The sequence below is a fragment of the Cryptomeria japonica genome, chromosome 8 (assembly GCF_030272615.1).
Source record: "Cryptomeria japonica chromosome 8, Sugi_1.0, whole genome shotgun sequence".
Taxonomy (NCBI): domain Eukaryota; kingdom Viridiplantae; phylum Streptophyta; class Pinopsida; order Cupressales; family Cupressaceae; genus Cryptomeria; species Cryptomeria japonica.
In genome coordinates, this window is record NC_081412.1 from 48,002,035 (window position 1) to 48,074,123 (window position 72,089).

The window sequence follows — 72,089 nt, forward strand, 5'->3', positions numbered from 1 at the left end:
ACACTAATCTTCAAATGAAAGCGTGAGGCTTCCGAATGTGTTTGTGTCCCCAATAGAGTCGCCAAAAAATGTTGGTTGAAAATTTTGTACACTTGAAGAAATATACAAAATTGTGGTTTCAACCATAGTGTGTGAGTAAAACTTTCCTAATTAAGGGAAGGCTCCCCCTATCTATCTACAACTTAAAACTAAAATAGGATGGAACAACAGTCTTTTTTCTTCTTTCAAGAAAGCCAATATCCTTTTCTCTTCACGGAAAAGTGATAGCAATTTAACATACAATAGCAATAACAACTTTTTGAAATGAAATGAGAGAAAGGAAATGAAGTTTCCTGAAAGCTCAAAGACTTTCGTCACTTCCTTCGGGATGGGACAGCAATATCAAACTCAAAGTCTTTGACTATGTGAAGTCCTAACTACCCTTTTCTATTCTAATGATATTCAAAACAAATTATATGAGCTCAAAGTCTGAAAGAATTTATTTCCTTTTACATAAAACAGTAAGAACTAGTAAGAGCTCAAAGACTCACAGCTATTTCTTACAAAATCTACTTCTAAACTCTCTTAAGAACAAGTGCAAGCACAAAGTCTTACAGCTTTTCTCAATAGAACTTCTAACTAAATTAATCTCCAATACTTGCAGCATAAAGACTGCAAATCAAATTTGATTAAGCTCTTAAAGAAACACTTGCAAGAAAGATACTATGGAACACAAACTCAAGAATGTAGCACAAAGACTCAAAGCTTGAGCAATTTTCTTCTATTTCTTTCAATTCTTAAATTCACATATGAAAGCTCAAAAACTTATTTGCTGTAAATTTGGCAAAGTTTTTGCTTGCTTTCTAAAAATATAAAGATTACAATAGACCCCTCAAGTATTTATAGAAGAGGAGACTTGAGAAAGGCTGAGAGGATCCTAACTAACTTGAGAGATTCTCTCAACCACCAAGTCTTATTCAATAACTAACTATGACTTAGTCCAACTACAGTCCTAAGTGAACACAACTTGTAGTTGCTTTACATGTAATTACAAAAGTGCAAGTAAAGACTTGACTTACAATTTACAAAATGTTTTTACATGTAACTTGTCAAAAGAAAAACTACAACTAAGAGATTACAATTATGGAAAAAAGCAACTAAGTGTTGAAAACCACTTAAGTTGTAGCATGTGAAGACATGAATCATTCGAACTTCTGGATGATCATTTGTAGCTCAGCAGGATTCAGTTCGTGGGTGTTCTTGGCAAAGACCATGGTCTTCACGATGGCATCATGGCATTGAAGAAGCATAGAGTTGTTCTTTTCCAAAGTGGACTGGATTTTGTGCAAAAAGATTTGATGTTTCATCAAAACTCGAATTGAGGCAGCTGAAAATTGTTCGCTCTTCCACTCATTATGAATCCTCATCTGTAAATCTGCGAGCACTCTTTCTTCCGGTATCAACTCTCCATTATGACTTGTGATATTGCAAGAGGCCTTCTCACAGTGAGAAACAACACCTTGGAACACTCAACTCGCAATCGCATCGCGTCATCAATCTCCTCAATGAGGGATTTGAGAACAAGGGCTTTGTTCTCTAGAAGTTCTTCAAATTCCATATACATGACTCTGGAAGGAATAATGGCATGCTCCTGAAGAACACTCAATTGTTGTTAGGGCATCTTGCGCCAAACTATCAAGCTACCTTCAACCCTTTCCAAATTTTGTTTGAAAGTCTCGGAGGTATGATTCAATTTGTCTTCAATGGTCTCCAGCTTAACCATCATTTGGAAAATGTCTTTCAGTACTTGTGCACAGAGATCATAAAGTTGATCCACCCAAGAATCCAACGCTTGTACTTTCTAAGCAGCTATTTCAACTCCTCAAATTGATTCTTGTGAACCGAAAGAACTTGTAGCATTACTCCCTTCACCAGCAGGTTTTGTAATTTTATGAACAGCTGCAACAAGTTGCCTATTCTCCTCTTCTAGCTTGTTTTTCTTCGCTAGAAGTTCATCATATTGTTGTACTAGTGAAGCCACGGATTACTAGGCATCATGCTTGACCACTTCATGCGTTTGTTTACCCAATTCTATCCTTGTAACCCTGTAATCAGAAGCTTGCATTTCCTCACGTGGCTTATTTGCAGAGGGCTCAACAATTTCTGCCACTTTCATCTTGTTGTTGTCAACAGTTATCCTTGAGATTGTCTTGGATTTTTTAGAAACCTTGGGCCTAGACTGCTTGAGTTGCTGATACTCAAAGACATCAGGAGAGATTTCCTACTTCTTCCTCTTTGGGGTAAAAGAACTAAACCATGGAGGTAAAACGACTAGTTCTCCTCTAGTAGCTACCGAAGACAAAGGAGAGGCAGTTTTTGTTTGAACAGTCGTGGTCACCCTAAGAGGAGTATCTGTTTGGATGGCAACCATGGTTTTCTCAGTAACCAAAGGGCATGAAGATTGTTTCATAAATTCTTCAAAGCCGGAAGTAGAGGTATCAATCTCTGACAAATGGATACATGCAGGAGTATCCTCGGGGAATTCCAACAAACTCTCTTGTTGATGATCAAGAGGTGGCTCAACTGCTGAAATAGGAACGACATTCTGAGGGGACTCCTCCACTATTATGTCAGGAGGAGATAGAGGCATCTCCATGGAAACTAAGGAGGGAATCTTATGAGGTGACTCTGAAACCAATGACTTGGGAGCATCATCGGATTGTTGTCCTTCCTCTGGATTATCAGGATCAATCACATGAATGTGAATCTGGGATTTTTCTTTTCCACGAATTGTTGCCTCCTCAAGGGGAAGTACTATTGCCCAACTAACCCACAATTTGATCCTAGTGCCTGAAGATGATGCACCTTCCTTGTTGTCAATCTGAATCTTAGACTTACGTCCAAGAGGCCCCGTAGAGTCATCTTCTTTTCCAACCTTGATCTTGATGAGTCTAACACCATTACCTTTGAGCCAAGTGTTGGTGTTAGAAGATAGGCTGAAATCTTTCAAAAATGGAAGTGCATTCTTTATGTGACCATTGGATTAAAGGAAATGGGGCTTCCTCAACCCTTCGTGAGACAAACTCTGGATCAAGTACATTCTCATCATCAATCATCCCTTGTGGAATGTCCACCAGGTTCAGAACAATAACTTGCTTAAGGGTAAGCATGCAGTAGTCCACTTGAGAACCTCCATTTCTGTACGGGGATCTACCCAAATATCCTCAATACGATGCACATGTACGAAAGACTTTTTGATCTTTTCCTTCATACCCCGGTAGTCAAAGTTTGCCCTCAACTTAAACCTTTTGAGTTTAATCTCTTGCATCTCAGTCTCCATGGCTTTGGCTTTGACGAATGTGACAAGAGAATACCGGCCAATCTTCAATGGGCTAGTTGTAGAAATCCTCATCCCAACCTTATGTTTGACAGATTGATGAGCGTGCACAACCATGATCTGTCTTCCCAACTCCATAAGAATGGGGCATTATTCTAATTTGACCATTTAACCACAAAGGACATTATTTCCCAATTTGTCCATAGGTCCTAATTTACTATTTTTTGATAGCCAAACTTACTATAAATAGTAGGTTCTATTTTTGGAAAGGGGAGATGACATCAAGTAAATCATGATCCTCATGTTGTTTCTCTAACAATCCTTGATGTACAACTCATTCAACCATGTCTTCCTCATTGCAGTCTTCCACAACCAAATTGCCTTTGAACTAGCAAGTGTATGTCTCCTTTTTAGCTCTTTGACAAGAGACACAACAATGTGGTCTTACGCATCAAGCATTGGTTATAGTACAAATTGAGTTCTTATCAAAATAAGTCTAATGGAATGCACATAGTTGTGGACCTTTGTTGTATAGTCTCTAGAGAGATAAACAGCAAAGAATGTCACAGGGTTAATAGCTTATATACCTTACAATGTACTAATGTTTGAAGAACGCAATGTCAATAAGAAAGCTCTAATAAGACATGGTCTTCACTACGATGCCATGATCCAAGTAATCCAACAAACCATTAGTTGTATACATTGTTGAGGGCATATATCATTGTCTTTGTGATTAATGTATTGATTACTCTACAATCCACCATATAGTTATTAACCAACTTGTCATTTGCAATCAAACTAAGAAGGGTTTTGGGTTGGCCTTGACCTTTCCTTCCATCTCCACACTAGAAAAACAAGGAAGCTCTTCCTTTGTGTTCTTTAGGTTGCTCAATAGCTTTATGTTTGCCACAATCAACCTAACCTAGAAGTGACAAAGCTCCCACATAGAAGAGTTCATTGACATCTCCATCAATTTGAAATATTAAAATGTCTACCAACCTCAACTTCATTCAACTATCTATGAATCCTTCTTAGCTTTTTGAGCTATGAGATGGGTACCCCAACATATTTTGGGAAATGAAGCAAGCTTAGGTGATTGTGATGTTTTTCATTGAGTGGCTACAATCAACTCTAACGGAGTTGTTAGAATAGGGTACATTGATGGCATTGACAAAATGGCAATAATTCCTTTGTTTCTCCCAATAGCAATTGTTTTGCTAACTAGTTTATTTGAAATGATAAAATTATCATGGGGAAGGCCATTTAGAATCTCATCATCTCTTATGGGTTCTTTTACTATGAAATTTGTTTAAGTTACATTATCGCTTGGTCATGCACTTGCACTTCTTGGACTAAAGCCATGGTAATTTAAGGATCCATTATATTGGAGTAATATAAGTACCCCCAATAGGAAACACATAAAAATGGATCGTATCTAAAGCTACACACCAAGGATGAGGCTACAATTGTGAGAGATTTTTTTGCCAACTTTATATGTAGAAAATGGGACAACGGTGTTATAAAAGTTCATGCCCCTTGGTGTGAAAGGGTCTAGAAGACTACGCAACAATGTGAGTCCTATTACTTGTAGCAAAATCTAAGGACATAGAGGGTGAAGGTATCATGTTTTTAAGCTTACGTGATGATTACCTTAGTAGTTCTTCCATCTCGTTAGTCAATCCATGCATCATCTCCACCATGCTTCTTTGTGAATCAAGACTATCAAAGGATGAGGCAAGCACTACTTCTACGAGCATGGTAAGTACCTAAGGAGGAACTATAGCTAGTAGTGCAAACTATGGTTGATTGGGAGCAACAATGGCATATATCTTAGGATTTATTTACAAGACAAGCTTCGAAGTCAGCTTCCCTACATGGATCAAATTGTTTTTTCTCTCATGGAAAGAGAGTGCATTTGATAGAGTATGTCTACCCATGGCTTGAATCATCATAGCCATGTTCATGTTTAGGGCCAAGAAAAGTACAAAAACGCAATGCCATTAGGTTGCATGACCTCAATTAAAAATTTTGCATGCATCTAACTATACCAAAAGTTGGAATCAAATAGCGTCTTCATCAAGGCCCAGTTGATGTTGATGAGCTGCTCCAAAAGAGAGATGCAAATACTATACTCTTTGAACAAACATAAAATAGCTCACTTAATCAAGAATGCTTCCAACAAGAAGCCTTTTGAAGCACTTTAAGGCTTTACCCTTGAAGGAAATAGAGAAACGTGAGGACCACACTAACCTCTATAACATGGTGCAATGCACACATTTGTGGCATTGTGAACATGCTCCATCAAAGAGAGCTATTGCTCGAGAAAATGAGTAATAACTTATGTGTGGAAAGGTAAGAGGTCCCCCCAAATGAGATATGTTCAAGGAACTCTTAACATTCCAATTGACAAAGAAAACAGTTTGACCATTGTGGGCACTAAAGTGGCCCTTGGTCAAACCACCACAAGGTGAGGAGGAGCTTTGCTAGATAAGCGAAGTGGAAATTGTACAAAACCATTGCAAGCTAGTTCTTTGTGGTCAATAGCATTTAGATCTCTAATAAAAATGAGGTTGTTCAACATGTGAGATAGAGAATCGAGGGCCCCTAGGTAACAAAAGATGCTTTGAAAAGAAAAGATACAAGCTTCACAATTACACTAAAGTTTTAATAGCAATGTTATATGAGAACTAGTTTCATAAGCAAAAACACTCCAAGCAAACACTTGCATGTTAGCAATGCAGCCCTACCTCTTCATATGATTGGTCAGCACAAATTTAACAATAGAAGGACGATGGGAGATCCAAAGTCCAAGTCTATGTGCTAGAAAGATTGTTGATGGATATGTGCATCACAATGCCTACATATTTTAGGTGAGAGAACATGGGTTGATCTTTTTCCAATCTTACACATAAGAGAGTGGATTGAAGAAGGGCTTGGGCCCCACCAAGTAATGGAAGAACAAGGTATGATCCCTTCTACACTAATCACTAGAACTAGTCAAGTCCAATATTGATTGTACCAATGGTGTGGCTTTCACTAGTCTTTAAGAACCCCAATAGCTTGGAAATGCATCTTTCCCAATAGTCTTTCCCAAAATGCCATAATTTTCTAGGTTGGGCAGCTACTTATTGTGGTACCGTCCATTATCTACACTAAACCTATTCTATAAATGCAAAGTGCCAACTACTACTTCTAGAACCAATCTATTCTACACTAGACATGACAAAGAAAGTGATAGAAGGGTGATAGTGTTCAAGAAAATGAAGGTAAAAGAGGTGACACCAAAAATAACAAATCTATTTGGCTCTCTTTCAAAATTAAACTCACTCTACATTTGTATGCAATCAACCTGCTTCCATAGCCTAACAAATTAAAATGCATTCCGAATAGAAATTAAAAAGATTATGGAACATACATTCACAATGGAATAATCGGACCATTTCCATCTGAGGTCCCTCTCAAAGACGAGATGTTAAGCAAGAAAATGTAGAGATGATCATATTACTTAAATGAGCGAAAAGATAATTGCACAAGGTACTAAGACCATATTTATACAATGCAAGTCATCGAGTCACCCCGCCTACAGTGATCTAGGACACAAGAAAAGTATGATACCGTAAAATAAGGAAAAGCAGGTATAGATGTCAAAGGAAGAGGAAGATCTGCCTAGTGATCAACTGCAAATATTGATCAAAGCATTCTAATGCTTGGTAGGGATCATTAGGCACTTTCCTTTATCTAAAAGGACAGAACTAAATTATTTGGGGGATAATTCACTAATTATTTGGAGATATGTCTGCAAAATTCCAAATAAATGACCAGTTGGATAAGCGTGTGGAAGGTCATCAGCATTAATAATTATTGCGTTAGTCAAGATATCCTCGGGTATACTTCCTCAATAGTTGGGATTCTAGCACACAACTTAATAGTGACAATTCAGTGGAATGTAGTGTGAACACAAGAAAGCAAAGTGTCTGAAACACAATCAGACATGTCTGATAGGACTCGCATTAAGGATGGTCACTAGCAAATGTCCATTGAGGAAAGTGTGTTTTCAGAAACGGGTATGGGTAGTGGGCCTCACAAAATCTAGGATCCACTCAAAAATGCAGATTTACACCAATCAGGTGGTGAGCAAGTTTGTCTTCTAACTTAGGGGCTTGAAATCTAGTTCTGCTTCCGCTGCTTGGGAAATCAACTCCAAGGAAACCTGCTTAAGCAAACTCGAAGGCTAAAGGGGACTCTAGGGTCCGCACTTGCTGTTGACAAACTTGGGGGATTGAAGAGATGGGAGGAGCGTGCGACAAACTTCTTTTGGTGAATGATATGGAAGTTTGTAAGAAGAGTTGCTCTTGTATCTTCCAATTTAGTAACAGGTTATATTTATTCCATTTTTCAAAAACACACTATAAGGCGCAAACTCATCACAATATATGTCTTCCTTTTTTCCTTTCTTCTTTCTCAATCTTATAGCACCTCACACAATCATGGTTAGCAAATACACCCAAACAAATAGACCAAATTAAATAATCCCAATAAGCCTACAGATCCAAATTTATATAAAAGCTATGCTCTAGAAAATTAAAGGATAATGCACTAAAATTGATTAAAGCTGTGTATTTCATATCTTCTCAGAAAGAACCCTATCTAGCTTATTCCCAAAAGCAATATATTTTCAAACTTGGTTACAAACAAAGAAGCATAAATGACAAGTTCAAGCCTTCCATTCCAGTATGATATTTATCTAGGCATCAATCAAGCAGAGTCCATAAACCCTTCACACAGCGGGCTGTATGCATAATGTGCTCTTGCAGTCATTGGCAAGCTGGATTTATTAGCTCAACTTAATTAGAAATTTCTAATTCATATTCATCAGTTTACTTGAGTGACCCAAGTTTAACCTATATCCTGCATAAGCAACCATCTTGGCCTTTGTCAAAGGTTTAGACTTCTGTTCGCTATAATATCTATCTACGCATCATTCAACCAGTCCACAAGTCTGTTTATGCGGCAGGCCATATGCATAATGTACACTTGCATCCGTTGGTAAACTGAATTTAGCTTGGCATGAATAGAAGTTTCTAACCAATATTCATCAGTTTACTTGAGGGGCCCAAGTTTAACCTTATATCCTGCATAAGCAACCAAGCTGGCATTTGTCCCAAAAGTGCAATTAATTGCATTACATGTGACTTGAATGAAAGTAAGACGCATGTATATGTAAGATAGATAATTTGAAATCAATGTAGGGATTTTTCCCCAGCATTTTACCACAGTCAAATGTCCTTATGTATCCGAACTCCATAAACTGTTTTATTACTCACTATTCACTAATAAGTAAATATATTTTTTCATGTTAAAATTCTGCTATCAGAAGTATCATAATTACATACCACCCTGAATTAGCTGGCAATGGCAAGTCATAATATTTAGAGAGGTCTTTTTTTGTATAAATAGTAAAGCATGATACAGGTACTGTACAGCTGTTAGATTTTTTAAATGAATATTTAGAATTATTTCCTTTGAATGCTGATATCGAGGAAGAGCTCACAACAGGAAACATGGATGTGTAGATTATAATAATATAATAGAGTTAAGAGGTATGGCAGCGAATTTCTTCTTTGATGCTGTAATTCCAAGCTTTCAAAAATTCATCCGAATGCCTTTGTTAGATTAAATGTTCAGTCCAAAGAATGCTAACAGAAAAGCACCCTGCAAATTTTTAAGTTGTACAACCTCTGAAGTACTTCTTGAAAGGTTCCTCTTCCCCACAGTACTGGTAGAAAACTTTGTAAACTTCAAGAAGTAATCTTGGAAATCTATTGCTAAAATATTTGTCAAACCCCTCAGGAATGGTACCAAGCAGTTCCTAGATCATCCATTTAACATCCAATAATTATTCCTCAAGAAATTGGCCTCTAAAACAAATTGCATCTATCCCTTCTCTAACAAAAAGAAAAATGAGCATGACAAACCTGTATATCCTTTGGAAGCTCCCTGTAATGGTTTAACTTGTTCCGAATGACACGAAGCAAATCCCGAACACTGTCAAACTTATAGCGACGATAACGACCAATGTTTGCAAGGAAAGGGCTCTCTAATTTACCATCCCATGTTCCACCAATAGCCAAAGATGCAATACTTTCCAATGCCTGCAAAAGATCAGATTGTTTCTCCCGATCCTCTAGCTCTACTCTATCACTGGCTTCTCGAAGAAATGAAAGGCGTTCTTCTGAACTCCAAAAGAAAGGATGCTGCAAGACTTCCAATGCTTTGGGCCTGGAATTAATAAAAATTTATGTTATGCACTAAACAATTTGAGGTTTGATTAAAAATTCATTATTTCTCAGTAGCAACTTTATTGTTATCTGTCAAACAATCCAAAATCATCTACTCCTAATCTTTACCAGGTATCTCACCTTTGATCAGCATCACTCTGCAATAGGTGAGTTATAAGGTCAACAGCTTCAGGCATATCCTCAATGGGGAAAAGATCAAACTGACCATTCAGAATGTTCCCATCCCGCACATAGTCTGTACCAAAAGGATGTTTGCCTCCAGTGATGCAGAAGAAAAGAACACATCCTAGACTAAATAAATCAATTGCACGAGTTTCACGACCATTACGAAGTTGTTCAGGCGCTCTCCATCCTGAACTACCTACGCCTGCCACAGAATCAAAATATCAACATAACCATTGTATATTTGCATATTCCATGTTACATGTAAGGACTAATCATTCAGCTGTAACAAGTCTAATGCCAAATTTATTGGTCAAAATCACATACATGAGCTTTAAAAAAGAAATGATACGGAGTGAATCGCAAGATGCAAAAGATGTGAATATCTCTAGAAAATATTTTATAGATAATGCTTCTGTGAGGCACAATCAGATGTTTATGCTTGAGAAGAGAAAAGGAATCCTATGATACAACAATCTTCATGTATGTTTTACTCTATGTAATAAAGATCTTGGCATTTACAAAAAATTGGACAATGCAGAAGTGAAAAGATTATGCATATTGAATGAAATTTTAATTAACATATACTTCTAAACTTCAGTGTAGTTTTACAAGCAAATATCCTTTTCAGTTGCATCAAAGAGGCTATAATTTTACTTTTGATCACCATATCAGTAAAATCCTTACCAGTGGCGCGATGGTCCAAAGAAGATGCATCACCAACAAGTTGCTTGCTTATTCCCATGTCAGAAAGTTTTGCACAAAGGCCATTCCCAATGCTTATCAATACATTTTGAGGCTTAAGATCTCGGTGTATAATTCCCAATTCATGCAGATGTGAAAGCCCTGATACAATATCCCTGCATTACAAAGACAAGACAAAAATGCTATGTTTTTCTTGAAAGATGATGTTAATAAAAGATAATTCCTCATAAACAAATACATCAAACATGATAAGCCCAACACATGCGAGGATTAAATGCAATTATGCAAGAGAACAAGCAGGCTATGAAAAAGGAAGTGTAATACCATTAACAAACTTTAAGAACCAATAAGGTGAGAAAACTCAGGTAGCAATAAGCTGGTCAGAGAAAATCTTCCTACATACCAACCTAGGCCAAACCATATGAATATTAAATAATATAAGAAATTTAAAGATAGTTCAGCTGACCTCATTGATTTCAAAAGTTGTTGAGAAGGATGCCCCTTGTCAGACCACAGTTTTATGTTCATTTTTGCGCACATCTTGGATATCTGCTGAAACTTCTGAATCTCTAGGGCATTAGCAACTTCATTGTCCACATACATGTCATTGGGGACATTTTCTGATAGAAATATAACCAAATCACTCAGGCTGCAGATACAACGCTCCAAAGCAACATAGACAAAATCTGTGTCTAATTCTATTCCATACCATCGAACAATGTTATGATGTTGATCAGATGCAATAAGATTTTGAATCTCTTTCCATGCTGCTTCATGATGTGATCTTAAAAGACGTTTAACAGCAACATCTCTCCCATCAAAACAACCTTCAAGTATTATTGTACCATTACTTCCCTTACCAATAACCTTATTGGAGACACGCATTCTGCCAATCAATCGCCAACTGACAGAGTGAGGATCTTCTTTTCCATGCTTCAGTTGTTTCAACGTTTCATTGCCATTATCTTGTGAGAGTGTCAGGCCACTACTCAGCAAATCTGCATTTTTTAGTTTGTTATGTTTATTATCAATACTGCTGTCATTTGGTGCTCCATTTTTATTGGTATTTAATTTACGTCCTTTTTTCTTCTTGCTGCTTCCAACTTGTTTCTCACTGACCACCATCAATCTAAAATAATTTTTGGTGCATTTCCATGCTCCAGGAAACCAAATAATTGTTAATCTTGCAAGGAGAATTAGAACAAGAGTAGATAAGGTAGCACATACAGCAAATCGAATGAATCCTGACTCAAGTGATTTAGGATGCACATAAACATTAAAGGCTGGCCCAGACTGGTCTACCAGATTTTTAATTTCTGCCAAACAGTTCATTTCAATTTCACAACTTCTGGTTGCTTTATTCAATGAAAGACCCTTTTGGTTTTCTTCACTGATAAATTCAATAGGCATGTTCTCAACAGGAGGTAGCTGAAGAATGCCCTGCTTATCATAGTCCATTTCCAACCTATAATCTTGATGAAATTCAAGTTCATTCTGATAATGAAGTGGTTGATATACTTTGATCTTTATTTGATGTGTCAAAGCAACTGGTGAACTACTAATCAATTCTGATGTTGGCCTAGAAAAACCAATGCTAACAGCATCAATTTCAGCAATGCTCACATTCCATTGTGGCCTTCCTGTAATTGCAAATGATGACAGATGATAATCTGTCCGTGTGATGAGGAGAGGATCAATATCTAATAAATCAACGGGGCCAGGTTTGCTGCTGTTCTCACTCTCTTCATTTGAAGCCACGGATTGATCACAGAAGAACATTTTCATCTCCTCTGTAGCTGATGGACCCCCCGAATTATATCCATGGATGATTTTTCCAGTCTTGGCATCAAGAAGAAATGTTGTCATGGTTTTAGACCCTTGAATAAGAGATCCATCTGACAACATGTGAGGTGTACTATTAACGAGTTCTGCTGGTGTCTTTGGAAGAATCTACATGTAAAAGGTCAGAAAATCAGTCAAAATTAAGCAAGTTCTAGCATACTTTTTTGATAAGCATATTCAGTTTGTTTTTTTTCACCTACCTTTGTTCCAGAATGCTTATCATAGGCAATCAAGTTCCAGTCTTTTCCACAAAATAAGAATTGATCCTCTTTCACATCTGAGTAACCCAGTTCAGACTCTCCACCAATAAGCACAGCACCATTGTCATTTTTATCATAAGAATATGTTTGGTGATATGAAAGCGAGGAGCCAGATGAGAATGACCAGTTAATATTGCGAGATTTGATATTCATAGCATATACAGTACCGTCCCATGAAGCAATTAATACATTTTCTCTGGAGCTGAATACAAAGAAAGCACACAAACTATCAAAAAAGATATTTTCCTTAAATAAAGCTCATTAAATGGGAGCAAAAAATAAATAAATAAAAGAATTGAACCCATCAAACTAGATGAATTTACAAAATATATGCCAAAGTAACATTGGCGCAAAGAAATTTTGCTTTTATAAATAAAACTAATTTGCCAATCTCAACAGATGATTAATGGTCTGTTATTTGCAATTCAGAATGATCTCAGAATCCTAAAGGATTGAAGTTAATAAATTTATTATCAAGTAAGATGTTTAGTTGATATAAGGTACAGAAATGCAATTTTAATCAGAAATGCGATACAGGGTAGAGTCAAGGGGCAGCGCCCCGCGAGGCCAAAAAATACTCTTATTATTTTCTAAAGGCGTCGGGTGTTATTTTTCTATTGGCCCATGTCCAATTAGAGTTACCCCTTAGCCCTCAAAAAACTTAAAAAGTCACTTTTTATTAAAATTTTTATTTTAAACATTGCATATACATGGGGGCGACAGGAGACGTCTGGGCATCTCCCCGTCCCTTGAGAGACGTCTGCACGTCTCTCGAAGGGCAGGGAGACGCCCAAACATCTCCCAAGGAGACGTGGAGGCGTCTCCATGTCTCTCTGGGAGACGCCCAGATGTCTCCTTGGGAGACGTCTCCACGTCTCCCTAGGAGACACGGAGACGTGGAGGCGTCCGCTTGGGTGGCGGTGGTGGGACAGCGGGGGACGTCGCGTCCCCGTCCCCCCATCCCCGAGACGTTTCTTACAGGGAGACGTGGCCAAAAAGGGGGGGGACGCGTCCCCGTGGAACACTGGGATTATTTGAATCATTTTATATGATTTAGATATTTATTGTAGGTTTTTTAAATGGAGAGCAGAAGTTTGATAAAGTCAATTGCTAACCACTATAAAGGGTGTGCAAAATGTGGCCATTTATTACATTTTAGAAAGTGGAGTTTTTTTAATCATTTTTAAATAATTTAAACACATTATTACAATAATCATTATAAACTCACTTGATGGCATCGTGAGGGCCTAGAGCATAAGGCATTGTGCTATTGCACAAGAAAATGGAGTTTGAAAAAGTCAAATATGCGCAATGCAAGCTAAGTGCGCAATTAATCTCAGCTCTCCACTTGGTGCTGTTGCGCATTTGCACGGGTTGATGAATGGGGCCTAATGGTTTTGTGTGCAGCCATGATAGGGTTTGAGAAGGTTGACTTTTATTTGCCTTATCTTTTCTCTGGCAGCTTGTGCCTGATTTGAAAGCTTGAGGTTTACAACTGAGTGGTTTTTGGGGAAGAGAAAGAGCACTTAGATGCGTTAGGGCTTGGGATAATCGATCTTGGACATGGTGCTCTCCTTGTTCTCCTTTGAGGTAGTCCCCAAATTGAGAGACAGCATACAAGAATGAACTAGTGTGTTGCACTAGATCAAGTGATAATTTCATAAATCTAACTGCTAATGACCATAGGCTAAGGTTGAGACTTATCTTGTCACTGCACCAAGCAATTAGCAAGCAAAGTGAAACCGAATCTAATTGGTGGAGTTCATTTATGTAAGAAAAAGTTTCATCATAAATTTCATATGGCGTGATGCAAAAGAAGAGGAACATGCTGCCATTATTTGTTTGAGTAGATTGCCACACAATCATCGTGAGAAATGGAGCACTGGCGCATCTTAAGAATCTCATGGGGTCCTGAAAGTTGTCTGATTCTCTTCTCGTGCAGAAGCAAAAACATAATAATACAGTGGACTTTGAAAATAGTTTTGAGGTTATTGGGAAATCTCAGAGGAAAATTGGTGGGGATTTGACTAACGGCTCAACTGGTTTAATTGAAATATGAGGGAGAAATATGATGCAGATTGTAATCGGTACTATGTTGATCTTGGTTTTTACTGAAAGTTGCGGCTTTGGCATGGTCAGGAGGAACACTTTTTCGTTGTCTTTTCTTGTGTGCTCTCAAGGTTGCAAGTGTGTGGAGTTTGAACCAGAGGTGATGCCGGTTCGCACAAACAGAAGAAGGGAACACAGTTGAAACTTGCTCATGACGTTCTGTCTGTGGAGGAAATACCAAGTAAACACAGGCCAAGTGTTGAAAACTTTTACGCAGCCAATAATAAACTCGTTCTTTTTTAGTAATAATATCTTTATTGTCTGCTCATGGTTTGCACATTTGCGCAGGTCGATGATATGATTGACCTAGACATAAGTGTGAAGTGCATCCTAAGCCCGCAATATATCTACATTGTCCACGTGTATGGACAGCATTGTTTCGCAAGAGTAGAGGGAATTGAAAAAATGCAAAGTGCAACATACAATTTGTGCAATAGAGTTTAGGTTTTTCATTGTCCTTTGTTCTTCTTGCAGGTGCCGTCTGAGAAAAAAATGTGCTGAAAATGCATATAAAATTAAGGAGCCAAGTCTGCACATTTATCTATATAGGAGTGGCTAAAAGTAGATACAGAGGTACTAGATGATTCACATGGGATCATTATGTTGTGAAAGTCAGGGACTCCAAGTTGAAGCAATGTCAATAAATTAGAACAATTGATACAATAGAAGAGATTTCTTATGCTTCTGATATGGCTACCATTTCCATGAGAAGCATCAAAGTAATGAAAATAACTTTGTTGTGTTTCTAAGTTTTACTGGTTTGCCAAAGTTTCATTTGTAATTCTTATACATCTTTTTACAACTATTTTTTCAAGAACTACAAGTATATCAGCACCATACCATATTGCTGTCACCCCATCGTCACAAAATTCAAGCCCTTAGTCCCCCATCCCCAATAGATGTCCATGCATCCCCTCGTGTAATGTCCTCTTTTGTAAATGCCCTAGTTTTTGCCCTAAAATCACAATTCCAAGTACAGTAAGAAGTGAAATAGAGATATCACTTACCAGTTAGATCCTAATTGAGACCCCTCAATCATGTTAGATATAAAATCAATCTTTCCTACTAGGTTTAGGAACATTATCTTAACCATCATTGTAAATTGCATAATGTGCATGTGGGATTCAATAATACTTTCCCAACAATCCATCCACATTATGGAGCCCCTTGGGAACCTATTTATCAAGCCCAAGGGCACAAAATGACACCTACCACTCAGCCTCCCAGCCCCACTCAAAGTTGCTCTACTTGAATGGAACCTTGTGCTACTTACATCCCTCATATGTGTAAAGTTATCTTAATTTCAATTAAAGAACAAGTTATGAACTATGTATGCTATAAATGTATATGAGGAATTATGTTGATGTTTAATAATTCTGATTTTATCTGCAGGTCTGAAAGAGAGAGATCATTTTATGTTTTTCTATGTCTCCTCCAAATGACTTCAATTGGTATATATATTATTTAGGCAACCGGTCAATTGGTGTATTGACCGGTCATGCCTTTTAGGCATGACCGATCAATGCACCCATTGATCGGTGCCTTTGTAATTATACTATTAACACAAGTCTGTTTATCGGTTCAAAACCTCGATAGCATAATGTAATATAATATAATGATTGATCAAGATAATGAATCGGTTCATGTAAACACCGATGATTCAAAATGCACGATGTATATAATCCAACCGGTGTAGTTGTTAACCACTGTTAATTCCAAATGAAGCGGTGTATGTATTAAGCCCGATAACAAATATGCCTGATGATTAAGCCCGATAACAGATGTGGATCGGTGCCAATAGTTATGCACCCGATAGCAAGTATGTATCAGCTAATAACCCGATAACTTATAGCATTTAATATGTTATCGGGTTAATACCCGATACATACTTGCTAAGCAATGTTTGTAAAACACGATAATCATATGTAATATAAGTTTAGACATGAAGCATGTAAATAACAGAACTAGGAAGGTTAGAAATATCTTATCTTGCATAAGCTACCATGCATTAACAATATGTACATTCTCCCCTCTATAATGGGATAGTTCGTTGTTTTAAGTATTAAAGAATCTTGCATAGACATCATAATGGCAAGAATAGCAACATATAAATATATAGCAGTAGCAATACGTTATCTGCATGACATTCCTACTTCCTATCAAGTGGAAGACAAATAAAAAATCAGTCATATCAGAATGCCATGTATTAAGCATCATACCAAATGCTGGAATAGCATATACATCTGCTGTCTATGTCATGTCCCCTCTTTGAAATAGAATTTAATAATAAATAATAATAATAAAATTTAAATATTAAATATTCAATTAAAATATAAAAGAATATAATTAAATATAATTAATTAAAATTTAATTAAGTCAATGAATGGTCAAAAGACATGGAAGGAAAAGTTGCAACTCCCTCAACAATGAGATATACAAGGGAGAAGAGAACCTCATTTGAGAGGGGATACTTTGAAGATCAAAAGTGCACATCTGATTTAAATAAGAAGTGCACATCTCATTATGAAAGGTTATGTCACTTTCAAAGGGCAGAAAAAATGAAGAGTTGCACTCTTTCAAAAGGTGCTAATGGTGAAAGGGTGTGTCTCTTGCCAAAGGGCATGCATGATGAAGAGGTGTGACCTCTCCCTCACATTGAAAGATAAAAAGGAAGGGAATCAAAGCATCCAGCAACATCACCATGGATTGGATAAGATCAGAACTATTATTAAGTTACAGTCAGTTGCATCTTTGTTCTTGGTGGTATGTATGGGGATGTGCTGAATATGTATGCTTAATATATGAAGCCTGATAATGTTGCTATGCAGAATTTAGTAGTAATATTAATATAGACTGTAATAGGTGTGACAGTCATACTTAATTTCATATATATCCATAATACATGAGAAGTTAATATACTTATAGTCTGAATCATGTTATTACTGTCAGTATTTAAGAAGATGAGATTGAGTTGTTTCCAAGAGGGGCAGTCTAAACCCAGACTATAGAATGATTCCCAAGACAGGGTAGGGATCAGCATCCCATAAACCTTGAGGGCATAGTCCCAAGATAGGGTAAAGGCTTGAATCTGTAAACTTTGAGGGACCCTATTGAGTTTGGTATCCAAGCACTTGGCAACATAGTCATCTCCTCCTTCCTTAAAACTGGAGTAGTAACAAGGATTGAACTTTGCATTAAGAATTATGGATGATACAATTAATTATCTAATAATAGAATTAATTGCCTAGTATGGTGGATTGACAATTTATTCATGAATAATTGATAAATTATTTAAAACTATGGAATATCACAGGTTTGATTTATGTTAAGGAAAGAGCTAAAAATAGAGTTGTCTCCTAATCAATTTAGTTTAAGTCATAAGAATATTGAAATATATTAATTACTGTTATAAGAGGCCTAAACTTAGTAGGGGACATTACAGTCTAGTTTAATTAATTTGTGAAAATGTAAATCTTTTGCTTGATCAAATGTCCTATTTTATCTTCTTCTTCAATCCATGCCCCCATTTGATTAGAGTTCTCCTTTTTATATCCTTCAATTGGCAATAAAGGTTATGTCTCTTTCCATGGGCCATAACCTCCCTAAAGGTGGTGTCCCTTCAACTAACTTTTGCCCAACTTAACTAATGAGATGGCTGCTGATTATCGCACCTGTTTATTGATTACTATAATAATTGTTGCCTTGTTATATGGATCACTGCACTCAATAGATTTGTGTATCGATGCCATTCAAACGCTAACTTTCAGTGCTGCTTTTCATACTTAGTAATTGTTGCCTTTGTTTATAATAACCCGTCTTAAAAACTGAAGCGCCCCCTTTTAATATATGCATCAGCTACCTTAACTTGGGTGATGGATAGATGTTGTGATGTTTTCACACATCAACCCATTGCAAATGGGGACCCCCACTTTTTTGCCTTTTAGGGTAGGTGTTTCACTTAGATTGCCTTGGTTTGATAATTTCCTAGTGTTTGTCTTTGCTTATGAGAGGGTGTAGGATCAAACGTGTTTAAAATGTCAAATTGTTAAGTGTGATCCTAAATTTTGTCCGAGTTTGAGGTTGCAACAAGTTTTAAATTTGAGCGTAAATTTGCCTAAGTGTTGTAAGTCGGTGAAACTTTTGTGCCTAAGCGTCAAGAGGTCCTTTAGGGGATATTTTCTTACTCCTAGGAGGTAATTCAAGTCGAATTTGCACTTCATCCCGATGAAATCCCTATTTTCTCACTCAAATTTTGATAAATTTGGCTAAGTCCCGATGCGTTTTGATGAAATTTGAAGTGACTAGGTGATTTTGAATGGTTAAATCATTAAGTTCCTAATGAAAATCCATGTTTTAAGGGTCTAAAAGTCAAAATTCCTAATGGGAGGTGCTTTTCCCCCCACATTTTTTATGACCCGTGATTTTCCCCCACTCAAAATCCTGATGGGAGGTGAATTTCCACCAGAATTCCGATGGACCCTGTCTTTCCCCCATTGAATATCTTGAGGGAGGGCAATTTTCCACCAGGAGGGCAAAATTTTCACTGTTTTGGGAAATCCTCCCTGATGACCCACATTTTTCCCTTGGGAGTGCGGATGACTTTGATGCGGATGAAATTTGATCAATTTTAATGGATTTTTTATGAGGATGATTGTCCTGATGAATGGCGAATTTCCCCAGATATGATTTATGATGATTTTTTATCTAGATTTTTATCCAAATAGGGGTCATTTTGCCCAAAAGAGCAATTGTGATGATTTGTGATGATTTTTCATCTGGATTTTTATCCAGATATGAAGCGATTTTCCACAAGTGGCCATTTTTTATGAAAGTGAATTAAATTTAAAGCAAGTGGGGTCAAATTTAATTGTTTTTGTATTGACAAACGATTATTTAATAATCAAAAACAATTATTTAATGATTTGCAATGATCAATTAATAATTAATTATTAATTTATTTTCCTAATGCAAATCAATTTTGCCAGGCAAGCTATAAAGGCAAAGTTTTATCCCACATTGCTTGTGTGGTGAATTTTAAAGGTGAAAATGTGTTTAAGTATGCCTGCCCAGCATTAAAATATTATTATAAGTGTTGATTGTGATAGTCAAGTGGCAGATTGAAGGCAAGTTAGAGGTTTCCCAACTAGGCAATTTTGTTTAAGTGTCCATTGGACACCATTTTTGTGAGTTGGAGTTGCAGATTGAAAGGAGTTTTCTGCCCAATCAAACCTAGGCGTCACCATTGGAGGGGAGTTGCTGAGTGTTTGGTGGTAGTTTATGCCACACTTATCAATTTTGAAAGTGGCGCCATGACTAGGGAGGCTATGATTTTGTTTGTGGGGCAGATTGTGCCACATTTTGGGCAAATTTCGAGGTATTGCTGAGCTTCATTGATGCTAAGGGGCTGCCATCAAACTCAGACCTAAGTTTGACACCATTGCTAGAAGTGATTTGGACACCAATGTTGGCTGGAACCTTCATTTCTAGATTTAACTTTTCACTCTTGGCCATCACACACTTGGGCGATTTCTTTGGGAAGCCATTTTGGAGTGGTTTGGAGACAGTTTTTCAGAGATCACCATTGCTGATGCAGGTCTGAAGCTCCATTCTCAAGTTGCGTTTAGACTTATTCTTTATTTCCAGCCACCTCTACACTTAGGAAATTTCACTTGTGCATCATCCTTATGAGTTTTTTGGGCATTTGGTGGAGCTTCCATTGCTGATCTAAGTCTGGAACCTCACTTTCAGATTTGTCTTCAGACTTAGATATCCATTACCAGCCCTTTGTTTGTGCCCAGATTTGACAAACTTCACTTTGGGAAGGTAAAATCCATCAAATACAGGTGTTTCCTATGACTGTGACAAGTTTAAATGATTGATTTATTGAAGTTGTAGGTTGTCTTCAAACATTGCGCAGCCATTGTTGGACCCTGGAAGGGTGTCTTCAAACTTTAAGAACTAAAAATCAGAATTTTCCACACCCTTTTCCAAGCATTTTCAGAATTGTGGTATACTTCTTGGCACTAATTTTGATATTTTTCTGAGTATACCAGGTTGTCATCAGACTGAAACTTCATTTCCAGCCACATACTTATGCCCAAGCGTGGCCACTTTTGAGCTTAAAAAGGTGAAACAAGTCAAATACAAGCATGTAACAGGGCTATCACCCATTGATATTCATCATTTTCTAAGTGTCTTCAGACTTTTTGGAGCCATTTTCAGACTTTCAAAGGATGTATTCAGACTTAAGAATCAGAAAATCAGACTTCAATACACCATTTTCTAAGTATTTTCAGACATTGGAGGGTGTATTCAGACTCAGTCGTCAGAAAATCAGACTTTTATTACAACTTTGATATCATAAACCAGTCACTTTCTGAGTATTTTCAGACCTCCAAGTGATATTTCCAGACCTGAACATTCATTTTTGGGCACCAAATCATACATTTTTTTGAGTTTTCGGAGGTGTCTTCAGACTTAGCAATTGTGATCAGACTTATCCTAAGTCTGAAAATCAGGTTTTTTTTCTTGAGTAGAGTTTTCAGATTTCAATCTAGACCTTCACATTTTCCAGAATTGATGTTACAATTTTCTAATCGAAACCTAAGTTAAGTTGATTGATTACCTATCACAAGTTTGGACAAATGTCAGGAACAAAGTCCTGATGGTGTCCGAATTTCCACTCCATTGAATGGTGATCAAATCAACACAAGATTTTCAAGGACAATGAGTCTGGATGAGGGTCGGATTTCCACTTGAGTATGCAATTACAAAGGAAGGGACAAATCAATTCAAATGAAGATCAATAACAAAGTTGTCCAGATATGCATCAAATTTCCACCAAGTGAAAGAATGGACAAGGATAATGCAGATGTTTTGAGGACTAAACCGTCCCTATGCAGGTAGATTTCCCACCAAGGTTGAAATCAAGTTTATCCCATTGGTGTTTGATTCAATGCTTGTTTGTTTTGCAATTCTACTACAAGGAAGGGAAGCACGATGATCAAGGCTTGAGGTGAAGGAGGATGCACACAATGCGGATGAGGAAGATCAACACTTCAAGGCAGTGAATGATGATGGATCAACTCCAAGATGACAAGCACGTGAAATGCATATTGCAAGGAAACTCGAACAATGCAAATAAGGAAGATCAATACTTCAAAAGATTGGATGAGGATTTCGAGACAGAGATTCCAGAAGGCGAAGATGCGAACTAGATCAAACTTGAAGAGGACTTCATCTTGATGATGAACAAATGAAGGAAAGCAAGTTCAAGACATGAGCACAAAGGATTTCACATCAAGAAATCCAGAACTACATCAAGGAATTTCAATATCAAAGAGCGTCGAGGAAGGAAATATTTCAAGATTTCAAGATTGAGAAAATCTTCCAAACATAAGGAGGAAATAGTTCATGGAATTCCTTAACATAAGGATGGAATGCAAAGTAAGGAATTCCAAACATTATGAAGAAGAAGAATGAATTAAGTGTACAAGGCAAGCTGAGGTGGTATCCTAGTCACCATTCGTCCAATCAAAGGGGTACCAAGTGAACATTCATTCAAGGAGGGAATAAGTGACACATGGCGCTACATGAAATATCATTTATCTTACCCACCCTCATCTCTCATTGGATCACATGTTGGTGGCTCTATTTTTTATGTAAACCCTAATTAGGGCAACTTTAGGGCTATGTTGGCATGATCTTGGCCCTTGATTCTAAATGAATCTTGGCCATTCATTTCTTTTGAGGCTCTATATAAACCCCATTGCCTCTCATTTGTAAGGGAGAGTTTTTTGAGAATTGTTGGTATATGCTGCAGATTTGAATATAAATCATTGTTCGAATTGATGGTGATTTTGTTAAGTGTTGTCTTGCATTCAAGGTTCTCAATTCCTCCAAGTTAGATTAGAAATTTAGATTTAGAATTTTCTTTCTAATATGGTTAGATTGAATGAAAAAAAATTGTTGAATGTATTTGTGTGGAATCCATTTATCCATACCACTAGCCTCTTGTTGATCGTAAGTGTGCCTTGTGTGGTCAACTGGAATTTTATACGCACTTAACTTCAATTGTTATAAGTCCATTGTTTATGCATTAACATGAATGGTAATCAATGTTTGATGGTAATGATTTAAAAATCTTTGCATTATACCTTAGATGATTGCACTAAGCCTGTGTCAAGTTGTTCGACTTGATGGTGAGACCTTGCCTAGTAGGATTCCACTGAATTCGTTCACCCTTTTCTTGCATTCTAGGCTTTAGAATAGAATTCCTAAACCCTATTCCTTTTGCCATTTTTTTAGAAATCTTTGTTAGATTAGAATCAAGAGTTTCGGTGCAAAATCCTAAGTCATCGACATACCCATCCTAATCTATGATAAGATTGAGCATTCATGTACAATGTAAGTCCCCTTGTGATTCCAACATTATCACATCAAACCACGGAAATTATCCACACGTCAAGACCTGGCATTTCGTAACCTTGGAATTCTCTCATTTGATCGTGAAGCGTAGCATATGAGAGACTTTGTTCAAGAGAGGATAAGATACCTTGGTATTATATTCTGTGTTCGCATGTGCATAAAAAACACATCAACAATAGGGAAGTCAGCCAAAAGAATGCTAAAACATTTGACTTGTTAATTGAGAAGAAAGTAGGTTGGATATCAGAAAATTGTGAAGTCTTACAAAGTAAGACAATTTTCTGAGTTTATTTAATGACGATGAATGTGCTATAACCGAGTTCATGACAGTGAAGGATATAATCCTGATGGGTATGACACCTCATCTGGAAACTCCATGGAACTATGGTTTAAGTTTTTTTTTGCTAGGTTGTTGAGACCCCGTTTGCCTCTAACACAACTGTCTTGAGATAAATTGTGAAAATTTGAGAGGCACTTTCTAGCATGGTGATAAGCCAAAATTAGTCTTTATGGAGCAAAGCAACACTTACAAGGCAGCGGATATTAAACAAATGAATCTTAGATGACTCTTAGTGGAATCGTGTGGAGTATCTGCTTAGTTTCACCAAGCTCATTTTGAACATGATTCCTTACACTAACATGGACAAGCCTTTCTTGGCAGAGTGTAATATCCCATTTTAAGAATTCCTTATTTTGCCTTAAATAAATATTCCACACTCACAGTAATACTTGCATAATTTATTATAAATTTTAATTTAACTATAAACTTATACTTTTGATAATTATAAACTTTGAATTTAAAGCTTAATATAAAGTTGAAAATATTAAACTTATATTCTGGTAATCTTTCTTCCAATATGCAGCTTCCTTACTTGTACCTGTTGTGACGTATTCACACATCACCCCATTGCAAATGGGGACCCCTACTTTTTGCTCTCTAGGGTTTGTGTTTTTAGGTCCTTTAGGGTCTTGTCTGTTAGCCTTTGCATGCTGAGTGTTGCCAGAGGGATCACTTAGATAGCAAGCTTTGTTTGAGCTAGGGTGAGTCAGTGGATGCTCCGGGTTTGGGTCATCTTTGAAAGTCTTCTTTAGGACTAAGTTTTTCTCTTATTGCTAATTGTGTCTTGTTTGAGTTTTGGGAGGTCGATGAAGCTTGGTGAGTGAATATCATCTTTGAAGGTCTGGGTTAGGTCAAATTGGTGGATGATGAAGTCTTGGGCGTTGATTGATGAGTAGTTGACCTATCTGTCCTTTGGAGACGCCTTGGACAAGTCTAGACCTGATGATTTAATGAAAAGGTCAAGAAATTTGAGCAAAACTCAAATTTCGCTCCTAACCCTTCCAAAGGGTCCAGGGCGAAATTTCACAAGGGACCTGAAACTTGACCTAAGTCAGTGAGTGGTTGAGCAAATTGGCAAGGATGTGGAAGGATATGCATAAAGGCGTGAGTCTAGGCCGAAGTCAAGCTAATTCCAAAGTGAATCAAGCCTAGAATTGGGAATTTCACTCATGACCCTTCCAAAGGGTCCAGAGCGAATTCCTTTGTAAGACACTCTACATTGCCCAAAGCCATGAACTAGCTCATTCCCAGGCATTTGTGAAGGCAAAACACTTATTTGGAGTGAAGAAATGTGAAAATGAAGTCAGGATTTGAGCCCAAGGAGGAATTTCGCTCCTGACCCTTCCAAAGGGTCCAGAGCGAAATTCATATAAAACCCTATTTTTCACAAAATCTTGAGCTAGATGTCAACTTGAAGAGCAAATTCACATGATCGTGATGGAAGGAAGCCTAATAAACTATTTCCAAGGCATGAAAAGGAGAAAGGAAGTGAGAAATTAGCTCAAAATGAGAATTTCGCTTCTGACCCTTCCAAAGGGTCCATAGCGAAATCCTCATTTGACCCTCTATCTTGCCTAGGACATTGGAAAGACCTTGTTTTGAACTAAGTAGGTGGCAAATTCACTTGAATGTGGCGAGAGGAGGTTGGATAAATCGAGTTTGAAGTGAATTGAGGAGAGAAGAAGTGTGAAATCAACCCAAAATGTGAATTTCACTCCTGACCCTTCCAAAGGGTCCAAAGTGAAATTCTTAGAAGACACCTTTTTTCTTCCTTGTTTGCACTGAAAGCCTTGTTCCTCAGACATGGTGAAGGTAGATTGATATGTTCTTACCTTAGGAAGTGATTGAAAGCATTGAAAAGTGAAGATTTTGTCCAAGATTGTGAATTTCGCTCCTGACCCTTCCAAAGGGTCCAGAGCAAAATTCTTCATAAGCCTCATTTGCTTCCTTGCTTAGACTACCAACCTTGTTCCTTGGGCGTATTTGGAAGTTAAATGATGTGTCTTTGCCTTTTGAGGTGAATTGGAGTTGGGGAAGTTAAGAGTCAAGCCTAGAACTAGAATTTCGCTCCTGACCCTTCCAAAGGGTCCAGAGCGAAATTCCCAAAATCTACCTTTTTCTCTCAATTTTGCGTCAAGCCAAGTGTAGATCAAGATTGAAGATGTCCTTAAGAATGGCTTGGAGCTGCTTGTGATCACCAAATGTAAAGGAATTGAGCTAAAACTGACCCTTCCAAAGGGTCCGGAGCGAAATTCTTGAAGAACACCTATTTTTCCTTGGAGAAGGTCAAATCCTTAGTTTTTATGGCGTGGATGGAAGTGAAGTGATGTGTCCTTGCCTTTTGAGGTGGATTGGAGTTGAAAAAATGAAGAAATGAGCTCAAAACAAGAATTTCGCTCTAGACCCTTGGCGAAATTCCCAAAATCTCTCTTTTCCTTCCTTTTTTGTGTCAAGCCAAGTATGGATCAGGGTGGATTGAGCTTGGAAAGACCCCTAGGCGTGCCTTTGAATGGATTGTGGCTACCAATGATGAAGATTTCGAGCTAAGGAATGAATTTCGCTCCTGACCCTTCCAAAGGGTCTAGAGCGAAATCCTAAATAGGTCATGTCCCTGGCCATGTTTTTTAGCGAAATTCTCCTTTCAAGTCATTTTGAGGTCAAGAAAATGTTGTCTTCAAGAGAGGAGGATCCAAAAGGGAGAGTCAAGGTAGAACAAAGTGAGAAGAATGGAGCTAAGTAAGAGAAAACAAGCAAAGAAAGAATTTCGCTCCTGACCCTTCCAAAGGGTCCATAGCGAATTTCCTCAAACCACCTATTTTCTCCTTATGTGAAGCCAAAACATTGATTCCTATGGCATGGTTGAAGGAGGAGTGATGTATTTTTGCCTTGTAAGATGATTTGGAGTGAAGGAAATAAAGGATCAAGTCTAAAACTTGAATTTCGCTCCTGACCCTTCCAAAGTGTCCAGAGCGAAATTCTCAATTTCACCTAATTTGCTCATGATGAAGGTCAAATTGTGAATTCCTAAGCTTTGGTGGAGAGAAGGCTAGCATGTGCTTGTCTTAGGGGGCATTTTGGAGTAGAAAAATGATAGAATTTGAGCCTAATCAAGAATTTTGCTCCTAACCCTTCCAAAGGGTCCAGAGCGAAATCCTTAAAAACTCTATTTTGCTCCAATTTTGAACAAAACCTAGTGTTGATTGAGATTAAGGGCATCCTTAGGCATGCATTTGAGCAAGTCATGGTCACAAGTTGTGAAGATTTTGTGCAAATTTCGCTCCTGACCCTTCCAAAGGGTCCAGAGCGAAATTCCTTACAGGTCCTATCCTTGACCTAGGTCCAAAGCGAAATCCTCTTTTTGGTCTTTTTGGGAGTCAAATCAATGATATCTTCAGGAGAAAGCAATTCAAAGGTCAAGAGAAATTCAAGGCAAGGAGATGATGAAAATTGAGCAAAATAGCAAATTTCGCTCTTGACCCTTCCAAAGGGTCCAAAGCGAAATTCTTATAGGGCTTGTCCCTGGGGAGGATCTTGAGCGAATTTCATTCTAATGCCTTTTTGTTGATGATTTAAGGTAGAAAATGCAATATGAGATATATATATCATGGGCACTTAATCATCTTTTAATTTGTTTTGCAGGTGGAAGAAAATCAGGCCAAGACAAGGACGACCTATTCTAAGCCCATCACCATCAAGGATGTCCCAGATGCATAAAGGAGGACTCAAGGTGTTTTGAAGCATTGGAAGACTTCAAGTGTTCGAGGAGTTGCAAGCTAGCCTCAAGACCTCATTCTACCACATGAAGAAACCACATGATGACAGAGAAGAATGACACTTCAAGGCGAGGTATGCTACCAGAGAAAGAACACTTGACAATGAGGAAGCCTCATCAAGCATATGGGAGTCCCGGAGATACATCATTCATCGCATCAAAAGACAGAAAAGAGATCAACCAAGACACAGACATCAGACAAGGTGGCATCCCAATCATTTTTCCTCCAGTTGGATTGGTCCACCTCAGTATGTCCAGATTCAATGTACTTGACTCATCAGGGATGGCACAAACTTCAGTGTACCTACCCTTGTTTCCTATTGGTCCTCACTCCTGGAGTATAAAATTCTCATTGGCTAAGGAAATTTGTTATAACAAACCCTAATTAGGGTTTCTATCTTGTAATCCTAGCCATTGATTCTAAGTCAATTAGAGCCGTCAATTTGTAAAGGGCTCTCTATATAAAGCCCCGGCTCTTCATTTGTAAAGGTTAATAGTGAGAGATTAGTTAATAGTTAGGAATTAGCAAAAGGAGATAGAGATAGCATTTTAGAGTAGAGTAGAAAGAGAAGGCAAAGATTGTTGCCAAGATATTGTTGCAAAAGACATGTAAACTTCATTGAAGGAATGGTGAATTCTATGTGTCGATTCTACAATTTGCATGGTCTCTATACTTCTCAAATTTAATTTCATGTTATTAGATGGATGGAAGAAATTTGTATGATCAATGGTAAAATTTGTATATCCATACTACTAGCAGTTTGTTGATTGCAGACTTGCCTTGCGCAGTCAACTGGAATCATTCAACTTAAGCTTAACTTCAATTATCGCTTCTTCATTGATATGCATCAACCTGATGGTGTCTATGCTTGTAGCGGTGATCTGAACATCATAAAGTCATCCTTAGAAGATCGCACTAACCTTGTGGAGATGATCATAGCATGTCAAAGCAAGACTTAGTTAGAGTTTCATCAAAGGTCATCCATTGCTCCTACATTCTTAGTGTTAGAATTAGATTCCTCTCCAACCCTTATCCTTTTTTCCCTTTTTTTAAAAATCAAGGATCAGTAAAGACCCACGTTCCAGTGATATCCAAAGCAAATCAGACGCTTAGGTCATCGAACGTAAGTCCCCTTGTGATTCCAGCAAAATCACATCATACCGCAAGAGCTTATCCACACATAGAGAACCTACAATCAGAACCTTGGAGCTACTCCGATTGATCCTTCTGCGAGATCTTCAGCATTCGGGGAAGCTTTATTCAAGAGAGGATAAGAGGTACCTTTAGGTATTTTATTCTGTGTTTGGTCGTGTACAAAAGACACATCAACAGTACCATTGTCTTGAAATGTTTTGTGAATTTCTATCTTAAGTTAGGAATTTCTGTCCACTAGCTTGGCAAGAGAAATTAAGAGTTTTTGTCCTTAAATCTCTGGTCTTTGAGGGGTTTTGTCCTCTGTTTGCTGAACCACATTTCACATTTCACATTCCACTAGAGGTGAAATCAGATATAAAACATATTCCTCATATTGGTGCTTACTTCTCCTTGTTTGGTGTCTCTTACATATCTTTTTCCTTCAATGGTCACGATTCTACACATGCCCCTTGACTTTTGATTAAATTAAACTTTAATTTTATTTTTTATAGTTATATTTTGTTTTTTGTTTTTTAATATTTTAATTTATTATTATTTTTTCACTCAAAAAATGTCATGACCCCGATCAGGTCATAATGAGTATAATAACAGTATTCACTATCATATGAGAAATAAATAAATGGATTTAGAAAATTGTCTTAATTAATAAGACTTCACAATTTTCTAACACCTAAGCCACCAGCACATAAGGCATTTGTTCCATTTATCAGCAATCTGTAGGTGTCTCTAACCCAACACCAATGCATAGGATGATTTACACACAGCAATCACTAACGGCACTTATAATTATTGCAGAGGAGCATTACCAATCCAAGAAGTGATCCCTATACAAAAATTACAAAGCAGCGAATGAATTAAGGATATGTTAAGAATTATGCTCACATTAACATGTATTACTAACCATTGATGAGGTGCGATAACAGCAGTAGTTAGTTAAAAAACAAAAGACAATTTATCAAGAGTCGCCACCTTTGCAAGGATGGTGTCCATAGGAAAAGACATGACCTTCCATCCAAATGGAGGGATATATAAAGAAAAGCAACCACTCAAAAGAGACATCGAACAGATCAGAAATCATTATTTAAAACTGCACTCATGGGGTAAGAGCAGAAAACAGCATTCATCAAAGGAGTCACATCAAATCAGATATACTTAACATGCAACAGTAGACTAGAATTGAATAACCTGCAGATAAACCGGTATCCTACAAGTATTGGGTATGCCTTACAATGATAATATATATTTAATACATGATCTTTCATGTATATTGATATAGGTAATAATAAGAGAAGCTATTCAAAGTAGATTCCTAAGTTATTTAGTAAATTACTTATTCCCCAACAAGCAATTATGTAGAGGAGAGTAAGGAAATACAAGGAAGGAGAGCAGATACGAGATCCCCTTCCAAGTAGGCCACCTCATGATGGATGACTAACATGTCTACAACATGTGGACCAAGAGGGTATTGCATTCTACACTCGGGCTTAGATAGGCGGATTTCCAGGTGACCTATTGCGGTTTCCTCTCATACCTCTACGAGGGTTAATTGTTGGAGAAGTCAAAATCATAGGCGGTTGAATAAGGTGATAGGAATTGGGAGGGAAAAGACAAGCTCCTCCATTAGGTAGGCCACACCATGATGGGTGACTGACGTGTCTACCACATGTGGGCCAAGGGGGTGCTGTATCTGCCCTTTGGCTTAATGTGAGGGATGATATATAAATATATATATATAAACCCTATTAGAAATAATTGTGCTTGTGAATTATATTGTCTAACATGATTGCAAGACTTAAACAAGGATATATTGTTATGGTAAATCGATGTTTCTAAATGAAACAATCGTGAACAAAAAACAAAAAAGGAAACTTCCTAAAGCAACTAAGATGATAATTAAAGAAACATCAGAATATTTTAATACCCTCTCTTAATGGTCATCATTCTAACTACCCTACAGAAGACAATCTGCAGGTTTTTTAGTCACAAATGCACAGAAGGCTGCCCCCTTTTGGTCATGAATGCATAGAAGGCTGCCCCCTTCTCTTCAGAAGGCTCTACAACATTAGTCTGCTACTAAGACCCTCCCTGATGCTGCCAAACTTCTGGAAATGACCAAGATAACCAAAACGAACTGAGATTCATCCAACAAAACTGTCCCTTCCTGTAGTCAGAGATATCGAGAACAGCTTCTCAAAAACAAAACAAAAATTCCACACTCACAACAATACTTGCATAAGTAATTATAAATATTAATTCCACTTTAAACTAATAATTTTGATCATTAAAAACTTTTCATTTAAAGCTTAATACAAATTTGAAAATATTGAACTTGTATTCTGTTGTAATCTTTCTTCCAATCTGCAGCTTCCTTACTTGTATAATTGTCTTGAAATGTTCTCTAAATTTTTGTCTAAAGTTAGGGGGACTCATCCACTAGCTTGGAAAGATTAATTAAGGGTTTTCGTCCTTAAATTTGTGGTCTTCAAGAGGTTTTGTTGTCTATTTGCTGAACCACATTTCACATTTCATATTCCACAAGAGGTGAAAATCAGATATAAAATAAATTTCTCATATTGGTGCTCACTTCTTCTTGTTTACTGTCTTATACATATCATTTTCCTTCAATGATCATGATTCTTCACATGCCCCCAGATTTTTGATTAAACTAAATTTTTATTTTATATTTTATAATTAAATTAAATTTTATATTTGTAATTTTTAATATTTTAATTTATTAGTATTATTTATTATTATAATCCCATTCAATGATTGAGAAAATGAAGAGTATCATAAATGTGAAAGAGCAAGTCCCTAAAGAAACTTTCTTCAAACAAGTGTAAAGAATTATTGAAGAATTATGGAACACAAAGACCACCACACTACATCTTCTTGTCTTTTCATCGAGTCCAAAATACTGTATTGTTGAGATTCTTTTTGTGCAAACAAGGGTTGCCCCATATAGAGATTTTGAAGTTGTCGAGTGGTACAAGACAGCATTTTGTAAACTCTTCCCTGACCTTGATTCACAAGATGTAGTTGGTGTCACAAAAGTTTGCACCCTTGTGAAACATGGAAACGACCTCTCAAGTGTGGGACTTGCAGAAGTGACGTTGAGTCTTCGGAGAAGGTCGGCTTCCTTTCCAATCTGATGCAGGTGTTGGACCAACCCAACACTGATAAAACTAACCTATGTTCTGACAAGGAAAAAGGAGAGAAAAGGGTTGCATGAAAGAAGGGAAATAAGGTTTACACCTAGACTGAAAGCTGATCTACCGCCACTTGTAATTTCACAGAACATCAATAAAACTGCCTAGAAGATACACAAAATTCTATCTAAGTCTAGCTTTCTAAGACTGAGTCAAGGTTGGAATTCTTAACAATGGCAGAAGAACGGACAATGTTCTCAGATACCACCCTAAGAGGAGTCAACACTATCACAGATGCTGAGAAAGTAAGAAAAGATGCATTCACACAAACAGGTAAAAGAGATACACAAGTTTGCATAAATTGAAACTAGGTAAGGAGAGCCAATTCTATTAATGCTGAGACAAGGTGATTTTTTTACAATTGCAGAAATCATGGATTATTGTAAGAGAAAAAAGAGGAGAAGATCCATAAAACTGGTTACAAAATTGCCTTTATAGTTCAAGCATAACTGAGATGGTTACAACTAATGAAAACCCTAACCCTAACCAAGGTTAGGTTACAAAAATCTGAGAGGGGAGGAGATCAGATCTAATAACGTGCTAGAATACCCTCTAGAAGACGTACTCTGCCTCTGAGAAAGAGTAGAAACACCCCTTGGTGAAGTAATCCATGTCGACAAGCATGGCCGAGCACACTTGCGGGGACAAAAGATCTCTAATCTGCGTTGAAAAGGCATGGTAGCGTCTAAAATCGGTCTACAAGGGTCACCTCTAGAGTTATGGCGAGCAAAATCCGGTGGTTGGAGTGAGATTGAATCCGAAATGGGCGTCGACCGAACACAGAACGTCCTCGACTATCAAGTCGACAACCACCCTCCTGCAGAGCATTCAAAACCCAACGGCCACCACGAATTCAAACGTTCACCATTGATCTAAGAGATTCACGCAAAGATGGATGCGCAAGATCTCTCCAGGCAAGCATCTAACAAGCCCAATGCAAGATTAAAACATGGCCGTCAGATTGGGCCCTTATGAAGATCCAACAACCGCAGATGTCCGACGTGACACCCCGGGTCCACGTTTTCCTGGCTGTGCATGATCGCTAAACGACTCTGATTTCCTATCCCACAAGGTCTTTGTGGGTCTATTTTTACCCCGCAGGATAAGCCTTCCTTGGTCTTTTCCTTGTTTCCTTAACCCGCGTGCTGTGGGGACACTCATATCCTCGCGGGATAAGCCTTTGATTTATCGCCTTTGTCCTCTCTTATCCCGCAGCCCTTGGAGATATTCTTTTTATCCCCGCGGGATAAAGACCCGCTACATTTTGCTCTATCGGCCTTCTGTTTCTTTCTTATCCCGCAAGACTACCTTTGTCCTCTCTTTACACCGCGAGATAAGCATTCTTCGTTTCTGTCTCGCTTTCTTATCCCGCGAGACCTTAGATGTCTTCACTTTATCCCGAGGGGTAAGCATTCCTGCTTTCGCTTTAAACACCTCTTATCCCGCAGACCTTATTTGAACCCGGCTAACAATGAACCGACTGGAGCCCGCCACATTTTAGATTTCTTTATCCCGCGGCCCACTGCTGATGATTTTATAACTTTGCGGGATAAGAAAAAAGTTTACCGTTATTTCTTATCTCGCGCGGTCTTAGTAACTCCTGTTTCACTTCGCGGGATAAGGGAAAAGCCCTGCTGCTGACTTTCCTTATCCCACGCGACCTAATCCCACGCAATCAGAACCTGCTAAGGTTGGCACAAAATTTTGCTGACAGTAGTCATGAGTGAGTCTCTAAGTGATAAGTACATGCAAATGAGGTTCACATTTGGGATGAATTCAGCCTGTAGTCTTACAATATTAGTAGCAAATATTGCCAAAAAATCATAATTTTTCAGCCAAAAGCTCATCATTTCAGCAAAAAATAGCATCAAAAAATTTATTCCTGAAAATTCACCAGTGAATAATGATTTGCTGGTGATTAAATCGTTAAAATTTGTCATTACATTGCAAATCAAGATAAAATTGGGAAAATTTGGGTTTGTAGTGACTTTCCATGATTTTTGAGTCATTAGACATTCTGGGTTCTTTGATTTCTGAGAGAATTTTTTCTGATTTTTCCTTACACAGACCTGAATTTTTGAACTAACACTAATCAAGTTTTTTCCAAGTTTTTTTAAAAAATCTGTAGTTTTTGATTTGCCAATTTGTTTCCAAGAAAGATTTTTGCTACCATGCTTACAATCACTGCCCTTGTTCTGACCCATCTCTTTTTAATATTCTTTTAGCAGGTACAATTGTTGTAAGGTAAGCACATTTAAGTTTTCGACAATAGTTTCCAATGCATATCCAGGATCTATCTCCAAACAATCTATGCCATTCTCACTCTCCTCTCATTTCATTTTCTCTATCTGATCAATGTCATATTGTCATCATATATTTTCATTCTTTCAACTTGAACAAGTTCTTCCAGTCTCCCTAATCCATAAAATCCAAGGAATTTCACTTTACAACTTGACAGTCTGCTTCATCCCCATTTATACATTTAATGCCCTAAGGAAAACTTCTGAGAGAACACCCACCTTCTGATCCGACAAAAGGGCATTTAGCTTTCAGAACCACTACAGCAACGGACCCAGAATGCTATCAGTTGTGACAATGACATAGCTTACATTAGGCATATTTGTCCGTGGTAAATTGGGCAATTTCATAGAGCTCAAATCCTCAGACCTTGTTTCTCCATCTGTTTACATTTTCAGTCCTATAGCCCAGTCTGGGCCACTTGTGGACATCAACATCTAAATTAAATCATGCACAACTCCTCTCTTTTTCCTTTAGTGTGTATCAAGAAAATAAAAAATAAAAGAAGTATTTAGGTCACAGCCAAGCCAGAGGTTACACTAATTTGGTATATGAGATATGAGACTCCCTTGTGAAATGCTACAAGATAATTTATTTTCCACTGACATTATATATTGTTCACATTTTGAAGTCTAGGTTTGAACACCATGACCAAGCTTAGGGAAATAACCTTAGAATGCAGATCGACGTGCTCAACATAGCATAAAATATAAGTTGGCACATATCACTTGAGGTTGTCAATAATGACTGTTGTACAAAACTCTTGTCCACAAGGCCATGATCAAGAGTGGTAAAGAGGCGTAAATCTTAAATAGATTAAAGCCTCGCTGGCCACATATCACACCCAGCCAAACTGAGATTACTGAATGGTAATCCTAATTTCCCAGGAATAAAAAAATACTTTTTGATCTTTCGTTTAGAGTATTTCGGATCTATCTTCCAGTATGCTCGGACAAGGCTGCGGAATTGAAACCCTAGTTGACCAAGGGGTGACAAAAAATCCTGTGCGGTAAAAACATCAACTTCGGTGTGAGGATGTTCTCCCAGCTGTAGGCGCCTCAGACCTTGTGAGGATTTGATCTCGGGTTTCCTCTATACGAGTGGAAACCCCCTTGTTTCATTTCTTTCCAGTTCCGACATGTTGAGTCTCTTCTATATCCTTTAGGCATTTACAACGCAATTTTGAAAATTGTTAATCCCAACTAATGCAGATTTCACGGGAAATGGAAAAACCCATCTCCACAGTCTAAAACGTAAACCTTTTTAATATAAAAGAGCATGCGAAATTCAGTAAGTTCTCTAGTGACGTATAATTTTGCGGAGGGTCCTAAAACACCGCTTAAACATTAGAATTTCCAGAAAAAAGCCAAAACAAAATTAGAGACAATTGCAGACAATCTTACAAGGGCTTGGAAGGGCGCAAAAATGTTGCATCCGCGGGAAGATCTTCCTTTTTGGTGAGCTCTCTTCCGTGTTCAACAATGGCAGGCAGTACCTTCGAGGGCTCCACATTTCGGTTATCATTATCATTGTTTGAAATTTCTTCTACATCTTCGATCTTAACGGCAATTGCATAGGTGTTGATTTGCATCAAGATTATAAGGAAAACGCACACCCAAAAATTAATATACGACGCCATTTACTCTCCACGAACTGCAGAATTATGCATAAAACACAGAACTTTGCCACGAGAAATTGAAAAACGAGATATATGTGCATCTCCCAAGCAGCAAAGAAGAGATAAAAAATTTAGAAGATCCTGCAGCAGTAGGGCTACCTTCCATGTTCCTTCTCCAATTGTCATGTTTATTTTTCGGTCGCTTGCTTTCTTCCTGTTTTTCAATCGTGTGCTTCTGGGGCAGTAAATTTGGTGGCCGTATGGCCGTATTTATTTATTTCTGTCTTGAACTTCAGTCAAAATTTTAGGCACACAATTTTTGAAGATTGGACTCATATTTTTTTATTTTTAGATTTTAAATAAAAATAGGAAAGAAAATATGTGTAATTAAATAATAATAAATTTGGTGGCCGTATGGCTGTATTTCTGCATTGAACAGTTAAAATTTTAGGTACACCGTTAAGATTTTGAAGAATTGGATTCATATTTGTTTATTTTAAGATTTTAAACAAAAATAGGAAAGAAAATATGTGTAATTAGGATTTTTATTTTTTTACAATTACAATTATGATTTTTAAACACTTTATATAAAAAAATTAATATTTTGAGAATAATTATGTAACTAGTATATTTATAATATATCATATTTGTTCATTATTTTACTTAAAAATAAATATATTATCATATTTCTATTAAGCAAAAAAATCTATTAAGATTTTATTATTATTATTATTATTATTATTATTATTATTGTCGTGCCTATGAAGTGTGGTACCTGAATCTGCAATACAAACACTCAATAGATCATTACAAGCATGGTTAGCAAATTAAAAGCAAATGAAAGATGAACCATGACAAAGCGACCTATCACCTCTTAAGAGATGCGAGTATGGATTTGCTCTCAGATCTGGATAAGCAATCCCAGTGACTTGACTACATCTAGACAGAGGATTTAAAATGATAATATGCAAACTAGATGAGATTGATTATGCTAGATTGATCCAAGAGTCTAATTAAGCTAGTGGTATGCATGATTAAGCTATGATGATGATGCTATTATGCTAGAAAAGAGATTGATTAAGCTACATGATTCAACAATTATGCTAGAAAATGATCAAATTAAGCTAGATCTAAGATGCAATTGCCTATAATAACAATGCTCAAATGATATGCTAGAATGGATATGCCTATAGTAACAATGTCTAAATTGATATGAGATGGGATCATTTGTGCTCCAAAATGGGGGATATTTATAGGATTTCCAAGGCCAGGGGTGAGGTAGCAGGAATCGATGGTGAAGATTGAGTCTGAAGATATCAAGGGTGAAATTGGAGAAGGTTGGAAAAGAGGTTGGAGGAAGTGACACTTGTCATCTATGTGGTGACAAGTGTCAAGGAGCCTTGCTCATAAGAGGGCAAGTGTCCAAGAGAGGGGACATGTGGCCAAAGTGCCATGTGTCTTAAGGGGAGAATATCCACACCATAGGAGGTTAGGATAAGGAGGCCAGGATGTGCAAGATAGGATAGGGTTAGTTAAACCCAAGGTTAGGTGGAATGGGTTAGGTTAGAGGGATGGTTAGGTTGGGTGGATAGAAGTTAGGAGGCATGTGGGTAATTTGAATTTAAAAATTCAAATAATAGGAAAAGACTAATTAATTTTCAACAACTCATAAATTGATTTGTTTTAATTAATTAGAGGATTAGAAGAATTGATTAAAAGGGGGAGGATTAATTAATTTTAATTAATTAATCAAAGGAAACTATTGAAATGAACTTATTAAATAAATCCTTAGATTTATTAATAAGTAGATGAATGGGAAAATTTAATCAAATTGCTAATGAATTCAATTAAATTAGGAAAGGGGATTAATTAAATAATTGCTTATTTAATTAATTATCTTCAGACCATTTTTAGGTGTATACATTTTGCCCCTTTTTGAAGCGAGGTGTGATGACACGTTGATTCAAAGAATAAACGCATTTTGATGATGATATTGGTTTGATAGGATGCCCCAAACATTGATTGATAAATTGTGGTACGATGATGCCCCCTCGAGAGATCAATTGAGATAATTGACTTTTGGGGTGTTTGAATTGTTGTGAAATTGATTTCCTGATTAGAAATAATTTGATGTCAGCAACATTGGTTGATGAAAGTGCGAGCTCTTTGATTATGGTGATGTGGTTCTCGATGTGATGATTGATAAAGCTTGATTGATTAGATTGATAATATCGAGATTTAGTCTGGTTTCAGGAATGACACATCCTGTATAAGACAAAGATGATCAAAGTGTATGGTTTCAAGAACGATATATCATGTATAAGACTTTATCAGAACGTCTGGTTCCAGGAAAGATACAACATGTATAAGACATGATATAATAGATTATATGCGATCGATTGATAGAATTGATAAGGTTGATTGGATAAAGAACTGACATTTTGTTGATATCAGGTTGCAAGAAGATTCAGATATGTTGATGTTGGTTTTGTTGAGGGGGTAACATAAAATTTGTGCTAGGTTGACAATATTTGGAGAGAGATGAGTCATCATTTGGATTGTGTATACACTTATAATGATGCTTTGATGATTCCTATGATCGATTTGACCTTGGATAATTTGAGCTTGTGGGATCCCATGCAAGAATGAAATGTAAGCTAAATGCAAATGTGAATGCAAATGAAATGCAAAGCTACGATCGGACCAATCACTAGGTTATTGCAGTTTGTCATCATTAACCTTCTTAAAATGTGGGAAGTGAGTGCAAACATCGATGGTATAATTAAACCATGATGACCTGAACACTTATTTCCTAGATTTTGATATTGCAAATTAGCACAAGCATCGAGGTATAATTGAACCAAGATGACCTAAGTGTTGCTTGCGTAAAATAGATAGTATTAACCATTTCTATACGCAAATCGGAAATATCTTCGATGATACACTGATGATCATGTCCTGAGCCAAATTTGCACATATTGATGATTAATTTTCAGACAACAGACAAGAAAAAGATCATGTTCCTTCCTTGTTCCTCTAGTTAGAGGCATCGTGAAGTCACTCAAAAATCATGATAGCAAAAATCAAGATAGAAAAGTTGAACCAAAGTGTTAAAAGCATCATCCAAAACATATCATCCATTAAAAAGTGTGTGATGTGCTTAGACTGACATGCAATAGTTTGATGGTTGACAATTTAATCTTGTGTTCAACATTGGATGTGTCTCAAATTTTGCTTGACAAGAGTTGCCAAACTATTGTTCTACCTGTTTGATTAAGCCCAAAATGATCAAAAATTTTACCCCCAGCTAGGTGCAGGATTTTGCCCCAAGCCTAGAAACAAAGTTATTATGATATACCCAATTGATGCAAAGGATTTGGGATGTTATATGACTTTCTTGGTTTTTTACTCAAAAAGGGTCTCCAGTTGGTGTCATCCAATGGACCAATGTCCTTAACCTTCTCAAGGTTTCTATAACTTTCCCTAGATCCTTCCCAAGGATCTCTTTAGTTATGACAACTCACAACTAACAAGGAGTCTCCCACCCCTAAGGTTCCAACCCTTCAACCAAGGACACCTAACAACTCCAAACCCCAAGCAACAGGATCTTTACTCAAAAGGTGGAATCTAACCTATGTGAGTGTTTACACGTGTGTTATATGGAATTTTCACTGATCTTGACCCCTTAGATGGGTGTTTACTAGCACTTTGTATCTTTTCCCCTTTTGGACCTAGGAAATAGGGCTACAAGCAATTAGCCCTCCATTTGGACGTTTCTTGATTTTCCTCACAACCTACCTGAACAAACCCCTAAATAAATTTGATATTCAAATACCCTTTTGGTCATTCTACAAGATTCCAAACTTATGCATCTGGGTTTTGAGTACAGATGGTCAAACCCTACTGACCCTATTTAGCCTCTTCTAGTCGCTATTGGGGTTTAAGCTCTCAAAAGCTTCACCAGTCACAAAGGAATGAAAGGATAACACTTGAAAAGGGTCTGCACTTGTTCAAGGGTCCTTCTCATGCCATGTTTGACCATCCTTCAATCTATTGTTCAAGGTTTTTACCCTCTTTTCCTACTGCACAGGCTTGCCACAGCAATGTCAAGCCTAGGGCATCATCTTAGGAAAGAAAAATGGCACTTCCTATCTCCAAAACCACCAGGAACATCTAGTATACATGTCAAATCAATATCCTCCCAATTTTCAGATTGATCTCATAGAGAGATGTTGATTTGTGTCATTGTTTGCATACAAACCCTGGTTTTGAGGGTTTTGTCAAGCCAATGGGATAGAAAATTCACTTCCTTCCAAACCCGAAGGCTTAAAAACCTCATATCAACTCCAAATGGATGGTGAACCTCTTCTACAACTCACCAAATGTTTAATTAATTCCCACCATTCACAGGGAATTATGCAAGAATAGAAAACTCAAGAAAAATGCAGGAAATCATAATAACCGTTTGCTTTGAAGACAGGAAATTCATTCAATATCATCTCTAACCAGTAGGCATTGTTCCTCTAGGCTTATATCACATCAAGTAACTCCTCCAACTACCTCCAACGCATAAAATCAACCAACTAATTGTTGGGATAACCACATTTCAAAATCTTGAAAGAAAAGTTGCTTAAGGCAATAATGCAACTTTTGTCAACTTTCTACAATTCGGTCTTGCCTTCACACCAAAGGTCAAGAATGAGCATACCACACATTGCAGACCCCTAAACACCAAAAATACATATAAAATTCTCATGCAATTCCTTTGACCAAGTTGACACACCTTGGGGCCTTAAGGCTTATTACACTGTCTAGACCTAATCAATAGGCCTTCAAACACACACATTGCACATTCTATTCCTAACATAACCATGAATTAAAATGATGTAGACACATGTCAAAATTAAGTAGACACATGTCCTAGTTCCCGTACACAATACTCCCCTGGACAAGAAAATTCAAGTCCCTTGAGTTGCCAACCGATTGATTGTAGTTCCATGCTCGAGGATATCACTTTCACTCATCCAAGTAGCTTCAGAATTAGGAAGCCCCTTCCATTTGACTAGATAGTCTTTGTACACACATTTTCCTTGTTTGTTTGATCACCTTGGAGTCAAGAATGCACTCCAATTCCAATGGCTGCTAGGCAGTAGATACTTCATCCATTCTACATCCTCTTCCTCAAGAGATGAATCATGTGCTACATTTGTCAAGGATCCTTTGAAGGCTGTCAAATCACATACATTGAAGATGGGAGATATTCCCAAGTCTACTGGAATTTCAACTTCATATGCATTGTTTCCAAACTTATGAACCACCTAGAGGGGACCTATCTTCTTCATGAGCAATTTAGAGGGTTGGCCTTTAGGTAACCTTTCTTTCCTTAGGTAAGCAATCACCAAATCCCCTACTTTTAACTCAACATATCTCCTCTTAACATCTACTCTGAGTTTATATTTATCAGCACTTTGTTGAAGTGAATCCTTAACTTGTTCATGAATCTCCTTCGTGGTGATAGCAAAATCTTCTCCTTGGGCACTCCTTTTGTCCATGCCTCCAAGATCTCTGAGTTCAAGTATCCCCCCTGGGGTGTAAGCCATGCACAACCTCAAATGGACTTCTCCATGTGCTCCTATTGACTGAATCATTGTATGCATATTCAGCTTGTCCAATCACTAAATCCCAACTTTGTCCATGCTGATTGGTAAGGCATCTAAGGAGATTGCCAAGGGATCTATTAACCACCTCAGTTTGTCCATCAGTCTGAGGGTGGTATGCTAATGAAAATGATAGATTGGTACCTAATTTCTTCCAGAGAGTCCTCCAAAAATGATCAACAAACTTGGAGTCTCTATCAGTGACAATATTGAGAGGTAATCCATGTATCCTTACAACTTCTTTAAAAAACAGACCTGCACTATGAGATGCATCATTTGTGCATTTACATGGCACAAAATGAGCCATCTTGTTGAACCTATCAACAATTACAAAGACAATATCCAACCCCCTAGAAGTTTTGGGCAATCCAAGTACAAAATCCATACTAAGGCTTTCCCAAGGCCTAGTAGGAATCGGTAAAGGCTGATACAAACCAGAATTGGTTGAAACACCTGTTGGCATTATGTGAACCGGTACGAGGATATGATGACATTGTATGTTGTCATTGATGTCAATATGATAAAGAATAGAGAACCGGTATGATACCAAGAACCGGTATATGTGAGAACGGGTATAACATTGTGAACCGGTATATGTGCCAAAGTGAAGCGGTGTGTTTGTTTAAGGTGAACCGGCATGTGGTTATGGGAACTGGTACATGAAATCTTTGTATGACTACTAGTTGGTAGTCTCAACTTCAGGGTTTCTGGTTGAAGTGCCTCAAGCCTGTGTGACTCAATCAGTGACATTGTGTGATGAGTTAGCATTATAACGAAGAACAAATCGTGTTTCCACATCAGCCTTGTGCGCGTGAAGGATCTTGCATGAAGGAGAGTGTTCCTATCTACCTCGGGAATGTGCGAAGTCTATAAACGGTGAAAACGTGTGATGGGTTATCAGCCGCCATGAAAGCGGTGGAAAACGAATGATGGAGAATGTCTTGAGATTAGTTCAAGATTGTTGCATTTAATGCAATGTGCTCAACAGTCAGGATTGAACTGTTTGAATTGCTTAACCTAACAGGTTTAGGGTTTAGGGTTTATGCTACCGACCTATCTGTTTCCTATAAGGTCGATGTTGTGTTTCTTTCTGAGGTTGTTGGCAAAAGTTGTGTGTGTGTGTCTAATGAAGGGATACGTGATTCTTGCCAGACCAGAAGAGAGAAGTGATACCTACAGAGTGTAAGTGCAGAAGGTGAAGAGGAGCTAAAGTGGATCTGCATTGGCATTGAGTGCTATTACCAGATCATTGTAATATCTGTTGATCTCTAACCACTTCAATAGTTGGGAAATCCCTTAATAGGGTAGCTTTAACTGACTTACTGTAAATCCTTTAAAAAGGTGACTCAAAACCATTGAGCTCTTGAAATCCTCTAACAAGGTAACCTTTAACAGGGTTTAACCCTTAACTGGGTGATCCCTAACAGGATCGGTTCCTAACAGAACCTATTGTATCAGTCTTTAACCGGACAAGGCTCCTAACAGAGCGGACTTCTAAAGAGTTCAAAAATAGCTTGTGGGTATTCATCCCCACCGTGGTTTTTCCTAGATGGGTTTCCATGTGAAAAAAATTTGTGTGTCATGTGTGGTGTTATTCATGTGATGGTTTGAGTGATTTGTGTCTAAAGGTAAATCATGTTGATCTAGCTATTTTTATATCTTTGATGTTAGATTACATGTTCATGCACTAGGGTGAAATGAAATGAAGCATTAGATTGTATGAAAAGATAAGTGTCGACCAGTTTATGCTTGTCTCAGTTATTTTGGGTTTTGTCGGTTGTACTTTGTTTAAAACCGGTGTTACTGTTTGTCTGCCAAAGCACAATGTCTGCTGACAAACCAGTTTTAGGATTGTGTTTTTGCCTGTACTAATTCACCCCCCCCCCTCTCAGTACCGGTTTGGTATTATCCGTTCATCATTGAGTTATCAATTGGTATCAGAGCATCCTCCAGGTCCTCTGTGTTATAAGCTTAACCACTTGAGGAAAAGATCCCAGTCTAATGATGAAGAGGGAAGGTCCAAAGTTCAACAGAGATAATTTCAGCATATGGAAAGACAGAATGAAGATATACATCAGAAGCATGGATGCTCAACACTGGAGCTATGTTGAGAATGATTATATTGCCCCTATCGGTACTCTCATCGATGACCAAAAGAGAGAGATGCAGGAGAATGGGCAAGTCATGGAAGCCCTAATTAGTAGTTTATCTGACATTGAGTTTATTGATGTCCAAGATAAAGTAAATCCCAAAGAAGTATGGGATACTCGTAAAAATATCCATGGCTTTGATGAGCATGTAAAACAAGCTAAGGAAGAAAGCCTTAGAGGGAAGTTTGAAGACATGCAGATGGTTGAAGGCGAGACCATTCAACAGTATGGAATAAGAATCAAAACTGTTGTCAGAGATATCAAGAGTGCAGGTGGTAAAATGGAAGATTCCACTATGGTAAGCAAAGTTCTGAGATCCTTATTACCAGTCTATGCAATAAGGGTTGCTGCTATTCAGGAGTTGAGATCAATAGACAAGACTAAGGTATCCCTAGACTCCATCATTGCAAAGTAGACAACCTATGAGCTAAATAGTTTTGATGGCAGTGTTCAAAAGATTGAATCAGCTTTTAAAGCTTCTGTTGTACCATCCAGAAAAGGAAAAGAAGCTAGCACTAGTGGTGAACCAAGACAGAGCAGAGAAATGGATGATGAGGAGATTTTGATGGCATTTGAAGCTATTCTTTCCAGGAAACTTCCTAAAGGAACCAATAAATACAAAGGTAAGCTCCCTTTGAAATGCTTTTCTTGTAACCGGATAGGACATATTGTTGTAAATTGTCCTAATGATGACAACAAGGACAAACCGGAAAGGTTCAAGAAATTCAAAGGAGGAAACCAGAGAAACTGTTTTGTGGCAGTTGATGAAGGTGTCACAGATGAGGAATCAGAAGATGAAGAAAATGAAGATATTGTGTTTGTTGTTGTCAAGGAAGATGTGTTAGACAAGAAGGCTCTTGTCTCCCGCTTTGATAATTCCAATGAGTGGATTATTGATAGTCGTTGTTCTCGCCATATGACTGGTGAGTAGAGCAAGTTTCTATCCTTGGAAGAGCATGATGGTGGTGTGGTTCACTTTGGCAATGATGCACCATGTATGGTCAAAGGCAGAGGGTCCATCTCTTTGAATGGAAAGAGTAGTGCTAACAATGTGTATTGGGTTGATGGTCTCAGACACAACCTTCTGAGTGTTTCCCAATTGAATGATAGTGGTCTCACTCTGGAATTCAAGAATGGAGTGTGCAAAATCAAAGGAAAGAATGGTGAATTGGTGGCCACCGGTATGCAGACCAAAGGTAACCTATTTCAGCTGAATGCAAATATAAGTACATATCTTATGGCTAAATCTGATGATAGCTGGATATGGCATAGGAGACTCTGCCATGTAAACTTTGATAACATTGTGAAGGCTAGTAAGATCAAGGTAGTTAGAGGGTTGTCGGTGCTGAGCAAACCAGAAAATACTTTGTGCAGAGAGTGTCAATTGGGGAAAATGTCTTCCTCAACCTTTAAAGGTAAACCTTTCACTGCTGACAATTTACTTGATCTTGTGCATACTAATTTGTGTGGTCCTATGAAAACTAGGAGTGTGCAGGGAGATAGGTATTTTATGATTCTTACAGATGACTGCTCAAGAATGATGTGGGTCACTTTCTTGAAAGAAAAGTCTGAAGCTTTTGGAAAGTTCAAAGCTTTCAGAGCATTAGTGGAGAAGGAAAGCGGTAAAAGGATCAAGTGCCTTAGAACTGATCAAGAAGGGGAATTCACTTCTGATGAATTCAACATATACTGTGAAGATCATGGTATCAAGAGGCAACTGTCTGCCCCCCGGACTCCACAGCAGAATGGCCTAGCAGAGAGAAATAACTAGACTATGGTTGAAGCAGCTAGAACTATGTTGATTCAAGGAAAAGTTGCTCACACCTTTTGGAGAGAAGCGGTGAGCACTGCAGTCTACACAATGAACCAAGTACTCATCAAGAAAGATAAGGATAAAAATCCTTATGAGTATTGGATCGGTAAGACACCTATGGTTAGCTACTTTAGAGTGTTTGGTAGCAAATGTTACATCAAGAGGAGCGAACACCAGAGAAAATTAGATGTGAAATGTGATGAGGGAATATTCCTAGGGTATTCCACCAAGAGCAAAGCTCCCAAGTGTTTCAATAATAGGACTCAAAGAATTATGGAAAACATCAATGTGAGAGTTGATGAAACCTCTGAGAAAACTAAGGAAACTGGCAGTGAGCGAGCAGTAAATGAACTAGTTGCAACCTTCTGGGAACCGGTTGCCAGTAAACCAAGTACCAGTAACAGTGTTCCTACACCAGTAGATGTAGATGTTGATACTAATGGAGATGAGGATGAGGAAGAAAAGCAAGAGGAATCTATTAAGACCATTCCTCGGTATGTCAAGCTGAATCATGATCCTAAGCAGATCATAGGAGATAAGGATACAGGAATCCTTACAAGAAGAAAGGTTAGAGAAAACTCATGTACGATCTCTGAATTTGAGTCTAAATCATTCAAGGAGGCACATAAAGATAAGACTGGATCAAGGCAATGGAAGAGGAACTTGACCAGATAGAGAGAAATGGTACATGGTCTTTGGTACCCAGACCGGAGCATAAAAATGTCATTGGTACCAAATGGGTTTTCATAAATAAGTTGAATGAGGATGGCACAGTGATCAGAAACAAAGCCAGACTGGTGTGTAAAGGATATGCCCAAGAAGAAGGAGAAGACTATAGAGAAACCTTTGCTCCTGTAGCTAGATTGGAAGGGGTTCGTATGCTTCTTGCATATTTAGCTTTTAAAGGATTCAAAGTATATCAAATGGATGTAAAATCTGCATTCCTAAATGGTGTACTTGAAGAGGAGGTGTATATAGAGCAACTCGATGGGTTTTCCCTATCCGAAGACAGTGACATGGTGTGTAGGCTACATAAAGCCTTATACAGTCTAAAGTAGGCACCTAGAGCATGGTATGAACGCCTGCACTCCCATCTTGTGAAGATTGGATTTGAGAGAACAAGCAAAGATAGCAATATCTACTTGAAGTCTGAAGGAGATCAGATCCTAATCTGTGAGGTATTTGTTGATGACATTATCTTTGGTGGAGATGACAAGATGAGTCATGAGTTTGCAGATGAGATGAAGAAAGAGTTTGAGATGTCAATCATAGGGGAGATTAAGTTCTTCATTGGACTGCAGATTCAGCAGATGAAAGATGGAATCTTTATCACTCAGTCCAAGTATGTCAAAGAGGTGTTGAAGACCTTTGGCATGGAAGATAGTAAACCAGTTGGTACACCGATGGTGACCAGTTGCAAACTATCCAAAGAGGATGACTCGGCATTGGTTAATGAGAAGGAATACCGATCAATGACTGGTAAGTTGCATTATGTAGTACATAGCAGACCATATATTGCACATGCAGTTGGCATTACTGCAAGATTCCAGAAAAGTCCAAGAGAATCCCACTTGGTTGCAGGCAAGCGGATTCTTAGGTATCTGAAGGGAACTATTGATTATGGATTGTGGTATCCATATAGCAAGGATTTCAACTTGAAAGTATTCATAGATGCTGATTGGGTAGGTAATGTGGATGACTGGAAGAGTACAATTGGTGGTGCTTTCTTTCTCAGTGGTAGACTGGTCTCATGGATGAGTAAGAAGCAGAGTTGTATCTCTCAGTCTACAGCGGAAGCAGAGCATGTTGCAACTTTCATGAACTGCACTTAGACAATTTGGATGAAGCATGTATTAAATGGCTTCAAAGTTCCTATATCTAAACTGGTAAGTATATTTTGTGACAATACTAGTGCAATTAACATCTCCAAAAATCCAATTTTACATTCTAGAACCAAGCACTTTGAGCTTAAGTATCATTTCTTGAGGGAAAAGGCTCAGAACAAAGAGATTGCACTGGAACATGTTTCCAGTAAGGAGCAGTTAGCAGACATATTCACCAAGCCTCTCCCAAAGGCTACATTTATATACTTAAGAGGTGAATTAGGGGTGTTGCCCCTTCAGGAGGTGAACTAAAGGTATATGCTCCACATTAGTCAGGTATTGCATAGTCAAATTTTTTTTGGATTGATGTGTTGAAGGATGCTACTACTCAGGGGGAGCAGCATAATGGAACAGGGAAGCTTGTGCCTCCACTTTGGCATTGTTGTCAAAGGGGAAGAAGAAGTGAAGCAGAGAAGATATCTACAGAAATTGGGGGGAGAAGATGTGAGGCGGAGAGATATCTTTGTGTATTGCCATCAATGCCAAAGAGGGAGATTGTTGGCATTATGTGAACTGGTATGAGGACATGATGACATTGTATGTTGTCATTGATGTCAATATGTTGAAGAAGAGAGAACCGGTATATGTGAGAACCGATATAACATTGTGAACCGGTATATGTGCCAAAGTGAAGCGGTGTGTTTGTTTAAGGTGAACCGGCATGTGGTTATGGGAACCGATACATGGAAGCTTTCTATGACTACCGATTGGTAGTCTCAACTTCAGGGTTTTCAGTTGAAGTGCCTCAAACCTGTGTGACTCAATTGGTGACTTTGTGTGATGAGTTAGCATTATAACGAAGAACAGATCATGTTGCCACATTAGCCTTGTGCACGTGAAGGATCTTGCATGAAGGAGAGTGTTCCTATCTACCTCGGGAATGTGCGAAGTCTGTAAATGGTGAAAACGCGTGGTGGGTTATCAACCGCCATGAAAGCGGTGGAAAATAAATGATGGAGAACATCTTGAGATTGGTTCAAGATTGTTGCATTTAATGCAATGTGCTCAATAGTCAGGATTGAACCATTTGAATTGCTTAACCTAATAGGTTTAGGGTTTAGGGTTTATGCTACCGACCTATCTGTTTCCTATAAGGTCGATGTTGTGTTTCTTTCTGAGGTTGTTGGCAAAAGTTGTGTGTGTGTATCCAAGTGAAGGGATACGAGATTCTTGCTAGACCAGAAGAGAGAAGTGATACCTACAGAGTGTAAGTGCAGAAGGTGAAGAGGAGCTAAAGCGGATCTGCATTAGCATTGAGTGCTATTACCAGATCATTGTAATATCTGTTGATCTCTAACCACTTCAACAGTTGAGAAATCTCTTAACAAGGTAGCTTTAACCAGCTTACTATAAATCCTTTAACAGGGTGACTCAAAACCATTAAGTTCTTGAAATCCTCTAACAAGGTAACCTTTAACAGGGTTTAACCCTTAACTGGGGATTCTAGCCATCCCTTAACCAGGTGATCCCTAACAGGATCGGTTCCTAACAAAACCTATTGTATCAGTCTTTAACCGGACAAGGCTCATAACAGAGCGGACTTCTAAAGAGTTCAAAAACAACTTGTGGGTATTCATCCCCACTGTGGTTTTTCCTAGTTGGGTTTCCATGTGAAAAAAATATGTGTGTCATGTGTGGTGTTATTCATGTGATGGTTTGAGTGATTTGTGTCTGAAGGTAAATCATGTTGATCTAGCTGTTTTTATATCTTTGATGATAGGTTACCTGTTCATGCACTCGGGTGAAATGAAATGAAGTATTAGATTGTATGAAAAGATAAGTGTCAATCGATTTATGCTTGTCTCAGTTATTTTGGGTTTTGCCAGTTGTACTCTGTTTAAGACCGGTGTTACTGTTTGTCTGCCAAAGCATAGTGTCTGCTGACAAACCGGTTTTAGGATTGTGTTTTTGCCTGTACTGATTCACCCCCCCCCTCTCAGTACCAGTTTGGTACTATCCATTCATCATTGAGTTATCAACACCTTTTGACCTTTAACAAATAGGACAATGCTCCACAAATCTTCTTACCTCTGCCTGCATCTTGGGCCAAAAATAAAATCTTGATAATTGCTCTAAGGTTTTGTCCAAACCAAAATGACCTCCAAGACTGCCATTATGTTTCTCTCTAATGATATTTTCCCTCATAGAACATTGAGGAATGCATAATTGATGCCCCTTGAAGAGCAATCCATCCTGCAACATAAGATCATAAAACTCAACATGAAAAGAGTCATAAAACTTAGCACATACATCATATGCATCATTGAAATCACGATCCTCCTTGTACATGGCCTTAAGAGAATCAACACCAACACTTTGCAACTGAATTTCTTGGACAATGAGGGTTCTCCTGCTCAAAGCATCTGCAACCTTGTTATTCACACCCTTCTCGTGCTTGATAGTAAAGGTTAAGGTTGGAGTTTTTCAACCCACTTGACGTGCCTTTGGTTCAACTTCTCTTGCCCATTAAGAAAACTCAATGCATGGTTGTAAGTATAAACAATAAACTCTTTTGTAAGAAGGTAATGGCGCCACTTTTTGAGTGCTTGCACCATGGCATAAAGCTCTAAATCATAGGTTGAATACCTCTATTTAGCCTCATTCAACTTCTCTGAAAAGAATGCCACCGAATGTCCTTCTTGACTAAGGACTGCACCTATTGCCTGCTTGCTTGCATCACATTCAACTGTAAAAAGTTGATCAAAACTAGGGAGCCTCAAGGTGGGAAGTTCTACAGCTTTCATCTTCAAAATCTCAAAGCTTTGGGATGCTTGCTCTATCCATTCAAACCTGCATTTGATTCCTCCTTTTATAGTGTTAAGGATGGGAGCACAAATATGACTAAAGCCCTTGATTAACTTTCTATAAAAAGTAGCCAATCCATGAAAGCTCCTAACATCACCTACTATCCTAGGTGTAGTCCAATTTACAATAGCATCAACCTTAGAAAGATCCATTTTCAAACATCCATTTGAAATTACAAATCCTAGATACACCAACTCAATTTTCATGAACTCACACTTCTCTAGATTGATTACCAATTTCTCCTCATGAAGCTTCCTCAAAACCTGATCCAAATCCTCCTCCTTGGACCTGCTAAACACAAAGATGTCATCAAGATAAACAATAACAAATTTTCTAATAAATTCTTCCAATACCTCATTCATGAGCCACATAAAGGTATCAGGTGCATTTGTGAGGCCAAATGACATCACCATCCACTCATATAAGCCCTCATTGGTTTTAAAGGTTGTCTTCCACTCATCACTAGGTCTGATTATGATTTGATGGTAACCTAACTTCAAATCAATCTTTGAAAAGCAGCATGACCCTCCAAGATAGTCCATTAGGTCTTCAATCCTAGGCATAGGAAACCAACACTGAATTGTGATCTTGTTGATGGCTCTAGAATTAGTGCACATCCTCCATGTTCCATATTTTTTTGGTGCCAACACAGTGGGTACAACACATTGGCTCAAACTCTTCCTAATCAACCCCTTATCCAAAACATCTTGCACTTGTCTTGCTATCTCCTCGTTTTGACTAAGAGTCATCTTGTAGGCAACTTTATTAGGCAAGGTCACTCCAGGGATTAGATCAATTTGATGACTAATTTCTCTTATGGGAGGCAAGTTATCAGACATGTCTTTGGCCACAACTCCCTTATATATATCCAACATGGCTTGCACTTCACTAGGAATCTCTCCTTTCTCACCATTTCCTTGCTTGGACTCATCTTTTAGGTGTAAAACTAAAGCATAGCCTTGGGTCTCTTCTTGTTTGAGGACTTCCAAAAACTCCTTTCCACTAAGCAACATGACATGTGGACTAACAATCTTCTCTTTCCCTTGATCAATTAAAGGATCCATCCTAAAATATCTACCATTCTTGGTAATGACATACACATTTTTCTCACCATCATGTTGTGCTTTGACATCATACTGCCAAGGGCGACCTAACAATAGGTGACAAGAATTCATAGGAAGGATATCACACAAGATCCTATCCTTATAGTCCCCCATTTCAAAATCTACCCAAGTTTGTTCATCTACTACTACATGTTGCCCCTTTTTAAGCTAGGATACAATATTCTCTGTGGATCCAGAATCAACAATCACTTTGCAAACCTTACCATGAGACTTACAAGTAATTTTGAAGAGTGACTTTCTTTGTGGGGGCTCTTTGCCTTGGGGTACCTTCAACAACATCCTCCTTAGCATAAGGCTTTCTCCATCCAAGGTAGGACCTTCATTTCCCATGGGTGAATTGACACTTTGTCTATCATCTTCTTGCACAAGTTGAGTCCTTCTTTCCGGTCCATGTGACCTAGAAGCTTTCTCCGGGCATCTACTCATAGTGTGACCCACTTGGTTGCAATTGTAACATTTACCAGTGAAAACACCAAGTCCTCTGCCTTGGTTTCCTTGCCTACCCCTACCAAAAGGTCTTCTTCCTCCTCTAAAGCCTCCATTCTTATTCATTGGACTCTTGCTGGTTAGAATCACCATTTTTAAAAGGAGTATTCCTTCCTCCAAAGCCTCCTCTACCTCTGAAATTTCTGCCACCTCTTCCTCTATTGTTTTGTTCTCCTCTCCTCTTTATCTTATCTTCCACCCTCAATGTCAATTGGAAGAATTTGTGCATAGTGTCTGGAGCCATGTTGCTGATGTCATCTTGGATGTTTTGCCTTAACCCATTCAGGTATCTAGCCACCTTCTCCGCCTCTTCTTCATGATTTTTGGACCTAAGGCTTAGCTTGTGAAATTCTTTAGTATATGCATTCACATCCAACTCCCTCTGTCTAAGATTTTGCAACTTCTTATACATCCGAACCTCATAGTCTATTGGTAGGAATTGGTCTTTGATTTTGTTCTTCATCCTCTCCGAAGAGGAAATCTTCTTCTTCCCTATGTTAACCCTTTCTTCCTGTGGCACTTTCCACCACAACAAGGCAAACCCCTTGAGTCTAGACTTTTCCAAACTCACTCTTTTCTCCTCTGGGACTTCTTTGTACTCAAAGTTGTTATTGAGTGCTTCTATCCATTCAAGCACCTCTTATCCATTCAAGCTACTGCTATAGATAGGTAGACTTTCCACATTATCCATGTTTACTGATTTCAGGGCATTCAAGAACATCTTTTGATCAGGTGCCATATTTTGAGGGATGGCCTCCTGCTCCTCATTCTCCTCTTCTAATTCATCATCATAAGTTTTGTCCTTTCCCTTGGACTGTCTGGTCTCTTTGAGTTTCTCTTCAAGCAACTCCTCTACCATCTTCTTGATGGCCTCTGGGTTCATTTCCTTAGGAGGTATTTTAGAAGACTCTTCTCCAAATTTTGAGTCTAACATACACTATTCCACCCTTGGTATAGCTCTGAAACCAATATGATGCAGAGGGTTTGGGATATTATATCACTTTCTTGGTTTTTTACTCAAAAAGGGTCTCCAGTTGGTACCATCCAATGGACCAATGTCTTTAACCTTCTCAAGGTTTCTAGAGCTTGCCCTAGATCCTTCCCAAGGATCTCTTCAGTTAGGACAACTCACAACTGACAAGGAGTCTCCTACCCCTAAGGTTCCAACCCTTCAACCAAGGACACCTAGCAACCCCAAATCCCAAGCAGCATGATGTTTATTCAAAAGGTTGAATCTAACCCATGTGAGTGTTTACACATGTTTTATATGGCATTTTCACTAATCTTGACCCCTTAGATGGGTGTTTACTAGCCCTTTGTATCTTTTCCCCTTTTGGACCTAGGAAATAGGGCTACAAGCAATTAGCCCTCCATTTAGAATTTTCTTGATTTGCCTCACAACCTACCTGAACAATCACCTAAATAAATTTGATATTCGAATACCCTTTTGGGCATTCTACAAGATTCCAAACTTTTGCATCTAGGTTTTGAATACGGATGGTCAAACCCTACTGACCCTATTTAGCCTCTTCTAGTCGGTATTAGGGTTTAAGCTCTCAAAAGCTTCACCAATCACAAAGGAATGAAAGGATAACACTTGCCAAGGGTCTGCACTTTTTCAAGGGTCCTTATCATTCCACATTTGACCATCCTTCAATCTATTGTTCAAGGTTTCCACCCTCTTTTCCTACTGCACAGGCTTGCCACATGAGTGATGTCAAGCCTAGGGCATCATCTTAGGAAAGACAAATGGCACTTCCTGTCTCCAAAAACACCAGGAAAATCTATTATACATGTCAAATAAACATCCTCCTAGGTTTTAGGTTGATCCAATAGAGAGATGTTGGTGTGTGTCACTGTTTGCATCCAAACCCTGGTTTTGAGGGTTTTGTCAGGCCAGTGGGATAGAAAATTCACTTCCTTCCAAACCCGAAGGATTCAAAACCTTAGATCAACTCCAAATGGATGGTGAACCTCTTCTACAACTCACCAAATGTTTAATTCATTCCCACCATTCACAGGGAATTATGCAAGAATAGAAAACTCAAGAAAAATGCAAGAAATCACAACAACCATTTGCTTTGAAGATAATAAATTCATTCAATATCATCTCTAACCAGTAGGAATCAATCATCTAGGCTTATATCATGCCAAGGAACTCATCCAACTACCTCCAATGCATATAATCAACCAACTAACCATTGGGATAACCACATTTCAAAATCTTGCAAGAAAAGTTGCTTAAGACAATAATGCAACTTTGCAACTTTTGTCAACTTTCTACAATTCGGTCTTGCCTTCACACCAAAGGTAAAGAATGAACATACCACACAATACAGACCCCTAAACATCAAAAATACATATAAAATTCCCATACAAGGCCTTTGACCAAGTTGACACACCTTGGGGCCTTAAGGCTTATTACACTGCCTAGACCTAATCAATAGGCCTTCAAACACACACATTGCACATTCTATTCCTAACATAACCATGAATTAAAATTATGTAGACACATGTCAAAATGAAGTAGACACATGTCCTAGTGCCCCTGCACCACCAATGATCCAAACCATGGTGAGAAATCAGTTGTGATGCCTGCATATGTACAAAGGCTTATTATGAATATGAATAGCGCTGATGGAAAATGAATGCAAGTGGAAGGATGCATGAACTAATAGATGGAAGAGCTAGCTGACAGATAGCACCTATTTGCCAGGTTTTCACCATCTATTTTTATTACACTTTTTCTCATATTTGATTTTTTTTTTGCTTATTTTTCACTGTTTTTGTATTTTCTGATTTTCCATTGTTTTTGGATTTTCTGCTTTTTCACTATTTTTAGATTTTCTGCCTTTTCACTGTTTTTGGATTTTTCTGCTTTTGCACTGTTTTTGGATTTTTCTGCTTTTGCACTATTTTTGGATTTTTCTGCTTTTTTCAGACATAAAACTTCTTCAGATGCATGTTATTGATGTGTTCCTCGAGTTGATCCCCATCCTGTGTTGATAGTTGATATGCTCCTGACCCAAATACTGTTGTGACCACAAATGGACCTAACCAGTTGCGTGGATTTTCCTTTAGTACTAGTTCCCCAATTTGAAAGTTTTGTGTTTTGACCTTGTGATTATAACTTCCACACATTCTTTGTTGATATACCTTTAAATGATCAAAGGCATTTTGTCTCCGTTCATGGCCTGCAATCGAGATACTCATTGTTCTTCATCTAGGATAAGGCCTTTTAATGATACTCGTAGAGAAGGTATCTCTACTTCTATTGGTAGTATTGCTTCTGATCCATAGACAAGAGAAAAAAGGTGTGGAACCTATTGGTGTGCGGATACTAGTATGGTACGCCCATAAAGCAGGGTTCAATTGAATATTCCAATCTCTTCCAACATCATTCACTGTCTTTTTAAGGATTTTCAAAATATTTTTGTTTGATGCTTCTGCTTTCCCATTCTCTTGTGGATAGTAGGGTGTTGAAAATCTATGTTGGATCTTGAATTTGTCACATAGCTCTTGGACATCCTAATTCTTGAATGGTCACCCATTATCAGTGATAATGGTCATGGGCATTCCATAGTGACAGATGCTGTAGTTCAAGATAAATGCAACAATTTTTTTTCCTGTGATATTGATGAGAGGTACTGCCTCAATCCATTTTGTGAAATATTTTGTAGATACAAGGATGAATTTGTGACCATTGGATGAAGAAGGATTTATCTTTCCTACTAGATCAAGACCCCATTGGCAGAAAGGCCAAGATGTTGCCAAAGCATGAAGTTCTTTTGCTGGTGCATGATTAAAATTTCCATGGATCTGACATTGTTTGCATGTTTTAGCTATCTGAAAAGAATCTCATTCCATAGTTGGCCAATAATAGCCCAAGCATATGAGTTTTTTTGAAAGGGTAAGACCACTTGAATGAGTGCCACAAATGTCATTATGGACTTCATGTAACGCCTCCTTAGATTCTTCTTGTTCGAGACATCTTAAAAGAGTACCATCCATACCTTGTTTAAAAAGAGTATCCACGACAAAAGTATAATGGGAGGATTGGCGGATAAAGTTTCTCTTTTGATTCTTTGATAAGTCAGAAGGGAGGATATTATCTTTCAGATATGTGTAAGTTTGGCCATAGTAGGAGGAATCATGCCCAACAAGGTGACAGATAGTTTGGGAATCAAAACAATTATGTGCAGGGTAAAACAACTCTTCCACCAGGAATTCATAACGCTTTTGATTTTCCTGTGTCTGAAGGAGAGAAGCAAGTGTTGCCATGGTGTCTATTGCTTTGTTGTCATTCCTTGGAATCTACTGAAAAGTTATTTCTACAAAATATTTCTTGACATCATCAACCATCTTCTTATAAGGCATTAAATTTTCATCCTTTGTTTGATAATTTTCATTGATTTGATTGATGACGAGCTGAGAGTCTCCAAAGACTTGAAGTTGTGTAATGTTCCATTCTATAGTCATTTTGATACCTGTAACCAAAGCTTCATATTTTGTTGTATTATTGGTGCATGGAAAACTTAATTTGTATCCTTTTGGAATTGTATGACCTTGTCACGTGATGAATAGAATGCCTGCTCCTTATCCATGTTGTGTATATGAACCATCAAAGTATAATTGCCATGTTTTTGTGGTGACCGTTAGGATATCAGCATCAGGAAACTCAATTTGTAAAGGATGATCATCTTGAAGTGGTGCCTCTACTAGTTGGTCTGCAATGACTTGCCCCTTTATATCTTTTCTATCAACATACTCAATATCAAACTCGCTTAGAATCATAATCCATTTTGCTAGTCATCTTGTTAATGTTGCCTTGTTGGGAAAATACTTCAATGGATCGATTTTAGCAATCAACTTGATGGAGTGAGATAGTAGATAGTGTCTTAATTTTTGAGAAGCAAAAACTACTGCCAAGCATGCTTTTTCTGTTGGTGAATAGTTGATCTTGTATCCCACTAATGTTTTGCTGATGTAGTAGATGGCTCGTTCTTTTCCTTCTTTGTCTTGTTGTGCAAGCAAAACTCCTAATGATACTTCAGTGGTTGATACATAGAGTAACAATGACTTTCCTAGAATTGGTGACATTAGGACAGGTGGTTGCATGAGATAGGCCTTGATCTTATTGAATGCATCCTTGCATTGATGGTCCCACCTGAAAGTAACATTTTTATGCAATAGATGAGTAAATGGTTGGCATTTATCTACTAGTTGAGCAACAAATCATCTGATTGACTGTAGTCTTCCTTGGAGTGATCTTAGTTGACTGTTATTCTGGGGAGATGCCATTTCCGTAATTGCTTTGACCTTAGTTGGATCTACTTCGATGCCTCTAGTTGAAACAATGTATCCCAGTAGCTTGCCTGAAGTAACACCAAAGGTACATTTCTTGGGATTGAGCCGTAGCTTATACTTATCTAACTTGTCAAAGATCTTTTCTAGTATTCCTATATGGTCTTCTTTGTTGCATGATTTGGTCAATATGTCATCCACATAATCTTTCATGAATGTATGCATCATGTCATGGAATATTGTTGTCATAGCTCTCTGATATGTAGCACCTACGTTCTTTAGTCCAAAAGGCATGACGTTCCAGCAGAAAGTACCCCATGGACATGTGAAAGTTGTCTTTTCTTGATCTTTAGGTGCTATTTTAATCTGATTGTATTCTGAGAAACCATCCATTAGAGAAAACATGGACTGTCCAGCAGTTAAATCCATAATTATGTCAATGTTAGGCAAAGGAAAATCATCCTTTGGACATGCATTATTAAGATCTCTGAAGTCTGTGCATATTCTGATACTTTTATCTAGTTTGGAAATAGGAACGATGTTCAATATCCATTGAGGATATGCTATAGGTCTGATGAATCCGACATCCAGTAATTTCTTTACTTCGGCTTTGACTAGAAGAGCAATATGAGGATGCATCTTCCTTAATTTCTATTTAACGGGTTTCGCTCCTGGACTGACATTTAAGTGATGCATAATAAGCTTTGGATCTAACCCTGGCATGTCTACATATGACCAGGCGAAATTGATTTGTCATCGTTTGAAGAATTCCATATATTGTTGCATTTCTTGCTATGATAGAGAAGTCGTTGGATGGAGAATCTTTGGTTGCTCTGTTGTCCCAATGTTAACTGCCTCTATTGGTTCGATAAAAATGGATGACCTTTCTTGATAGTGCACAGGTAAAGTGTCAAATATCCCATTTTTTGGCACCTCGAAGAGGTTTTCACCGTTAGATGCGTCCTTTCTTTTTATTTTTTCTTGATCTAATGTTGCCAAGAAATGGTTTTTAGCATTAGACCTGATATTGTTTTCTTTATTTTTCTCATTGCGACTGGGAGATTTGGCACCCACTTGATTGGAAGATGCGTTGTTAAAATTATTGGTGAAAGTTGTTGTGGGTTTGATTTCATTAAGATATATAGATATGGCATGGTCATTAGGAAAGGTATCAATGGCAATATGTCTTTCATTTTCCCAATCAATAAGTTCAGGGTGGATTAGAGGTAGGGGGTCATCAGGTTGAGATGTTTCGAGGGTATCAAGGATCATGATAGATGTGTCAAAGTTTTCAATATGTATGTCAATGTCTAGAATTACATTCTCATCAGGAGGACCTTGCACAAGGAGCTCCTGATCGTCCTTGATTAAGTCCAAGTCAGTCGAATGTGAGTATAATTCAAGTGGGCTAGTTCCTAACGTTTGCCTTGCATACATGTGAACTACATCAACTCCTACACCTTCTTCAAAGCAATTTTCTTCAGCTAATTCTTTAGAGTGATAGGAATCCCATTCCCATTCATTAGAATCTGTCTCACTTGTAGCTTGCAATCTACAGATTTGTTCATATAGTGTTTGATTTGTTTCTTCTTCTTTTCTTGCTATATCTTTTCTTCTTTCATATTCAACCTCTTCTAGACTGAGATTGGGTTCTATCAACCTTGCTATGAGCTCTCCTTGATTAGTACTAGGTTCGTGCTTGTTTTGATTGAGAGTTAATCTTGCTTGGGAGGTGATTTTAGTTTATTTTTCTTGTTGATTTGAAGCTTGTTTCTTTTGCCATTTCATGTTTGCTTGTTCTTGTTGCTTGGCTTATGCTTCTTCCCTTTCAATTGCAAGTTGTTCTTGTCTTTTTTCATATTCCTCTTATTGTTGGCTAGAAGATGTGTCTTATGGTAGAGTAGCTTGTCCATACCCTAAGCCTACTTTGTCTGTAGCCTGTTGAGTGTGAGGTTGGATAGGTTCTGAGATACCTTCGTTTCTTTTTCCTATAGGACCTGTTCTAGTGTATCCCATTTTTTGAAGAATGTTAAATCCTTTTCCATACTTTTCAGTGGGTATTTTGACATTGGTGATCTTTTGTTGGATTTCTTCATCCTTGTATAGCCAATGTAGCACATCTTTGTCTTTTGTTTCCTTTGATAAGGTCTCAGCACTAACAAATGCTCCATCAAATATTGGAAGTTGTTTAGAGTTTGATGGTTTTCCATAGGACTTAGGAGAGAGTGGTAGTTGTGATATTGAATATTCTCCATTCCCTCAATCTCTTAGCTACATTTGTTTTTCCATACTTGACAAAATTGAGGCAAATTATTTTTCTTTGGATTGTGTGTTCGAAGATGATGCCTCCCTATTATGAGGAACAATGACCTCTTGAACTGGTTTGAGATTACTACAATACTGAAATAGATTTGAATCTATTGAGATCGTGATTTCTTGCCCATTGTAAGGAAATTTTAGGCACTGATGATATGTGGATGGAACAACTTGTATGTCATGTATCCAGGGTCTTCCCAAGAGTATGTTGTATGATAAGTCCAAGTCTAGAACTTGGCATGCTGTGTCTTTCTGCAAAGGTCCCACTCTGATGGGTAACATCACAATTATTTTAGAGGAAAACTCTTATTCATCATATGCTTTGATGGTGATCTTTTTCCGGGGATCAACTGCATCTTCTGAATAACCTAGAGCACAAACAAGACTCAAAGAGAAAATGATTAAGCCAACTCCTCCATCTATTAGGACATGTTTAACTCGTGTCTTATGAATGAGGACTTCGATATGCAAGGGAGCATTATGGGGATGTTGCAAGGACATGTCATCTTCTTCAGTGAATGATAAGCAGTGAGGGGTTGTGAGGTGCCCCACCATGGTTTGGAATTGATCCATATCAATATCTTTAGACACTATTGTATCTACTAATGCTCGTTCAAGAATTTCTTTATGTGCAGGTGAAAGCTTTAAAAGTTCTAAGATGGATATTTGTGTGGGTGTTTTCTGTAATTGCTCCACTAGATTATATTGTTTTGCAGTGGATGACATGTTAGTGGTAGGACCCGGCAAAACAACTTTAGCTTTTCTTCTCGTGATAGCATGAGCAGGTTCTTGATGTTGCTTTTCTCTAACTACAATCACATTTACCACATTATCATATGTATGCTCATAGTTTACCTTTTTTTACCCTTACCATTATGTGTTGTTGATGATTCACCCTTCTCATAGTTTGGAAGTGAAGTTTTAAAAGCTGTATGAGATTCATTTGTCGTATGTCCATCCACAGTTATTACTCCATTATCAATCAAATCTTGGATGACATGTTTCAATCGCTGACAATTATCTGTGTGATGTCCCTTGTTTCGATGGAAATTGCAATAATGGTTGTCGTTCCACCAAGAGGGTTTCACTCGAGGTTCGTAGTTCCTTCCTTCTGGCAAAGTAATCAATTTGTTTGTGAGAAGTGTCTTTAGTGCTGACCCAAGTGGTTCACCAATGTTTGTAAATTTTCTTTGGAAGAAATTGTTGAAAGTTGATTTTTGGTGATTGTTGTTTTGTTGAGCTACTGCTGAGTGAGTGGATAAATTGAAAACTGGTTGTTTTGGTTTTACATTGTTGTTATCCATTATTCCATCATTGATGAAATTTTTATTTCTATTCCAAAATTTAGGCTTATCATTGTTATTGTTGCTAACATTGTTGTTAGGAGAATTAATGTTTTATTTGTATAGATTCAACTCACCCTTCTTTACCATAGCTTCTTCCATTTTGATACCATTATCAATAACCTTTTCAAAATTTTGATGGTACTGCATTTTTAGATGATAACTCATTTGTTCATTTAGGTTGTCAATGAATATGTCTATCTTCTTGTATTCTGGCACCATTCGAGGATATCATGAAGCTAATTGTCTCCATCTCTATAGAAAAGTCATGAAAGGTTCCCCACTCTTTTGTTTTATGTTACATAAATCGAGCATTGCTACCTCATGTTGAATATTGTAAGAGTAATGTGAAACACAATTATCCACCAATTTTGCGAATGATCTAATTCCAGGTGGAAGTTTGGAGAACCATTTCATAGCTAGTCCACAAGCATTTTGGAAATAATCTCTTCAGGTAGGTATCCTCATGTGCAAACTCCATACTTAACGAGTAAAATTCTCGTATATGATCTTGGGGATCAGTGCTTCCATTATATTTATCGTATCAGGGAGTTTCACAACCTGTAGGAAATGGTATCATGTTTAGATTTCTATCGAAGGGGTAAGGACATATTTCTTGAAGCGAGTATCTTCTAACAGTTCCTCTCTGCATATCTTGAAGTGTTTGCAGTGTTTGTATTTGTTGTGTAAGAGTTGTGATAGGATTATCAACATGATTTGTCCTTGTATAACCATGCGTGTGTGTTCTAGTATGATCTTGATCTCTTCTTGTGTCATCTCGACCCCTTCTTGTGTCCACATTAGACTTCACATGGTTGAGAATTTCTACATCATCCTTTTTGGGAATGGAAGTTTCCTCATTAGTTCTTGTGTTATTAGGAACGAATGTGTCGTTAATTTTGAGACCAAAAATATCCTCATATCATTCGTTATTAGGGGAAGAGTCACTTCTCTTTTGTGCTAATTTTCTCACATCAAAATCTTGGGGGAGTGTAGCACCAGATTTAGCTAACATTAGGAAGTATTTTTCTTTTTCTCCCTCCAATATCTTCGCCATAAATTTATCGAATTTAGGATCTTGTTTGATTTCTCAGAGATGATATTCTGTTATTTCCCCTTCTTGTTGTATTTCATTTTTGAGTTCCATGTTTCTACAATCTTTAGTTATTTCCAATGTTTCAATTTCCGTTTATGTGATCTTCCATCTCTGTGCTCTAGTTAAAATGGGCATACACATGTGTTAGATATTGTGCAAGGATTTGATTGTCTAAGAGTTGTTTCGATAAGTGATCAACTGTCAATGTAGATATGATAGAGTGATATGACATGAAAAGATGATTCAAGTGTTTAAAAGTTTCCAAGTTTTTCGATCTTTGGTTTTGGAGTGCAATGATGATGATTTTGATAAAAACAAGTCCAATAGGAATGATATATCCTATGATGTGGGACAAGATTGTCTTGACCAAACGGTGTAGTTTCATGATAGAGGATGATAGATCCTGATGAGAAACTATGTTTTGAGTGATCAGTTTATCAAAGAGGGTGATAATGCACTTTGAGATGTTTAGATCTTGAACTTGTTGAAAGTGACTACTTGAAAATCTTGAGGTGTCTATTTCTAGAATCCGATTTGATAGATGATAACTTGACCAAGCGAACCAAGAAGACAATCTAAGCACAAAATGATAGATATCAGGTGTTTATGCTCACTATAAATTGACCAAGCAAACATGACAGGTTTCAAAAAGACATACAAGAAGACAACTTTGGATCGACAGAGATAGAAATTCGTATGATAGTTTAGACATCCTCAGACGATAATTTAGACAGGCACATACGACAAACTAGAAATCTCGCATGACAAAGGCATAAACTCGTATGAGCTTTCTCAGAGAACCAGACGATAAAAAATAGCACAAAATCCTCTGCTAAACTAACTTGTATGACAATTCTCACCGAACCAGATGATAAACTAGATTTTTCGTACGATAAACTAGAAAACTCGTACGACTGGGGACAAAACAGAGACAAAAAATTTGTTTGGACAAATTTTTGATCAATGAAGTTTGATGTTTTGCTTCTGTTTTCCATTTTTAGATGTCTAATTTTTTTGTTTCAGGGATGAAGACACAACAAACACATGATATGTTAAGTGACCTCAAACACAGCATGCTAAATCCTAAGGAAGTTGGTTGAGAGAGAAAACCTTTGCTTGCAAACTTAGATACACACCCAATAGCTAATCAGAATACGTCTGCTGAGTCTCACACAATGGATTCTCAATGCCATATTATCTGACTCTTGGGAGAGTTACTATCTTTCTTGCACAAAGATTATCCCCCTTTTAGCTTCTATCTTAGGGTTCATAGTAAGGGTTTCTGTTTGAAATTACCCCTTGCAATTGCGCAAGCGCGATTGAGGCCTATAGCCCTACAAGGTACCAAAAAAAGAAGTAGTCACACAAATGTGATTGAGACCGCGAGGTCCTACTAAATGTACGATATGAGAGATCTCAAAAGAGAAAACTCAAATAATCGCATCCTCCGAGCTTTAATCCTGAGAGGCCTATTTTTTAGAGTGAGTCAGAAAGCTTAGGTCTAGCTGTACTCACTTGGGTCGTTCTTACAAGGTGATTACTTTTTCCCACTATGACAGGCCCACTAAAGGTAATCAAATCTCAAACATAGAAGTGCTTCAAGGGTTGGGATTTTTTATTGTCCAAATGGACAAGAGCATACTCTCCTACCTTTTAGACAACTTCTCAAACATAGAAAACAAGATGTTCATTTACCATTAGCAAAATAAGTGCCTAGAAAACTTAAAGAAGACACAAAGTTTGGTTGAGTTCTCCTTAGGCAACCTACCAAATAGAACCGTTAGTAGTCATGTTTGTTTTGATGAAATGAAGCTTTGACAAGTGCAATCTTTGACAATCATCCTGCAAAAACTAGTTAGGTTGCTAGAAAATTTCACAAACAGACCAAGGTTAGCATTAGTAATAGCCAAATTGAAGCATGAAAACTCTAAAATGTAATCTGTTTTGAAAACACAGAAGCAAAATTTCATACGAGTATTATCACCTGCTTGTACAAGTATTCTCACATCCATGTACGAGTACACAAAGAAACTCGTACGATATTGCAAAGGAACTTGTACGAGATTCTGAATCAGACTCGGCCAGAAACATGCTAGATTGAAAATTTGATGATGTTAAGAGGCCAAAAATGAGATTTTCGGCCCCATGGTGGGCGCCAAAATGTTGTGCTTGTGAAGTGTGGTACCTATAGCTGCAACACAAACACTCAATAGATCATTACAAGCATGGTTAGCAAATTAAAAGCAAATGAAAGATGAACCATGCCAAATCGACCTATCACCTCCTAAGAGATGCGAGTATGGATTTGCTCTCAGATTTAGATAAGCAATCCTAGTCACGTGACTACACCTAGACGAAGGATTTAAAATGATAATATGCAAACTAGATGAGATTGATTATGCTAGATTGATCCAAGAGTCTAATTAAGCTAATGATATGCATGATTAAGCTACAATGATGATGATGCAATTATGCTAGAAAAGAGATTGATTTAGCTACATGATTCAACAATTATCTAGAAAATGATCAAATTAATCTAGATCTAAGATGAAATGGCCTATAATAATGGATATGCCTATAGTAACAATGCCTAAATTGATATGAGATGGGATCCTTTGTGCTCCAAAATAGGGGATATTTAAAGGATTTCCAAGGCCAGGGGTGAGGTGGCAGGAATCAACAGTGAAGATTGAGTCTGAAGATATCAAGGGTGAAATTGGAGGAGGTTGGAGAAGAGGTTGGAGGAAGGGACACTTGTCATCTCTGTGGTGACAAGTGTCAAGGAGCCTTGCTCATAAGAAGGCAAGTGTCCAAGAGAGGAGACATGTGGCCAAAGTGTCATGTATCTCAAGGGGAGAACATCCACACCATAGGAGGTTAGGATAAGGAGGTTAGGATGTGCAAGATAGGATAGGGTTAGTTAAACCCAAGGTTAGGTGGAATGGGTTAGGTTAGAGGGATGATTAGGTTAGGTGGTTAGAAGTTAGGAGGCATGTGGGTAATTTGAATTTTAAAATTCAAATAATAGGAAAATAGATTAATTTTTAACCTCATAAATTGATTTGTTTTAATTAATTAGGGGATTAGAAGAATTGATTAAATGGGCAGAGGATTAATTAATTTGAATTAATTAATCAAAGGAAACTATTGAAATGAACTTATTAAATAAATCCTTAGATTTATTAATAAGTAGATGAATGGGAGAATTTAATCAAATTGCTAATGAATTCAATTAAATTAGGAAGGGGGATTAATTAAATAATCGATTATTTAATTAATTATCTTTAGACCATTTTTTAGGTGTATTCAATTATTATTATTATTATTGGTCGGTAATCACTTTTATGACTGGAGCTTTGAACCAGTGGGGGTCACAGTAATGGGGGACCCCCTCCCCGAGATTACAACTGAGGTATTAACACCTCTGTGGATTTGTCTCTTGTTGCTAAAGCATCATCTACTATCACCTATCCTTATCCCTCCAAGCACATACACCCTTATCACTTCATGCGCATCACTCCTTATCTCTCCACTCCCCTTACAAATCATGCTCCTTATCACTCCATGTGCTCCCCTTATCACTCTGAACTCCCTTATCTCTATATCCTCACCTTATAACTCCGACGTCTTATCTCTCTATGCGCTCCCCTTATCACTCCGATCATCCCTACACCTTTATTAGCCCTTTGCTGTCATTTTATCTCTCCTTCTTCCTTCCTTCTCCTTATCCCTCCAACCCTTATTACTCTATGTGGCTACTCCATTCCACCTTGATCTCTACTTTTATCACTCCACACGAGGCCCGAGTCATCTCCTCCTTTGACTTTGAACTCCCTCCTCGCCTTCACCTTCCAGCGGTTGCTACTCCACGTGTCTCCTTGCACCATCAACAATCCTTCCTCTCCTCAGCATGTGGGGGCCACGCTTGAAACTCCTCCCGTGATCGACCTGCAGGGGATTCGAACTGGGACTGCCCTATCAATAGGGATTTGCAACTACCGTTGCACTGTGGGGATGTCCCCTTTATTATTATCATTATTATTATCATCATCATCATCATCATCATCATCATCATTATTATTATTGTTATATTTTTAAATAATTACGAAGTTTATTGATTGCATGATGAAAATAGACAAAATTGATCGATCAATTAAACACTAAAGATAGACAAAGTTGAGAAGTGGAAATGAAGACGAAATAATATAAAATTAAAAATAATAATTGTAGACACCTAAAATTGTTCTGTCTAATTAAATAAATATTTTTATTTATTGAATTATTTTAGCCTAATTCTTCTATTAATTAAATAAATCATTATTTATTTAATTAATTCATTTATCCTCTTCTAGCCTTTTCCTCGTTTAAATAAATACTTTTTATTTATTTAAATAGCCATTTTCCTAAATTAAATAAATATTTTATTTATTTTATTGATTCCACTTCCTCTATTAATTAAATAAATCTTTATTTATTTAATTAATACATTAGCCTTTTCTATCCATGACACATGTCATTCACCTCTTAATTCCTACACTACCTTCCCTCTCATTATTTTCTTATTTTCTTCTACCTACCCTTTAGTCCTAGCCGACCATCTATCTTTTACACCTCTCAATCTTATCCCTCCATTTCCTAAAGTGTCTTCTATATAAGAGGATGCTTCTTTCATTATCAATTCTCCTACACATTCAAACTTTCTTATGCAATTAAGCCTATTTGCAACCACATTTTCGTTCTTTGTTGAGCTCTTGTGCACACATAAAATCTGAGAGCAAATATATCAAGCAAGTTCAATGGAGATAGGAAGAATGGAGATTCAAACCACATTGGACATGTGATGGTATAATATTTGTGATTTTGTTGATTTGCATTGTCTTAGGTAATCTTCATATGTTATGGTGGATCTTTGTTGTTGTTAGGCTAGGGTTTTGTGGTTGAATTCATTTAGTCTTTCAATATTGTTGTTTCCATTATCCACTTTTCACCATAAACATTTTGACACACCCGGTGGGACTCGAGTCCCTTTTGCATTTAACATCTTTGTTGCAGATTTTGTGTTTTTGAAGTTGCAGATCTGACATTTTTTCACAACATTTTGACTCCTCGCATCTACACCTTTTGGAATCACATTTTTGTTTTTCTACAGCGTCTGTGCGCCCTTGAATCGCATTTATGTCTCCGACAATATTTGTATTTTTTAGATTGTAGGTTTTCATTATAGGCGCATCTGTGGGTGATTTAATCACATCTGTGAGATAGAATCACGTCTGTGACCATTTTAACTGCGTCTGTGTTGCAGAATCACGTCTCTGGGGTCCAGAACAACGTTTGTGTAGAGCATAATCGCGTCTATGTTCGGTTTTGCAGTTTTCGATTTTTGTTTCATCATTTAGGGTTTCATTTCATCAGTTGTATTTCAGATCTAGTTTATTCAAGCTAATATCTTGTGATCTAGCTAACCAATTGGTGCAGCTTGTCTTTGAAATGAATCGCATTGTCAAAGGCCCCTATTTCACAAAGACTTTTGGATCTAAAATTTACCTAACTTGTTTACTTGCAGGAAGGGGTAATCATTTGAAACAACCCAAAATTCTAACAAATCTTTGTTGCAGGATCTTGGCAAGGGTTTTATTTTGATTTTCATTGTGTACCTTGTTTTCATAGATTAGCAAACACTTCAATTGGTGAATTAAAATTGAACTAGTGTCTTTTGTGTCTTGAGCAATAGGCTCTTTGTGTTTAATCTTTAGAGGGGTTGCCTCCCCATGTATGGTCACTAGGACTACTAGTGAGGAGGGAACGACCCAAGTGGTAGCGAGGTAAACCCACCTCTTCTGAACCACTATAAATAATTGTATCCATGGTGAAAGCCATGGGTAATGTGTGCTAATTAGTTCATACCTACACTGTCTCCCCATAAACCTGTTTGATTAAATTTATTTGATCAATAGTAGGGCGTAACCCCTACCTGCTAGGAGCCTTCTGTATTTATAGAGCTGAAAGTGTCGCATGTATGGCCACATGAGTGGATGCCCTTACTAGCACTTTTTTATTTTAGAAAATCAAAATCCTTCTAGTTGCTGGGGCAGGAGGTCGGACCTCTGGAGCAGCCCACACACATACGGTTCTTAGTAGAGATACAAAGTTCGCCATAGGGAGTTTTCGTGGGGACTGATGCTTGGCTGCCCTGGAGAAGTGAGTGTTGAGGGTGGAGCTAGTGGGGTCAAGAATCTAAGTATCCGCTTTGAATAGCGTAACCTCGGGGAAAACCCCATGTGGGATCAACAACTATTGTCCTGGCCAACCATAAGAATTGTGCTTGTCTTCTTTTAAACGTTCAAACATTCAAGATCAAATATGAAAACAATGTGTCTTTTGTGTCTTCAAGTGTATGCAATTGTTTTTTACATCAACTAACACACTTTTCTTTAGTCATTTTGAGTCCAAACACCTGCAAACATTGAGTCCTCATCAATATTGTGTCCTCTTGTCACGAAAAATGGTCACAAATTCATATTTGGTCACAACAACAACTTCACAAAATGGAATCATTGCATTCGGGTTTTATAAACGCGTCCGTGTCTAACAAAAACATGTCTATGTATTGTAACCATGTCTGTGTAGGACAGAAATGCATTTGTGTCATCATAGCAAATTGTATTCACAAGATTCTCATAAATACGTTTGTGCAGTATCTAGTCAAGTCTATGTTGGGTAACCATGTCTGTGAAGTATAAAAGCATGCCTATGTTCAGTATCGGGAAAATTTACAGTCCAACAAACAAGAGCAATTAATTTTAGAATTCTTGAGCTTCCTAGGTTATTTCTCCGAGTTTTCATCTAGCATTTAGCTTATTTTTGGGTCTCATAAAGTTCATCATTGCTTTACACCTTGCATTACATTCACATTTGTCTAAAATTGAGTCAAAAGGTCACTTGCTTGTCCCCATCTTACTTTGTCAACACAATACATACAACAATAGTTTGCTAAGTGGTCCCTCATCAAGGTCTATCACCTTTGGGTCTCATTTGGTCTTACTTGGAGTCAAGGTCAACTTACCTCATCAAGAGATCAATCATCTCTTTGGAAGTCATACCTACTCTACTACATACATACTTGGTCTTACACTCTGGGCATTGCAAGTACACCTTAGTTTCATTTACATTCCATCCAACTCTTGGTCTTCACAACTCTTTCCATTTTCATCTAGTCTCACACATCTTGGTCAAGACCTAGTTCATGGTTGAAACCTGTTCCCAAAAATTTAGTAGAGAAGCTAAAGAGGCTCAAGAGTCTGCAAACATGAGTGGCTATGAGTATGAAAACAATATCTTTTTCAATTCTGATCATACCACATTACCTGACATGGACATCTATAGAAACATTCAGAATGTTGAGAACATGGATGATACAAACAACAATGATGCACAAAATGACAATGTGGACAATATTTCAGTACATTCAGCAGAAGTGGAAGACTCTATCATGGATCCCCATTTTAATAGATTGGTTGAAGAGATCATGAGAAGAGATAGACAATATTTCCTACAAGTGATGACACAAAGTGGAGCTAAGATACCTCATGATTTTGACATGTCCTAAATAGTGGAGAATCGACCTACTCAAGAAAGTCAACTCAACATGGATCAACATAGACCTAATAGTGGAGGTACTAAAGGACCATGTTTCATACCCGAGTCACCCTCATCCTTGTTTCAAAAACTTGAGATCCCTAATACACATGGTCAAGCTTATGATACTCACGAAAGAACATCTCATGAACAATTCTGTCTACGCAGACCTTTATGAAAATCTTATGCGGATAAATACATTCAATCACATACCAATTCTAAAGACCAACCTCAAAAGCAATTGGATAGCCAGAGGCATGCTCAAAATTTGGACACAAGAAAACCCCGTGTCAAATTTTTGGGCAATACACAAGAGCAAACTCATGATATGCGTTATGACCCTTTATCAAGTGGTCCCTACACGCATTATCATTATAGACCTCCAACATATGAGCATGTTTACGATCAATACCATCCATACATGCAGTATCCTCCTCCTCCACCCGGTGGCTTAGGCATGGGATATGGTCCAAGAAGTCAGTCTCCACCCAAAAACAATTTGGAACAACAGATAAAGGACTTACAAAAGAAGATGGAGGACATCAATACACCAAAACCAGCTTACACAATGAGAGATATATGTCCCTATCCATTTGATAAAATCATTCCAATGCCTCCATTTCCTACACATTTCGTAACACCAAAATTTGATAAATACAGAGGCAAAGGGGACCCTAAGGCACATATAAGACAATTTTTCACAGCTTGCATTGAGGTAGTAGCAGATGAAACATACTTGAAGAGATTGTTCCCACAAAGCTTAGGTTAACAAGCTATGGAATGGTTCTCCCAACTTCCACCTGGAATTAAGTCATGGGGTGATCTAGCAGAAGCTTTCATACAACATTTCTCATATAACATAGAGACAAATATATCAGTTAGCACTTTGTGCAACACCAAACAAAAATATGGGGAGTCATTTTCATCATTCTTACAAAGATGGAGGAATTTAGCCAGAAGATGCTCTTGTGAAATTCCACAAAAAAAAATGGTAGAGATGTTTACACTTAATGTCAATAGAGAAATTGGTTATGACTTGAGGAAATCTTATTTTTCCACTTTCAAGGACATCATTGAGAAAGGCTTAGCAATAGAGAAGGTCTTAATTGAGCAAGGTATCACCAAGATATTCAAATAAAACAAAGAAGATTTTAAAAGAAAGGACAAGCCATGATTTTAGAACAAGAACAAGAACAAGAACACAGTAAATGATGGTGTTGTTGATGTTAACACAGTGAGACCAAAAATCATTCTTTCAGGATCAAGTTCTTCTATAAGCAACCAAGTAAATACTCAAGCAACTTCAAAACCACAAAGGAAATACACCCCATTCGGAGAACCACTTGAGTCATCTATTAGGAAGCTAGTGGCAAACAAGATAATAACAATTCCAGACAATCCTCCATATGAGCCAAAAGTCAAACCAAATTGGTGGAATGATGATGAGTACTGCAAGTATCACAAGAGCAAGGGACATAAAATAAGAAATTGCCATCATTTGAAGAACATTATACAAGATCTTATTGATAGAGGTGACATTGAGATTGAGGGACATACATCTAATCAAGCACATAAGATGTTTAAGGAACCATTCCCTAAACATGACAAGGGAAAAGCCAAAGCCACAAATGAGCAAGCTAACTATACCAAAGTGTCCTATGATTATGATTCAACTGCTAATCACATTTCGATGGACAACTATGTTTCTACTATTATCATAAAGGACAAAACGCCTGAAAGTTCCACTCAAAGAGCCAAAGCTGTCCTAAAAGGCATTGGAACTTCTTCGGAATCTACCTCTGAATTTATGTCACAACTCGTCAAGGTAAGGTCACCTTGCAAGGTGCTCCAGCTAAAACCATCGCTTCCTCATCAACCAAACCTGAGTGCAACCTAGTAGAACAGTTAGGGAAGACACCCGCACTTATCTCAATCCTATAACTATTGCGTATCTCTCCTTCGCATAAAGCCATACTTGACAAAGTCTTAAGAAAGACCTTTGTACCCACTGATCTGAATGTGGACCAGTTTCAAGCCATGGTGGGATACTTTTCCATTCCACATTCCCTTACATTCACCGAATTTGATGATGCCTCTGTAAGCCAACCACATAATGCACCTTTACACATTGAAGCCTTCCTACACAAAAACCGAATAAAATGAGTCTTGATAGATGGAGGAGTCGGTCTCAATATATGTACTTTGAACACAATAATACAATTGGGATATTCGGATAAAGTTGTGAATGCTAAAAACAAAATTACCATCAAGGCATATGATGACGAAGAGAATTCATCCAAGGGCACAATCACCTTACCACTTAGAGTAGGGCCAGTTACAAAGGATGTGGTTTGTCAAGTCCTAGACCTCGATCTTACATACAACATATTGCTAGGACGTTTGTGGATTCATGAGATGAGAGCAGTCCCATATACGTACCATCAATGCATTAAGTTTCCTCATAATGGAGTTGAAGTAACAGTTAATGGTGATCCTAATCCATTTATATACTACAATTATTTGAGGCCAAAAGCTGAGACAATAATTCCAATTAATAGAGAGGCTATCCCATCATTTGCATATATTGACCTTGAGTCATCAAAACCTTCTACATCAAAGCAAGTAGAGCTCAAAGAAAAATTCAAGGTTAAAGACCTGGGATGTGGTGAGTATATCTTTCATGTTGATCAACTCCCACTATCTCCTAAAACATTTAGTCGACAAGAACAACCTACAAATAATTTGCAAGGAATTGGGTGTGAACCACCTAGTGTTGTGGCTACTAAGTTTGAATGCAAATCTCCTCTAGTGGTGCAAGCAACTCTTGATATCAATAGCCCTAAGAGTGGTTCCAACAAAGAATCTATTGAACGTATCACCAGCCCTCTTGAGAACTCACACAGCTTTACCATTTCATCCACTCATTCCATTTCCACTCCTCTCCTAGACTTGGATCAACAAGAATTA

General features: G+C 37.7%; 1 protein-coding gene across 1 annotated transcript; it reads right to left on the reverse strand.

Moving 5' to 3' along the window:
* Positions 1-8,642: 8,642 nt before the first annotated feature.
* LOC131037568 (serine/threonine-protein kinase/endoribonuclease IRE1a) lies at positions 8,643-35,750 on the reverse strand. The gene is made up of 7 exons (XM_057969766.2): positions 35,296-35,750; positions 12,525-12,786; positions 10,949-12,432; positions 10,465-10,637; positions 9,736-9,982; positions 9,292-9,595; positions 8,643-9,185 (listed from the first exon to the last, which is right to left on the reverse strand). The coding sequence occupies exons 1-7, from the start codon at positions 35,529-35,531 to the stop codon at positions 9,039-9,041; spliced, it is 2,853 nt and encodes a 950-aa protein (XP_057825749.2). The 5' UTR covers positions 35,532-35,750; the 3' UTR covers positions 8,643-9,038.
* Between the last annotated feature and the right edge of the window lie 36,339 nt (positions 35,751-72,089).

What these genes read in the sequence shown, in the direction of transcription:
- LOC131037568 (XM_057969766.2), bottom strand. Translation starts at nt 35,531, where the DNA reads ATGGCGTCGTATATTAATTTTTGGGTGTGCGTTTTCCTTATAATCTTG. An exon ending in CAGAGTGATGCTGATCAAAG is followed by an intron (nt 9,596 to 9,735) that starts GTGAGATACCTG and finishes TATTAATTCCAG; the next exon opens with GCCCAAAGCATTGGAAGTCT. An exon ending in AGCTTCCAAAGGATATACAG is followed by an intron (nt 9,186 to 9,291) that starts GTTTGTCATGCT and finishes TGGATGATCTAG; the next exon opens with GAACTGCTTGGTACCATTCC.